Source organism: Apus apus, chromosome 8 (genome assembly GCF_020740795.1).
Source record: "Apus apus isolate bApuApu2 chromosome 8, bApuApu2.pri.cur, whole genome shotgun sequence".
NCBI classification, from domain to species: domain Eukaryota; kingdom Metazoa; phylum Chordata; class Aves; order Apodiformes; family Apodidae; genus Apus; species Apus apus.
In genome coordinates this window covers 23,443,328-23,515,416 of record NC_067289.1, presented here as the reverse complement: position 1 = coordinate 23,515,416, position 72,089 = coordinate 23,443,328, and the positions used below count along the sequence as shown (strand labels likewise).

Genomic DNA, 72,089 nt, shown 5'->3' with positions numbered 1-72,089 from the left:
TAAATACTTACAGACCTACCTAGTTGTGCCAGTTTGAAGACACATATGCACAGATCACTAGGATGCCCAAGAATCTGCCAACTCCAAAGATTCTTGAGTCATACACCAGGCACGTCCAAAATAGTGACCAATACATTTTGTAATGCTATTTATAAAAACAAAACTCAGGACTCTCTCTAAATTTCTTGGCTAGTGAAGTTGCAAATGCACATTTTTACTCTTCTTTTGCAACCAGGAAGACCAGAAACTTCAGTTATTCTTTTAAAATTAAGGTTATTATCTTCAAATCCTTAGGAGAATTTAAACAAACAAACAAACAAACAAAAAAACAACAAAAAGACCCTGAACAAAACAAACAAACAAGCAAAAAAAACCAAACCCAAGTATTTTAAGGTGAAATTACAGATCTTGTAATACTGACATTAACCTGAAAGCAATAAAAAACTCCAGTTAGGAAACAACAATCAAAACACACCTTATTAAGACCTAACTTCATTATCCACAGTTCCTAACCTATTACATTTTTCTCAGGTAATTCTTGAGCAAAAGCTGAAATGACAGATTGTTTCCCAGCTTTTGGAGTGATCATTCTGAAAGTAGCTGCTTAATGAAATCATTGGTTTGACCCTTTGCATTTTTTTTTTTCTTTTTTTTTTTTGGTCAAAGCTTCTCTGCTGACAGTTTCAATGACTTTGCTTATCCTTGCTGCAGATGGTTCTCCAGCCAGTGCCTGTGCTTCTTGTTGCTACTGAGCAGGAAACAAAGCAAAGCCACCATTATTATATGCTGATTCCTCACCAGCATTTTACTTATCCAGGCATTTTATTACAGGGTATTATTCAGCTTTGCATTTCTTTTCAGTAAAAATAACAGCTGCTTAAGGTAAGAAAACAAAAGGATTAAAGGCTTGGGAGCTTTTTAAAGAAAGGGTGAATATTTACTATTAACATATTTGTAGTAATAACTGAGAGATGTGAATACTATCAGTGCCAAGAATCTATTTTCCTTACTCCTCTGTTTCTATATGGTAATTCAGTAACCACTCAGCAGGCTGGTCTGCATGAGTGACACAAGGGCTCATGCAGGCAGTGTGGATCAGCTCATACTCACACCACTAAAGACATGGGAAACCTCAAAAGTCAGAGACATATGATCTCCATTAGCATAGTCCCCTCCATGTCATTTAACCTACACAGTGACCTCTAAACTGTAGCCTTGCATCTAGTGGTAAAGTTTGCATCACTATGATGAAGGATTAAAATACTGAAATGTTAAATAATCTCCTTAGGTGCTTCTGTTTTACACACACCTTCCTTAAAAATCCTTATTAAGATTCTGATCATACTGGCTTCAAGGTTTTCTCTCTCAACACAACAGCTGGAAGTTGTTTCAAAAAAAAAATAAAATCCACAAACTGATATGTTTACAGTCACTTGTAATCTCAAGTGGGAGTCTGAATGAAAACATCAAATAGTACCAGACTTCATACTAAGCTTTGGGGGCCACCAGAGCTGCAAGTGTTTTTGTTTAGGTGTTGGGCATCACACCTTCTACAAATGACAATGCAGAGGGAGTTGTACTTATGCCTAGTGCAGAAAACCCAGCCTTCCTCCTGTGCAAACCCATATGCATCGACTGAATTTGCCTAACTGAACTCCTTGCCACTCACAGAAAATCTGGTGTGTTTAGTAGAAGGTTACAACTCGTTTTTGCAATTTGAGATGTCCAAATTAGAAAATTAAATCATTTTCTTCTGCCCAATAGATTCTCCTCTGTGAGCTCTATAGTATACTTAGCCTTCCTTGAGGCTTGAGTTCAGAGACAGAAGCAGCAACCAATATAAAGCAACATGGTGCAGGGCATTTGCTGGGCTGCTGTTCTCTGCCAATTATATTTATTTCTGGACACTCAGGTCACACCACAGGTACAGCAAACACCACAAAACCCCAATCAAGCTACAGTAGCAAAAAACTGTTAAAAGCGGCTCCATATCTCACCAGGTAGAGATTGTCCATGCTCAAGGAAGACACAAGGGCCCCTTCCCCCTGCACCTTGAGGTGTTAATACCATCTTTCATTAAGCAGAAGACTCATGTATCTTGCAGCTCAGTTGAGGTTCTTTAATACCACAAGGCTCAGCACCACAAATTTTTTGCATTGCTCTATCCCATTAATATACTTCAAGTTGTTTTCACGTTGTTCTCAAGATGTGTTTACACTCTCCACATGACAAATCTCCCAGCACAAGTAATTTACCTTGTGGCCACTTTAATTTTCATCTAAGGCAGTCTCTCATACAATCTCCTCTCTTTTCAGCACCACCACCACCACCAAATCCTTGACTCGAGCTCTAGCCATTGCATAAGATAATCAAAGAGGGAGGAAAATATATTGGTGACTCATTCTGGGGTAGAAAGCTACTTAGAACCAGGCAATCCTCTCCTCTTGAAGGGCTGCTGGAAGAACAAAACTCCCAGTCCAGCCTGCAGCTCAGTGACCTCACCACCTGAGTGACTTCATGGAGCACTGCTCCATGAAGCCGGAATGGAAGCACAACCTGTGGAGAATCACAGAATGTTAGAGGCTGGAAAGGACCTCTGAAGATCACCGAGTCCAACCCCTCTGCCAGAGCAGGACATCAGACACTTACATGTCCCACAAGATCAGCAGTAGACAATGGCTCTTGAAAGACAAAAAGGGAGGGGAGACATGGAGAGAGAACAGAAAGACAGGAGCAGGGTACCAGCCAAACCAAGGAAAAAAACCTTGATTTCCTCATTTGTGTAGTCTACAATTGGTGTCTCTGCAGGAGACAGTAAGCCATGGAGCTTACTAGTAATGTTTTTACCTGACAGCAGGACACCTTTGATAAGTGCTCCTGTAAGGCGCTGAGGTTGCTAAACTGCTAGCAGGAGAAAGGAGTGTCTGCAGCATCCTTTGGTGAAGAGGAAAGCAGAGCTGCGAGGTGCTGGCAGTTCCTGTCACAGTGACCAACATCCAGGAAGCACCCTAAGAATTACCCTTAAATTACTAAAACACCAGCTGCAGCTCTGCAGGACTTTAGTGAATAGTTGTCCTTACAATTAATATTGTTATGTGCTCTTCAGTAAGTATTGATAAAGAAGTGATCTTTTAGGAACTCTACAGATCTAACAATGCATAGCTCACTTTAGGAAAACTTTGCTCCGAGGGAGGAATAAGTTGACTACCAGTGTGACCTTGTACTTTCTACCAAGTTTACTAGATTTGAATAAAGAATTTAATTTCAGTTGATACTACAGTTTTGTGAACATATGTGATTAACCCAAATTAATTTCAAAATGGATTAAAAAATGGGGAAATTAAAGTAATATGAAACTTTACCTAACAGTTCTAATTTATCATTAAGGAAATATGAAAGCTAATGAATTCAGTACATGACATCTTTTCAAAAAGGAGTAAGTTCACCTAATTTTAGCCTGGGAAGGCTCTTTTGTAACATTTATTGAAAATCCTATTTCCTATAAGGAAGGGCCCCACAGCTGGGAAGATTTACCAGGAAGATTTTCAAAATCAGGAATGCAATGTGACACGTTTCTCCCTGAAGCATGACCAAGAATATCTCCCAATGCTTTGTCATGGTTTCATGGTATTGCTGTGTCATAAGAAGGATGTAAAGAAAAAGCAAGGTGGTCTTTAAAAATAGGCATAGGCTTCTAAAATAGGTGGATTGTAGGTGGATAAAAAGTCCTCTGAACTGCACAGCCACAGTGGGATCTCTGTGTAGTTATAACAGGAATGCAAGTCCAGTAATGATGTAGGGATATGCCTTACAGACCGTGAGATCTAAATTAGTATTAAATAAAGGATTAAAGGGAAGATTTTTCTGGGTGAATTGGAAGAAGTGCAGCTGCCACATGTCCCAGGAGAATGGAAGGCAATTCGCTGGCAAAAATAATAAGTAAAATGCCATACCTGGTGTGATATTACTGACAGAAAAATTATTATTCACCTACAAGAAAACATTTCAGGATCATTGAAGATGAGCCGAGCATTTGTTGCCACAAGTGTTCAGGTGGGGATATAGAGGTGATAAATACCAGAAAGACAGTAAAAGAACATTGTGGCCAAAAGAAAAAAAAAAAAAAAAAAAAGGCTTACAGAGACACAAATATCACAATTGATGAAAACGGTTATATAATGCCATAAAAAATGGAAAAATAATAAAGCAAAGGACAATCAGATACTGTTGTACAGTGATGACTCCTGGATCAAATAACTTTTGGCCTCTTTATGTTAGAAAATATCTACTTCATATAGAATATCTAATTTAAAATATAATCACTGTCTGGTGTGTATATTTCTTTCTGGTTGAAGCAATAGTGTGTTAGTCACTTTTAACCAATATTGCATAACTTCAATTTTGTTGTCTGAGTCAAAAATTGATGTATTGTGCAATCAATATTACTGCCTAAGGGACTATTGCAATTAGAATGGGATAAATTCTCAAAAATGAAAATCTAGAAACTTGCAACAAATCAGAAAAAGGTAAAACTAGCTCAGGAATGATATATAAGTTTGTAGAGACACTCTTACTGTCATAAGATGAAATACTCTTGAACATTTGACCCAAGTTCTCTTGAGAAAGTGGAAGATATTTCAGTATCCTTTGCTTGAACAGTGTCACTACTCAACCCCCTTGTTTTAATGCCAGATATCACACTGCTCCCAATTAAATATTATGCTAATATCTGAAGAGACATTATTTCTGTAAACTGGTGCTAGAATGTTGCCCATATTCCTTGCAGGCTATATTTCAGCAAACATACAACTCCATACTTACTTTTCTTTGACTGCTACCTTTTTTCAGCAGAACTCCCCAAAAATACTGCCAGCCCAGCAGGTTACAAAGATTTAACAAAATAAAATACAATTAGTAAGTTGAAATGTAAATTAGCCTATTTATCAAAACAACAGAACTCCAAAATTTTTATCCATTCAATTCATGTATCTTTAATAGCAAAATCTTATTAGTCTTCAGAGGTTTGCCTACATAATATATTTCTGTGATTTGGCATTCAGAAAAAGATAAAATGATTGACTGTGCTTTTATAAGAAAAACACGTTAAAGCAAGAATTACCTTCTAACTTAGAAGCAAACCACGTAAGATCATTCAAATTCATCATCCATGCCTGATGGCAAGCAACATGAGGCTGGCCCTGAAACAAGGAAATATCAGGCACATTAATGGCCCCAATTCCATGTAGGTAACACCAACCACATCTATTTACAAAAAAAAACCAACACCACACCCTAAAAATAAACCCCAAAAGTAAAAAAAGCCAAAGAGCAGGTAAAAGAAATTGCTAATGTTTACAAGACATTTAGCATCTCTTCTCTTTCATGTTATTTTTCTCTCCAGCCTCCACAGAACCTGTTAGCATCAGCAGTTACCAACCCTGCATCAAAACCAACACAGCAAGACAAAGCCGAGGAAATTTCTCCACTGAACTTGAGCACATTTATTTATTTATTCTTCAGTCAAGGACTAAGTGACACTAAAGCAGCAGGGATCACTGTCAGCCCTAAGAGGGGAGCTAGAGAGAGGGAAGGTGAGAGAACATGGAGGGAAGACTGTAAAAAATTCTGAATGCCAAGTGTCCCAAAGGCACATCCGAGTGGATACACTTCATTATGCCTCTTTTCTGCAGGCAGCACTCAGGGCTTGCAAGACAAGACCAAAGCACTCATGACTCATGTCAGGAGCACTCCCAATTTTTATTAAATGTATTTGCACAAAACCTTGGCAAATTGGGTAAGACTGCAAGCAACATGATAGCCCTGAATCTGCATTTTTAAAGGCTCTCAAAGTCCTATCGGAAGGTGCTGCAGCAAGATAAAGCATAGGTCTGAAAAGGAGCCTTTAATCCATTAGATATATGCCATATAAACTGCTCTGCTCTGCTGGACCTGAAGCTTGAAGTGGAATAGAAGAGCTGTTTCCATTTTTTTTTAATTTTCCAGATATCTTGTTTTACAGCTTTCTGCCATGTAGTCCTTAGCCAGCACAGATCTACATTTAGGCAATTCTTTCCCTTTACTCTTAAAAGAAAGACAGTATCTGATGGTGGCAGAAACTGCTGAGTCCTGCTCCAGAATCTCACTGCACTGGTTCATTTTCTCTTTTCTTGTATAATTATGGACAATTAAGGTTGAGAGCACCAAGGTCAGTTTTGCTCCTTTAAGTGTGTTTGCCACAGAAGTGCTCTCTTTTAGTCTGACTGGTGTCGTGTACAGAAAATGGCAGGCAGGGAAAAAGAGATAGCAGTTGGATTCAGGCAAAGCAAACTTTGCATGTGCTTCCTTCACGTGGCCCAAATCCCAGAGCAGCCCCTCTGTGGGCATAAACCCTCCTGGGTGAGGGGGAGGCTTCCAGCAGAGCTAGCCTATAAAGACATTTGTTTGATAAAGAGCACCTTTCCCTGCAGCACATACTGGTCTGGGCTCTGTGACTGCTCTGGATTTCTCACTGCTCCATGTTCTCAGCAGAATTCCCTTGCAGCCCTGCACATGTACTGTGAATCATTCCAGCAAAACACTAAACCACAACACTAGTGAGAAAGCTACACTGAGACAATCACACTGCTCCACAAGCATTGCCTAAGCAGCTGCTTCAGTAAGGCACTATTTATTTATTTCTCCACAGGATTTGCAGCTTTAGTGACACTATAATTACAGCAAAAACACACCAGTCACTTAAATTACCATAGTAATTAACTAAACTAATGTGCTGTAATTATTTCTTCCAAGACAAACAGTAAGTTTTCTAATATGTTTTAGTTCTTTGTAAAGAAAGTGTATGTTGTGTGTAGAATTGTTGTGTGTAAAACCAAGTGTTTTGCTGACTCAAGGTGGCAGAGCTCTGCCACAGCTGTGTGTCCACGAAAAGCACTTGCTCATGTCACAAAGCCCAAATTTACCTCCAAACAATTTCTGTATTCAATATTTTTAAAGTCTGTGCAAAAGCCTCATTATGAAACAATAACATTAAGCCAATATCCAGAAGCTCCCTCTGTGTAATGGATGAAGAACCAAAATTACATTAAGTTACCTAAAAAAACTGATGTTCACTTTTAAGTTAAACACCTTTGTGAGCTTTGCATGCAAAAGGTCTTCTTTGGATAGTTCAGTATGTAGTATTTAGTATCATTACAACACGTCTTCACTTGCAGAATGCTCATTTAGTTATGACTACAGGATAAACTGGAAGTTGATATATACCTATAAGAATATATTTTTTATTTTTTTAAAAAACTCACATTTTTTTCTTAGCGCCAAGTGTGAGAATATATGAGCTCTCAAAACAGAAGGAAATATTTCACTACATTTCAGTTCAGACTTAATACACAGACACTGTGGCAACATTCCTCGTAGTGTCAAGTTCCTGTCTCTCATCACTGCCCAACTCACACATGATTTGCCTGACAGGAGGTACCAGCCAGTCCTCCCTCTCCTGTCAGCAGCTTTGCTCATGCCCTGACTGGCAGTGCTGTGCTGTAACATCCACTCTGTCCAAAATTCACACTGCTTTGGTATTTTCTTTCTTGATGATAGTATCAAAGTTAACAAGGGCCTTAAGGTCATTAGGACCTGTAATGAAACACTGTTCCTTGCTTACTCATTGAACTGGGAATGAAACAGCACAGCTCTATCACCATTAGACCAGACGATAAACTAACAACCAGGAAGGAACAGATAACATTTGCCTTCAAATAGAGAAAAGGATTTCTTAAAAGTAAAGCCTCCTGCACACAGTTTGCATTTTAAAAGTCACTGTTACCCCTTTTCACTACTACTGCATTTGTTCTAAAGAGAGGACATACCTGAGCCCTTCCTAAATTACCATGGATCAAAAGCTATATTCATTTCTCCTCACTAGATGTACAGTGCTGCATGAGAAACAGCTCCGTGGCCACGGTATTGCAGAAGACAGGACAGCAATTGAGCTTGCACAGCAGAACATCCCTATGGACAGAGCCCTTAGGGCTGGTCCCCAAATAAATGCTCCCCAGCTCGGGAAGCAAAATGGTTCTTCAGTATCAGACTGGGGTAAAATGTCTTTAAAACATACTTGAAAAGTGTGTCTGCTCAGGGTCAGTGATTTTAAAGCTGCTAAACTCAAAATAAAGGCTTGTCCTGGGACAGTCAGTGATGCAGCTGCAGGTGTAGACATACTTGAGTGGGTGGGTATTTTTTTTCCTAACTGGCTATTGCAGAAGATATTTCCTGCTGTGAAACCACAGAAGCACAGCTTCAGCTCAGACCTGTGCAGACACACTTAGGAACTTCTTGACAAATCCTGATAAACTAACCATAATAACTGGATACAATTACAAGCAACAGAAGTACTTTAATAAACCATTAATGTATTATTGCTTATTAGTACTACTTTACACCAGAACATAAAGCCAATCTAAGCTAAGTATTTCAAGTATTTTACTGTTTAGATAAATGCTAACAAGACAATAATAAAGGCAGCTATCCAATACCCATTATATATTCAGGCAACATCAAATGAGAGCCTTCCATGGGCTTTATTCCTATGAATTATCCTTAAAATATCCATTGAGAACTACATCCTATTTATCTAAGATCTCCTAAGATCAGAATTACTTACAGTTTCCTGCTACACTTGACCATAAACACTCAGCCTGGGTATCGTGAGGTTAGATGAGCTGCTGGAGGTTAATGCATTAGCCTGCCACTCCTGGACACTCTCCATCAATCCTGCCTAGTTGTTCAAATTAAACTACGTCTGCTCTGCACATCTTAATTGCTAATGAATATTTATTCACCTGTCGTCACCAAAATCAAAGTGCCTTTCAGCCTGAGCAAGGGTTCAGAACATACCCCATCCATAACTGCACCAGAGTTCCAGTTCACAGGGAAAGTCATTCCCAAATTACAAAAAAAAGTATTCCTAATAGTGCAACAAAATCAGGGCAGTTCATCACCTGCTTCAGCCATTGCTAGGTCAACAAGAGCCAACAGGGAATGTTGGCCTTCATGCCTAGGATAGGACTTTAGATTTGGAGGACCAGTTCAGTCAGAAGCCTCTGCAGAAGGCACATGGCTCCTGTGAGTTTATGGCCATGGGATAGTCATGAGTGAAACTATGTAGTAAAGAACTGCAGGCTGGGGAGGAGGAGTTGGAAATACCTCCTCAACATGGATAGAAACAATAAGGTTTGCATATGAACCAAGATTTCGGGGGGGGGGGGGCGGTGTCAAGGATTTCCTCTCAAACTGAGATCCAGAGGAATTGGTTTGACTTAAAATGTGCTTCAGTGACTGTGAAGGTGAAGCAGAGGGGATGAGTCTTGCAGGGCACGGTACCAGTGAGGCAGAAGAGGTAGAGGAAGTTGCTGATGTCTGTGCTCCCTTTTTATTTAAATGTGACAAATTTGCCAGGATACTTTTCACACTGAAACAACTGTAAAGAGAAAGCTATGATTCATGAAACTTTTGTCTCATTACTGTAAATAAATCATTCCAGACACACCCAAGTTGTTCACATTTTCTTGTGTTGGATCAGGACTGGGATAATCAAACCTTTCATTGATATTTGCACCAAAAATACACTATCACAGTACCTGGAAACCTTGTCATATGATAGGCCTGATCAATATTGAATAGAAACACTATCTGGACTCCACTCTGCCATAAATTAACACTCCCAAGGCAGTTTCAATTTTTAGAAAAATTAACTTCAGCTTAGTCATGAAACAGATTCCATGAGTTCAGACAAAACATAGCTCTTCCTCACATTCTTTGGAAACATTCAGTTTTATTATTACAGTATAAAAATATAATTTTCAAATTTCCAGTCTTTCAAGAATCCCACAACATTCACCTCCTTGCTGACTCTGTTTTAACTGCCAGTTAACTTACCTTGGAAACTGTAAACTTGTAGTGAATGTAGGCTTCACTCTCAACTGTACCTAAAAGGTAAAGAAAGAAGTTACACTTTGCAGAAAAGAACAGCATTAAAAGCAGCTAAAGACCTATAAATTGCTAATTAGCAAATATTTACTAATGTTTCCTTGAGGAAATGAAATTTATCTTTTTCTTTTTCCTTAGGCCAGTCTCCCAGAACATCTAATTTTCCAGGTTTTTCCAAAAAAATTCATTGAAGTAAGCTTTTCTAAAGTGTATTAATTTTTTTATTTTCCTGTTATTGCCTCTTAGCTACTCTTAAAAGTGGATGTATGGCCTCAAAATTAATCCTTTAAAATATCATAAATAAGCTATTTTCCTGCAAAATAAATAAATAAATATGAGAATACTACTGTAAGGGAGGACATAACAGGCCACTGGGAAAAAGAAACAAAAATGTTGAGTCGAGCAGTCTGGCATTTTGTATGTGTACAAAAAGAAAAATACTGTCACTGAAGCAAACTGTAAACAGTTTCCCTGAAAAGGCTGCAACCTGTAAATTTGGGGCAGGAAAAAACATCCTAAGATGTTTTATTGTTTTGTTTCTCAACTGAAGTGAGTACAATATCAGCTCAGTTATTTTCGGCCATGACAAAGGAGTCCATACAGCTGTCACCCACACACAGAGCAACCACCCAAGGCTTCAAATATTGATGGCAGCAGTAATCCCCCAAATCACAGCTCAATTTCTTAAAAGTATCCTAAACAATCACAAAATTTTAAGGAAGCAGAGGGTTGAAAGTTTTTGTGGGACATATGATTGGGATGCTTAAAACAACAATGGGGAGTTACAGAGATCATATATATAAAGCTTTCTAAGTTGTTTGTTTTCCAATTAAGATTCTAGCCACCATTTTACCTCTGGACAACATGTTGCTGCTCCAAGAGCTGCTCTAACTCTTCGATCATCCCTGTGGCTTCCTCTGGACTTTCTACAGGAGATTCATGTCCTTATGCTGGGGACCCCAGAACTGGACACACTACTCCAAGTGGGGTCTCATGAGAACAAAGTAGAGGATAAGAATCACCTCCCTTGACAAGCCTAATGTAAGAGATGTAAAAGAGAACAGGTATGTTGCATTACTTGCTCTTGTGAACGTTGTTTTAAGTCCTAAGTTTCATCTTAATGCTTTCTTTTAGAAAAGACTAAAATTATGTAAGTATCTATGTGGCATTCTTTAAAATGCTAATGTTTTACACTATCTATGCATCATTCTTTAAAATGTGACATGCTACAGTATTAAAAGAAAAAAAAAAAAGACATCTACATCAGCTCAGTTTTGATCTCAATCCAATGGAACATTTAAAAAGAGACTGAACTGCAGTGCTCAGAGCTACAGAGAAAGCTTTCTTACCCATGGCATTGCTGTTCATTAGGAAAACACCAAAGGAGGCTCCAGTGTTGTCTTCCAAACACAGGAAGAAAGTTTGAACTCCACATAAGTTAAGCATTGCCTTAAAGGAGAAAAAGAAAAACTAAGCTGGGGAAAATCTAAACAGCAGTTATATGTTCTGGGATCTTTCAAAATACATCACAGGAAGAACCTGAATCTTCTCAAAACAGAGCAACAACAACAATGAAAATCCTGACACTTTCCTACAGCTCCGTTTGCTCTTTCCCAGCATCCTCCTTTATGGGAACATTTTGCATTAAAACATATGTTGCTCCAAATATATAGATAACAGAAGCAAGCAGCTATGATGGATCTCCAGGCAAGTCTGCGTATAGTGCAGTGCTATTTCTGTCTAATACATGTGCACATCAAGGGAACAACAGAACTTGAAGGGTGTTTTCATCACCTTTCACCACAGATTAGATTTTACATCTAATTTTACAAATTTAGATTTTTACATCTAACCTGTAGTTCTATGAATCCTGCAAGGTAATCATTTTTATGTCTAATCTATGGAAATAAGAGAGTGCCTTGCTTCTTTTTTATCTCCTTTCTAATGTTGGGTTTTTTTTTTTCCATTATTATTAGCAACAAAACCCTTAGAAATTAAAAAAAAATGATGTTGTAATAGTTGTGTTTCTTCCCTTGCAAAAGATAACTGAGAACAAATTAAGGAGAAACAGAACTGGAGCAATTTGAAATTAGCCTAACTTGGTTCTGTTCACTGTTAGTTTAATGAGTCTATGCTCAATAGAGCCATGCAGGTAAGAACTATCTTGAAATCTCAACATACTAATTAGTAAGAAGAGACAGTTTATAGGAGAAAAAAAATTAGCAGAGATAGAAAGTAAATGGGATTATTTCTATAATCAGGCTTGTTTATTGTGAGACAATTCATATTTTGGTCCTGAAAACAAAAGAAGCTTCGTGACATTTTACTGGGCCAAATCATCCTCTGCATCACCTTGTCTAGTAGTTATATCTTGACAGTGCAGAATTAGTTTCTGCTGTCAAATTCCCCCACAGCTACCAAATTTGCAAAGAAAACAAAAAATACACTCGAAACACAGAAAAGGTAGAACACATGAGAAATAGAATTGAGGATGAAGGGATATGTGTGGCTATTTCAGTGAGATATAGAGCTGCTAAGAGAATTACAATTGCCATAACTCCGGCTGAGTGTAGGCAAAAAGTAGGAGGCTCAGGTCCTGTTGAGCCATGACTCACTCACTGAAGAATCTACCTGCATCTTTAGAAGTCTAATTAATTTTAACTACTTGGCTCATAATGATGCCCAACACTAGCACTGCTGTCCCCAGGAAGCTCAACCAAACAACGCTCACCATGCCACACACCCATCCAATGTTGCAATCCCTTCTCAGAAAAAACACCTAGAGAAGGTGTCTCAAGGTAAGGGGAACAAATTCCAGATTATTAATGAATTACATGCAGTGGTCTCTGCCCCTAGTTTCTCTTCGTATAGTTCTTAATTCAGCAAAACACTGAAATGCTCTCCCTCAAAGTAAAGCAAATAGACTTGCTTTCTGAAGCAGAGGTAATGGTGACAAATGGTGTTTATCTGAGGCTCATTAGCTAGCTATAAATAAATTATTTTAGGAATTCCAATAAATAAATTTTTAAAAATTCATGTTAACCAACATCATTCATGCTGCACATGGATTTCTTTCTCCAAAACATCCATAATGTGTTGATTATGTACTAGACATGTAGGGCTCTCCATGTTTTTTTCATGGCATTAGTTCAAGTGAGGGCTTACAAGCTTTAGCAATTATTTCCCTAGTTGAAGCAAAAAATATTCATGAACACAGCAATAAGATCTGATAGTTTGCATCCCCATAGTACAGAAAAGGCTGTCGCTGGGAATACAAAGTCGTAAAACAGCAACAAGCAGAAAATGAGGATCATTGTTTGAATCAGCACTTCATGTGATTTTAACCCACGCATACTCACTGCATTCCAGTTAGCAAATCACTGTGGTGAGGACCTGACAGAGAAACACTGGGTACCTGTGTGTGCCACTGTGAGAGAACCTGGATCAAATCCCCACTTCCACCTCAGCTTCCCACCCTGCTTCTGTTGCTCTGACTCCTGAATCCACCTCTGTGGTCACTCACAGCAACGGGGCAGAAGGAAGATTTCTGTGGGTGGGCAGAAACACAATAATAATCCACTCCATCACATTCTGCAAACCAACTGCAGCTTTGGCTTGCTGACAAAAATGAGCAAGACCCACTCTTGCGTGCTGCTGGGCCAGTCACTACCAGGAAAGACAGACTATGGCCACGTGCTCTCAAATAAACCAGGGGCAGATGAGCATGAAGTGATAGTGTGACCCTCAGCATGGTTCAGATCCTGTTGGGGGGCTTGCATATCTCCTGTGGCAAACTCTGTGTGAAGCAACTTTTTAAATGAAACAATCACAAAGAGAAAATAATTGTGAGATACATCAGATTTAAAGCAGAGAGCAATTGGAATGAAGCTGATCCTCAGATCTGAAGGTTATCTTTAGCTTCATTAAACCAAGAGCTTAGAGGGATCTGCAGAAACTCAGTCTTTCCCTGAAAGAGGAGAAAATGATGGACTTGGGATGGCAAACTACCTCAGTGTATATTACAATAAACACAATTTCAAAGGAATAAACCTTTATCTACTCACTTCATGCAATTTTAATTAAAAACTCTTTTTACAATTGCATTTTTGTGTGTGACATATAAAAGTCATGATTTTTAGGTAGGGGAGAGTAATATAACTTCCTTTTGGCTTTACACAAACACAGTAACATTAATTTTATCTGAGTTTGTCACTTCAGAGGTATTAGTGCTCTATAACTGTATTTATCACTGTAAGTATATTATCAGGAAATTCTTCTGTGCATAAAGAGGTCCTCAACCTACTAAGTAAATACACAGTGCATTAGCAACTACAGACACTGCACAAGCAAGCAACAAAAACGGAAGTTTGGGCTTGCTACAGTTTTAATCTGCTCAATTATCTTTTCTTTTTTAAAAAATACTAACCTGTGAGAGAGGCTTCATACTTAACTCCTCATCTGATGTATTTCTGTCCAGTTTTAATGATTCAAGGACTATCTTGCCCATCTGCTCACAAACTGTACTGAAACCTGCTTTCTTAGGAGGGAAGGTCTGTATTTCCAGTGAAATTATGGCAGCCTTTCAGGGGGCCTTGCAAAGGAGGGTGATAAAAGGTCAGTCACAACTCTGACTCTCTTGGAGGCTCAAGTGTAACAAAGGACGAAGGAAGGTCACAGGCTTGAGAACCCTGTGGATAATTAGGATTTTTGTCATGAACTCTAATAACACACTGGTCCTCACTCTTCCAGAGAGGTCTCCCTTTGGTTCGGCTGCTCAAGAGTTGGGGGAAAGCACTCACCTTCTGTGAACCAACTTGGCAAGGATTTATCTCTGAGGGGCTGCCCTTATCCCATGCTAACAGCAGCTTTCTCTGAGATACTCAAACTCAGAGTCCAGCATCACTGAAATATTTCTTCTTTAGAGACAGGAAATGCAACCACTTTCATCAAATTAAACACAAGCCCAAGGAAAATACAGACAACCTTCCAGAGCACTCCTTCAACATGGTTCTGTTGCACTAGATTTCTTATTTCCCCTCCATACACCTATTTAATCAGTCACACACAACTGAATACCAAGTCCATCTTTTGTGTTCTCTCTAATTGCAAATCAATCATTATGGAGGATTCCAAGCAAGAAAACAACACTAATAAGAGCACAAAAGTATTAGCTAATTAATTAAACCTGAAGCACTGAGAATCCAGCTGGCCTAGCACTCTGACAGGTAATCATTCCTGGACTGATTTAATAAGCATGTTGATACTGACACTTCCCCCTACTGAAGGGTCTTAGTACCATGCTGTTAGGTGTAGCCTATGAAGATACTTATTTGTAAAGTGGAAAAATATATAGAATCATAGAACTATTCAGGTTGGAAAAGCCCCTTGGGATCACCGAGTCCAACAATCAACCGTACTCTACAAAGGTCTCCCCTAAACCATGTCCACCAACACCACATACAAACGACCCTTAAACACATCCAGGGATGGTGACAACCACCTCCCTGGGCAGCCTATTCCACTGTCTGACCACTCTTCCTGTGAAAAAAATTTTTCCTAATGTCCACTCTAAACCTCCCCTGTTGCAGCTTGAAGCCATTCCCTCTTGTTCTGTCGCTAATTACCTGTGAGAAGAGACCAGCACCAACCTCTCTACAATGACCTTTCAGGTAGTTGCAGAGACTAATGAGGTCTCCCCTCAGCCTCCTCTTCTTCAAACCAAACATTCCCAGCTCCTTCAAGCGTCCTTCATAAGATTTATTCTCTAGGCCCTTCACCAGCTTTGTTGCCCTCCTCTGTACTCGCTCCAGCACCTCAAGATCTCTCTTGAATTGAGGTGCCCAAAACTGGACGCAATACTCCAGGTGTGGCCTCACCAGTGCCGTGCACAGGGGGACAATCACCTCTCTACTTCTGCTGGTCACACTATTTCTAATACAGGCCAGGATGCCACTGGCTTTCTTGGCCACCTGGGCACACTGCTGGCTCAGATTCAGTTGCTTGTCAATTAGAACTTCACTGGGCTGCTGTTCATGAAAGCAGGAGTAACTGCCATGAGCTGTACGCTGGCTGCTGCTGAAATCATAACTGAACTGAGGGAGAGGATGTAGGTGGAGTCAGTGCCTTAAAATGCTGTGCAAAAGTCCTGGTTTATCCAGTACTGCTTTTCTGTGAGGCGCAGCAGAGCCAGGTGTGCTCAGCCCCGTGCGAACAACAACATGGCGCCATTAACGGTGAACTGTGCCCCAGCAATAAAGCTAATTAAAACTAACCTCCAGCATCCAGGTCAATGTGCATGGGCAGCAGCTACTGCACTTTCTGTTTGGTTAAGAGGTTTTATCCTTATGAAACAGCCTTAAATACAGAGAGATTTGTTCTTTTTAGTTAAATCAAGAAACTATGGGAATCCATGTTTGTATTTGGTTTATGTAGGAAGGTGTTGGCAGTAGGAGGCTGCAAGGACATCTTCTGTGAGAAAAAAACCAGGGGCTGCCTCATGTCGGGCAGAATCAGTTTCAGCTGGCTCCAAAATGGGCTGACCATTGGCCAAAAACGAGCTCACATATGACAACGGGCAGCTCTCTGATGACACTTCAGAACCTGCTACACAGCAGCGGTGAGAGAGAGGTGTGAGGAAACAAATGTGAAAGAAACAACCCTGTCCACAGCAAGGTCAGTGAAGTGTAACCCATCACCCCACCTTGCACCTCTACTCATGGAAATCCCACAGTCACAGGAGTGAATGAAGAGTAAAACTGATTCAGGCCCATCAACAGTTCCCAGAAGGGTAATGCTCATACTTTGATAATCAAGGGCTTTTCAGTAAGGTGATTAAGAAGCAAGCTTTTATAAATAAGGTAGTACTATTCATATTTTCTCCATTAATATAAAGGTTTGTAGCCATTTTCTGAATTGTGTTTATTGTTACTCCCTCAGGGAATACTGTACTTCGTGCCTGCAGCCACACTGTAAGACTAAAAGCACACAGCTTAAGGCCTGTTCTTTACGATGAGGGAATGATCCTCCAGCAATTCCTCCCCCGAGTTCCCCGTAACGCTGCCGCAATACGTGGCGACTAGGTGATTTAAAATGTGACTTGAACAGAAGAAATGACATACCGGAAAGCCCCTCTGGTTCCTTCACCTACTGCTCTTGCTGGTAAAGCTCGGCTTCAAACCCGATGCTCTGTCCTGTGCTGTTAGCAGGTGGCTGCCCTGTTTGCTGTCCCCTCCCTGCCAGGCGCAGACACGGCTGAGGTCAGACTGACCAGCCTGTAGTTCCCTGCTTCTTCCCTCTTGCCCTTTACACAGGAAGGAGTGACATTTGCTTTTCTCCAGCTTTTTGGTCACTTCTGCACAGCAACAGCCCCGTTTTGTTGATTTCGTGACTCCTTTCCTGTCACGTCACCACAGGCCTGTGCTTGCTGACCCTCCTTGCCCGTCACTCCCTCCCAGGGCTGCTGCTTCCTCCCTCCCTCCCTGCCCCTCTCAGTTTAAAGCCATCCTCACAGCAAAACAAAATGTGCCCTCTGTGGCACATCTCCACCAAATCCAAGGCAGGGAATGGTGGCAGAGGTTCCTCTGACGAGCTGCTGCCCCCGGGAACGGCTACACAGGTGCCGGGCCCTCCCGGGGAGCAGCCCCCGCACGGCACTGAGCGCTTCCACGGGAGGGCAAGCCCTATTACAACAGTGGTGAGGCAACCCATTTCATGGCAAAGGAATGAATGATGAGTTATTAATTTTAAAAACATGGACATGGAATAACTACGTAAGCTATCTCCATTAGTATAGTCTCCTTCCTGTCATTTAACCTTCACCATGACGCCCTAAACTATGGCCTTGCACGTGTGGATCTAGATGATCTTTAAGGTCCCTTCCAACCCAAACCATTCCATTATTCTATGATTCTAATATTTGTACTGTTATGATGAAGGATTAAAATCCTGAAATGTTAAGAAATCCCCTTTGATGCTTCTGTTTTACACACACATTCCTCACAAATCCTTAAAGATTCTGCTCATACTGATTTCAAGGGTAACAGGGTGGAATCTTTTTCTTTTTTTAAAAAAAAAACCCACAACAACAAACAACAAACCCAACCACCTGATAATTTACTGTCACTTACGGGGGAGTTGTATTGACACTCAGTGCCAAGGAAACTCAGCCTTCTTCCTGTGCAAATCCATATGGATTGGTTGAGTTTGTTTAACTGAACTGCTTTCATCATTTGTGTAGTCCACAACTGGTGTCTCTGCAGGATGCAAAAGTGGCCATGGAGCTTACTGGTAATGCTTTTACCTGACAGCAGGACACCTTTGATGATAGGTGCTTATGTGGCTCCTGTAAGGAGCTGAGGTTGTCAAACTGCCAGCAGGGAAAGGAGTGTCTGCAGCATCCTTGGGTGAAGAGGAAAGCAGAGCTGAGCGGCGCTGGCAGTTCCTGTCACAGCGACCAACACACAGGAAGCACCCTAAGAATTATCTTTAAATTACTAAAACACCAGCTGCAGCTCTGTGGGAACTTAGTTATCCCTACAGTTAATACTGCTTCTTTATAAATACTTCCTTAAAAAGGTAATAATCTTTTATTAACTCTACAGATTTAACAAGCATCACTCGTATTCACAGAAAACTCTGCTCCAAGGGAGGAACACCTTTACTAGTGGTGTAACCTCATTGTGGAGACATTCCTGCAACCATCACATAAAACACCCTTGAACATATGAACCAAGATTACTTCAGAAAGTGGAGGATATTACAGTAGCCTTTGTTTCAACTGTGGCATTACTCAAAATGCTTGGTTTTATGCTAGATACCACACTGCTCCAAATGAAGTATTATGCTAATATGTAAAGACACATTTCTGTCATATGGTCCTAGAACGTTGCTTGAATTCCTTCAGGGCTGCACTTCAGGAAACGTATAACTATATATCATTTTTTTCCTTTTATCTGTTTTCAGCAGAACTTCTAAACCATCCTAGAAGTCCTTCAGGTTAAAGTTATTTTAAAAAAAGTAATTAGAAGTCAGTAATTAACCTTTAATTTAGCCTATTTGTAGCTTCATCAAAAGCAAACAATGAATAAATTTGCATTCATTCAATTCACATTGAAACTGAGGGTAATCCAGTGAGACCTAACCCCTGAGCAGAAATCCTCAGATATCCTTCTGACCAACTTTATCTTAAAAAATCAAGGAGATTTAAAGCATGCATTGATGGGAATGAAGACTTTTACACAGCATCAGCACCGTGCTGTCTCTGAAAGGATGGTGGCTGGGGAAAAAATAGACTCCTCTATCTTGTTTGAACCTTTGATTAAGCTAAAGGTTTTACACAAGCAGTGTAAAGTCAACTGACTTTTGAAACAAAAGTGGTCATCAGGGTATTTGCCCAAAGGCACTGGCTTTTTTCTTATGCTTCACTGTACATTTTCTGTATTTTCAGATCTGCAGTTTTTGTTTTCATGGATTGGATCCATAATATCTGTTACTTTACTCCTCATTAGTAACAGGAGGATGAAGGGAATGTCAATACTTCCAGCTGCCCGATGTTTTTGTGGAGGACATGTCCTGCTTTGGGCCTCAGTGGAAACAGTCACAAAAAAACCAAGATCCTGTCTTGGTTCAGTACAAATATATTCCAGTCCTCATTTGAAAAATAATATTCTTTCTTTGGGTTCTATGGCTCACTCAGAACAAAATAGCAGCTGCACTCTTCTTGCATGAAAAAGGAAAGCCAGACACATTCTCCACTCCAACTCACACTTTCAAGTCCATGGATAGATAGGAGAAAAGAAGCTGCAGTATTTTAAAATTAAACTCCTGACAGCAAATCACAGGCTGTTTTATTTGGTCCTTGTGATGTTTTAGCTACCACTTGGTACAGAAACATCAGCCACTGGTTCTGCCGCTACAAGTTAGTAACACAGAAATACACAAACAAGTTTATGGCTTTACCTATCAGCAGTGCCCCAGGAAGCCAAACACTTAATCTCAGCTTTTTTTATTGGTGGTGTTATTTATTCTCATCCCTCTGCAATTAAAAAGATCAATTTGAAAGCAATTTCTCAGAGCGTTAAGGCAAAAAACCCTTCAATGTTTCCTGTCTGTCTTCTTGAAGAAGACCTAACTGGTGATGAGTGTGGATCAGACCAACAGTGCCACCTGCTCATTCCTCTGCTGTAAACTTAAAATCTCCAGACCCAAACTGTCAGATTCAGGAACATATGAAAGGCAGGTTGCATGAAGAAAGTACAAGGAAAGATATTACAGTGAAACAAATAGGATGGAAGGGAAATGCTAATTACATAGAAGAGAAGAGGAAAGGGTAAGCCATCACTCTAGATAGAGGCTGTGCATCACCACCCTGTCCTACAGCAGCAAGGACCACGTTGGGCTGAACAGCTTGTGTGAACCTGCTGGGCACCTTCCCCATTAGTACCTTCTTATTTCAGCAGAAACCTGGAACTCAAGAACCTCCTGCCTGGTCACTTGGTGGTCAGGAGACAACGTGGAGCATGTCCCTTTGGTGGGTGTTTATGTGCCTGCTGATTGGCTGGCCAGGAGCACTGTGCAGTCTGATTGGCTGGCAAGAAGGTGTGTTTCCATTTGCTGAGGACCTGCAGCTTCTACAGACCAGAAGCCCAGACACAAGGTCTGGGGGTTTTGGTTGTTATCAAGTCAACCTCATGGGAACACCAGCTTTGCTCACCCAAGCAGAGGCAGATTAATATCTGGCACCCACAGAGACTGAGGCACATCCGCGTGATTTGCTATCAGGGGTGATGGGGGGAAAGATTCAGAGATACTTTCCAACCCCCTCAGGGACATGGGTAGCCATGAAATAAGCTGAAGTAAGCAATGAGGATAAAAACAGTTGTGTTGTACAGTGTGTGAAGGAAAGCTCAAAAAAAAAAAAAAAGTTTTGTACATGTACTATGCTATACATGCTTTGTATCTTTCACCTGTAAAGTGTATTGCTAAATAAGAAACAGGAGAAAGGACAAGGAAAATACTGAGTATTTCATCCAACCTAGTTATTTACTGGGTTGATGTTTGAAAAAAAAAAACACCAACTATTGGGAGAAAAATTTGTTTCTGTTCACTTGTAATTCCCAACTTGTTTCATCACTTGTTTTGCTCAGGATTGCAAGTTAGGAACCAGCAGAAGCTGCAGTCCCCAGCACCTGGCATTAAAACCACAAAAGAGATTATTTCTTAAGAACTCTGGTGGCCTGTGTTTATCCATCCCCCTTTTTCTGGCAAGATGACAAGGTAAGTGGTTCCTGTCACCTGTGCTGCCATTAGTCCGTGGTGTCCTTGCTCACATGTGGTGCTCCTGATACTGCACGAGGCTGCTTGATGTTCAGAGCTGCTGTGACTCCTCTGCAGCTGAGTCTCTACAGAAACAACCTGGTGTCAGAAATGTCCTGGTGTGATGCCAGACTAAATGAGACGTGTCACTCACCTCCTCTCTGTCACCATCCCTACCTCTTGCACAAAGAGGGCTCAGCCTTGGCTTCAGATTTGCTATTTGCTCCAGGTCAAGATTCAGACATTTCTCAAACCTTCAGCTCCTGCTGCTCAGATTGGAGCTCTCAGGTGTCTAACAGCTTTCAGAAATCTGTTTTCACACACCTGGGGAGCAGCTACTCTTTGTACTATCACACCTGCAGGCATGGCTCTTGCTCTGGAGTTGAGCGACCTGCCCCTGAACTGGTGACATTGATGGATCTTTTCTTTTTCCTTAGTTGCTGCTTTCTTGTCTCTTTCTTTTTTCCACAGTAAAAGGGGAAAGTGAAAAATTGGCTTCCTCAGGGTGAAGTGAAAGCAGCACATGGCATTTACTGGTGGCTTGCTCTGTTGGAATTCCCCCCAGTGGAGGTTGGAGAAGACCATGCTTGTAGCCTGTCCTGGTGGGACTCATCCCAAAATGCTGTGGTTGCTGGGGGGAACTGCCCAACCAAATCAATTCAAAATAACCAAATACTCAACTCTTTGTCTTAAAAATACTTTAATGAAACAAACAAAGAAAAGGCAAATTCATTATTGCTATTTTGCAGTAGCCCAGCAGGCTGAGATCTGGCAATTACCTCTTGTTTTTTCTCATGCTAAATGATGGTAAAAACCTTTCCCTCAGCAACCCCCCATCTTAGTTGCTCTTCTTTTACATGGATGTTCCCTTTGCCTGGCTGATAGTTTCAGCTTGCATAGTACAAATCTCTTGCCATGTTTGGTGTTCTATCCAGAACTGTGTGGCCACAGTTGCTTTGTTTAGGTTCTCAACAATGAGTTCAAGCTCTGGAGAAATTAACTTCATGTGTTTCCCCCCTCCAATCATTCTTCTGCATCAGCAGCAAGGAGACAACTTGGACTTGACAAGCCCAAAGCTCAGTTGCAGGTTGATCTGAAAGACATGCAGCAGCACAAAAGCTCAGGTTTGTTTAAAGGACAAATAACACTGCAAACAAAGTCTTGGAGATACCTGAAAGTATTTCTTCACTTTGCTCTTGAGGTTGCTGCAGTCTGACCTAAGCAGTCATGTTTCTTGGTGAGGAATGGTTGATGGGGAAAGGCTGGTGGTGCTTTGTCCTGTCTGACAGCTGGCAGCACCTCCTCAGTAGTGGTTCTTGTCATGACCTGCAGGAGCTGCATATTCTGGCTCCACTAGAAGGTCTCGTGGCATTGCAGCAATCACTGGTGAAGGAGGAGTTTCCTCACCCTGCTTGTGCATGTGATTTGCAACATGATCCCAGCTTTTCCCCTGCAGGCTGTTGCTGTTGGTAGCAAGATGAGCAACTAAGCTTTGCTTAGGGATTTGGAGGAACATCAACTCTGCTTCTCAGTTAGCATTTTAAGCATCTGAAAATAAGTAAAAACAGCAGATGCAAAGAGATGAGCACACTCCATTGCCTCAGGTTTTAGTGTTATTTCTGTTGATTTAATAAGTTGCTGCTTTCTCAGCTATTGCTAAAACTGATGAGCTAGTTCATCTTTCAGGTGTACTTCTATTCAGAAGAGAATATCCAGTTTAGTTAACAACAGTGCTGGAGATCTATTTTGTTAATTACCATAGCTCTTCAATATCTATTAGGGATGTTTGCCCCTGCCAGAATAAATAACTTAATGGGCACAAAATGCATATTACCAGTTGAAAAAAAGATTAGGTTCTTTCTTCCTCTTCAAACAAACCTGTATCACATCTTGTGATTAAAAGAGGAAAAAAGAAATGTACTATAATGTTTGCAAGATGAGTCTTGGAAGAATCAGTCAGGTATTGTCCAAAGTCAGAAGGATCTGCACTGTGTGTCCGTCCTGCACAGCAAGCCCATGTTCAGCAGAAGCTGTGGAGAGCCAGGAAGCCCTTCTGATGACAGCAGCCCTGACTGAGGCACTGGAGACTCCTTTTTTTGAGACTTGCACTGTCTGCCTTTATGCTTTACAGTTCCCTGCCCAGATTCAGATCATCAGTCTGAAGCTGTGGCCTGGAAACTACGAAATCTTTTAGGCTCAGTGCTTCCTTGTGCATCTTTGTGGTACCCAAAATGTTAGCACTCCAACTGAAAAAGCCCCATAGGGACCCCAGTCTCAATCCATCTGTACCTGCACAAATTCTCCACAACTGGAGTGTTGTACTGGGGGAAATATTTGATGTTTCTTCTTTAGAATCTCATTTCTATTCAGTTCTGTGGTTGTGTGGTACTTACACATCATTCAGAGTTCTTCAGAAAATGCCTGTTTGCATTTAAATACAGAATATGCTTTTTAAACGTGTAATTAAAACCAAGATATTTTCTACAAATGCATTGAAATGTGCCCAAACTCAAGGCTAGGTCCCTGTCACATTCCAAGTTTGTGTTAAAACCCCTTTTTAGTTAAAATTCTGTTTTCTGTTATGTTCTGTATATGTTTTCCTCACCTGAAAGCTGGAGGTTTTGGGTGTCATTTGCTTAAGAGTCAAAGATGGAAAAAAAAAATATATAAAATTGAGAATAAATAATTCCCAAATAATTTAAATCTGAAGATTGAAGAATAAGGGCTTATGGTATCATCACTGCTCTGCACTTTTGATTCACCAGCTGCAACAAACAATTCATTCATGTCCTTTGGGAAAAATGTAGTTTGAAAATTTCATGTGTTCCTGACCTCTGGTTTTTAAAAACTAAGCCTCTACTTCACGTACTCTGGAAAATATAGGGAGTCTCCTTCAAAAGAAAAGGAATGATCAGGAGACATGGAGGTGAGCTTTGCTGAAAGCCTGAGATCTGGAATTAGTTCCACCAGTAACAGCACTGGTAAAACACAGGTTTTTCTGTAGAGTAAAACCATCTTAAGAGCAACATCACCACTAGAAGACCAAGCAGACAGCTTCCTCAGAAGCATTTTCAAGTGGGGGATTAGATTTCCTTCTATTCATATCTGTTTATAGCTAAACACAGTTGAACATGTGTTTATTTCCAGGGAAAAATGTTAGATGACAATCCAAGGGTGTAAATGCAGTGAGCATTCGGTGTCTCAAATGCTTGTTTATAAATTTTCTCCTGGCAGTTCAGTGCTTTGCATAAAAGTCACATCTGAAAATTAACATCAAAGTAATTCAGCTCGTTATGGTGGTGTTTCAGTGAAGACAGTCTGCCAGATCTCTGTAAGTTAAACCTGAATAACTGATCTCAGTGTTATGTTGACTGTATTGCAACTGTAAAATGTGTAACACAACGTAGAGAAGTGTTTGAGGAGATGCAGAAGTTCTCTGCCTTCAAACCCCCACAAAGTTGTTTTTGCTTTCTCATTCTGATATTTAACAAATAATGGGACTACTGTAAGTTCAGGCCTTTCAGGGAAGTAGAGAGTCCACAGGCTGGTTCTGAAAACAATAACAGGAATTAATCAGTATTATTCAGTATTTTCTTTAGCTAGATGAAATACCCAGCCAGGGAATCCATGAAACAGGAACAAATCTTGTAGGAAGAAAATGATTAGAATTTGGCTCTTTGTGGTTACTTCTGGAGAAGACTTCAAGACCCACAGATGTTCAGAAGGCCTGAGGATACCTGCAACGTGATTGGAATGTGTGTTTTCGATATATATTTACAAACAATATTGTTAGAGGTTTATAACTCCCATATAAAAATGACTCCGTTTTGAGAGGTGCCTAACATTTTATTTGACTGAAACTGCTCCAGTGCTGCTGAAATGATTTGAGGTTTGTGTGGTTTCTTTTCCTGAATCATCACATGATATTTACACAGGGGTTTTTTTTTCAGTTTAGATTCAAATGTCCATCAATTAACAAGTGCAGGAGTTTCTTGATACTTGGGGAGATTCTCATGTAGCAAGATACTACTGACTCATAGTGACCTCACAGTAATGGCCTTGGTTTGGCCATTTTGTAATCTTGTACTTCCTTTATGATTTGAAAATCAATATAAAACAGTAAACACAAGCATGACTCATTTTATAGGCTTATGCTCCAAAAGATGTTTACCCAGTATTTTTAAATGCTTGTTATTTTCTGCTACTATATCCTAGGGATATTTAGAGAAATAATTAGCACTAGGAAGATGCAAAGCTACTGCTTTTATTAATAATGCAAGAAATGGTGACATCCAACAACTTGCACACAGTTACTTAGAGCATCCAAACGCTCCACAAGTATTCTATAGGTTTTACATTAGTATTATTTTCTTGAAAGCTTTAATAGTCTGGATTTCAGCCAATCACCTTCTCTCAAATTATTCAGGTTTGCTGTTGATAGCAAACTGGGAGGATTGGCTGATTCACTGGAAGCCTGTGCAGCCATTCAGCAAGATTTGGACAGACTGGAGAGCTCGGAAAAGAGGAACCTAATGAGGTTCAACAAGAGTAATTGTAGAGCCCTGCACTTGGGGAGGAATAACAACATGCACTGTAGAGGTTAGCAGCTGACCTGCTAGAAAGCAGCTTTGTGGAGAAGGACCTTGGAGTCCTGGTGGACAACAAGTTATCCATGGGACAGCGATGTGCCCTTGTGGCCAAGAAGGCCAATGGTATCCTGAGGTACATTAAGAAGAGCATGTCCAGCAGGTCAAGGGAGGTCATCCTCCCCCTCTGCTCTAGTGAGACCCCATCTGGAGTATGGTGTCCAGCTCTGGGCTCCCCAGTTCCAGAGGGACAGAGATTTACTTGAGAGAGTCCAACGGGGGCCTACGAGGATGCTGAAGGGACTGGAACACCTGCCTTTTGAGGAAAGGCTGAGAGACCTGGGGCTGTTTAGTCTGGAGATGAGAAGACTGAGAGGGGATATTATTAATGTATATAAATATCTGAGGGCTGAGTGTCAAGAAGGAGGGGACAATCTCTTTTCAGTCATGCCCTGTAATAGGATGAGTGGCAATGGATGATCTCCAGAGGTCCCTTCCAACCTCTAACATTCTGTGATTACTATAAACTCAGATTAAAAAGTAACAAATGTGCAAACTTTGCATGAACTAAAGGGGTTTTTTTCTTCTCTATTTTGTACATATCTGTGCATTTTGCTGTTGAATATACAATTTGCATTACAGTATTTTCTTCATTCCAGTCACTACAACATAACCTTCATGATCAATCCAGCATTGGTCTTTTAGTCACTCCAACTGCTTAGTTACCCTCATTGGAAATTCTGATCACATACAAATCCACATAATCTACTGAGGTTTTCCAACCCCCAGATGGGAAATTCTATTGAATAATACTAAATACTGTTAGAAAAGAGACAAAACTAACTGAAACCTGACCTTTTGGATTGCAAGCTTTTAAAACAAAGCTACTAAGCTGGAGCATTTTTTGCCTACATAACTTTTGTGAATTTTTACTTTTCCATCAGTAACATGCACAGTCTGGCCCACCATGATACAATGGTGAGCGAGTCCACCAGGAAATCATTCCAGTGATTTTTTTCGGATTGTTGCAAACTACTGGCTGTAAAGAAACTTATTTCATTGAAAGGATTCATCTGTTTCTATGAATTGCTATGCAGCAGGCAGACCTCACTTTGCTGGGCCTTTGTGTGTCCATAGGGACGTGCCCACACAAAACTGTGCAAGGATCCATGCCCTAGAAAAGCAATAATCTGAAGAACATCTTGCTGCTTGTAACCCTGCTGTTAAGTGGTTATTGTTTCTCAAATAAACACCAAAAGAGGAAATGCAGCACAGCTTTGCTCGCCTCTTTTTAAGGACTATTCTGCAATCTCCAGCTCAAATTTGCTTGTACAAAATATTTAAAATAAAACATGATTATCCATGGTGCCTTCTAGCCTAATTCTGCTCAGTGTTTACTGATGATGCAAGCTGACATTCCCAGTAAATGAGGACTAAGTTTAGCCTCCAAACATGCATGTTGCAGGCAGTTTCATCAGTATTCTCTGCAGACAGGTATTTGCCTTGACTTAGAGGGATGTGATCTGCTCAGCCCTGCTCAGATGTGCAGGCAGTCTCCAGGCTGCTGGGACAAAGATCATCATCTGTGGCAGCACCTTGGGGCTCTAGGGCAGATGTGTGTGCAGAGCTGCCTGGCCCTGCAGGTGCCTGTGCCAGCTCTGCCCCTCCTCTTTGGCACCTACAGAACATCCTGCTCCTTCACAGGTACATCCCACAGGGTGTCTCACAGGTGGGAAAGCTAATGCAGAAATGCTGGCCCAAATACAAGTTTCACCCAAGGTGGGAGGGAATCATTTTTACATGGATTTATTTTAGGCTGAAGAACAGGGATTTTTAATCTCCAACTATTGCACTTGAACTCCATGCAGACACCATTTCAAACCCCTAAAGACAAGCTAAGTTATTAATCCGATCCAAAACCTTCCCTCCTTTTTCATTCCTTTTCACTCGCACTGTTTTGAGCAGAAACCCCCATCCTCTTTCTCCCCATCTTTACTGGTGGACCTTTCCCAGCCTTTCTGCAGAGCCAGGGTCACTGTTCCCCACTTCCCCATTTCTGTACCTCTGCTCCTTGCTGGTACTCAGGCCCACAGTAGTTCTGTTCCTGGCTCCTGGGGACCAGCCTGTCCCCTTTAGAGCAGATGTGACTGATGCCCAGCTTTTATCTCATGCTTTCTTACACTGATTTGTGCTTTTTTAAAAGTGTTAACAGTCTCCTATAGATGAGGAGAGGAAGACATGCAGAAGCTACAAGACTTTTCCAAGTGGCTGATGGAGGCTGAGACACAGATCTCCAAAATTCAAGTACCAGCTGCTGTCTTACTGTTTGCCTTCTTGCAAACCATCTTTATTCCTATTTGCAGACTTAGAGCAAAATTATGAGCTACTGACTACAAGAAAGCCAGTGGCTGGGGTAGTAAATAAATCTTCCATGCTGTACTGCTGCCTCTGAAATGAGAAACTAAAGAAGACACATCTCTCATTGCCTTGTGTTGTTTCTTATTTAATTTATGAGTCTACATTTGGGTCGTGAATGTGATCTGCATCTGCACTTGACAGAAGGCCTGCAAAGGGCAGTTCCCAGTGATGCTGTGAGTCCTTTATGTGCAGACTTACAGCACAAAACAGTTACTGGGAAACAGGTAGTATTGGAATAAACACGACGGTGGGATGAGGTTCCTTACACTGAGGGTGCTGGGACAACTGGCAATGAGGTGCCCTGGTGAGGAGCTACATCAGGGGCTGGGGACCAGGGATCATGGGTCCTTTGCACTCCCAACTTCTTCCTATTGCTAAAAAAGACACTCCAGGTAAAACACTACAATAAAACTGTTTTGATACTTCTGTTACAATAAATACTAAGAGCTCTGTGTAGATAATACCTGATCTTCACTCAGAAGCATCTCCAGGTAATCCAAACCAATTAATCCAATGAAAGTGTGGATGTAACTGCTAAACATGAGCACAATGTGTCCATCCAGGGCAATTTTTCACCAGACTCAGAGATTGGTCTTGGCATTCTCCCTAACTGCCTCTTAAAACCCAAACAGGAGCAGGAAGCAAGAGCCTGATATATTTTTTTAGGGTCTACTTGTGCATGGAGGTATGTGGGATACCAACCACAGCAGGGTGGAATTCCCTCTGTCCCTAAGGCATCTGGCATAGCAAGGAGCCTCACCAGGTTTCTGAACTGTAGAAACCACAGGAATCAATTTTCACTCTTAAGCCAGAACTAAAATGCTACTTTTTAATTTCAGTAAGCAAACTCTGCTTTAAATAACACTCACACGAATCTGTAGAAGCTCAAGGGCTGATCCTGCAGTTTCTGTTATTTCCAGAGGTCCTCTGGGAATCTCCTCTTTACAGAGCTGTGCCAGTGCCCAGCAATAGTACTATTTATTTCTCGTGCCACACAAGATGTGTTTAAAAGGTCAGCTGAAAGCAGAAATACCTGTATGGGACTTCTCCAGTGCTGCTTACAATATTTATCAGTACTTGATAAAGGTATTGCCCAGGTTTTCTCTGGTGCTAAACTTTGGGCAAGTGGACACAAAGTCTAGGGTTTGTGTATTTTGGGATTTCATTGCAAACATTTAGCTCAGCCTATAATACAGTATAAACATTTCTGGAGGCAGACAGCAGCACTGTATATTTCCACCGTGCCTCGGTGGTACAGAGATCAACATTCTGCAGAGAGGTAAACCAGAAACGCAATATTAAAGGATTTCTCTAAATCCACACAGAAAATCAGTATCGAGGGCTGGGAGGAAGCCAGGAGGTCCCTGTTGCCAGCTCCTTGCTTACTTGACCAGCTCAGTAGCAAGCACTCATCTGTCCTTTTTTATATAATTGCAGAAAAACCATTGCAGCAATGTTTGATGCTGTCTGCACTTGCTATTCTGGTACCAGCATCCACCGAGAAAGAATGTGACCTTCCACAAGTCCCATCTCTGAATCACAGAATCACCAAGGCTGGAAAAGACCTTTAAGATCATCAAGCCCAGCCTATGACCAACACCACCACATCTCCAGACTGTGGCACTTAGTGCCCCATCCAGCCTTTCCTTGAACACCTCCAGGGACGGTGCCTCCACTGCTTCCCTGGGCAGTCCGTTCCAATGTCTGATCACCCTCTCCATGAGGAACTGCTTCCAGCCCCAGTTGTCCCTATTTTAGCCACAATATGTAACCAAATTAGACAGAACTTCTGATGAGGGTTTTCAAAACTGACTGCAATGGCTTGGGACGGTATGTCACACATCACAAAATCTTTAGAAGATGGAGAAAGAGAAACATGTACTAAGTCACATGGCAAAAAACTTCAATCACCCCCTGCCCCCAAACCAGTTATATTTAAAACCTTGGCTTCTGTTCTTAGTTTCATATTGTCACTCTGCTTCTTTAGCCTTCCTTGCAAAGCATGTGGTAATAACCTAGAGGCATCAAATCCAGGCACATCACTTGGATTTTCTCTGCCATTCTGCAGATGAGGCCATCAGGCAGGTTCATTACCAAAGATACACAACATCTAAGTTTTAAAAATAAAAAAAACCCCACAAAATTAATAGAAATGGATCAATGCATTTTTTTCATTTGGTCCTCTGTCTAGTAGTAGCTTCTCTTCTCCTGCCCTTTCTGAGCCTGTATTTAATCCACTTCAGTAATTTTTTCAAATTAAGCACGTTTTTCTCTTCAAAAAGCAACTTGTTATTGATGCAAAAGCAATTGACAGCCTCCACTGAACAGCTTGCATGAGGACTTGGGATGTATCCTTCTCCCAAACACAATAAACTGCAGTCTTCTCTTCTTGTTCTGCTATGTGCATATGCAGGCTACTGTGAGGGGCTTGTGTTCTGGTTTGTTTGGGCTTGTTTTGTTTTGTTTTGTTTTTAACTTACATGCAACAGGGGATACTCTTTAAAGAGCCTGCACTCAGCTCCCACTTTTCTACTCAAGTGTAGACATACCTGTTCTTTTCAGTTCCATTTTAAAAAAATATTTTCTAGGGTGTTTACTCAGAAAGAAAAGACTAGAACCTTTGGTTCATACCTTTGGGCCACTCAGCTTAAGAAGCAATGAAGACACCTAGTGATTTCAGAGGTAGATGTTTAATGAGCTGGGAACGAAATGGAACTCGCCACCAGCACTGCATGGCCACAAGTTAGTTGGCCTTCAGCTTTCAGTTACTCACCAGCCACTCCAGCAGAACAGAACTTAAAAGGCTTAAAATATTACTGATTTCTCCTTGAAGAAGCTAGATGCTGCCTCCCGACAACTATACAGCACTTCCTTGTTTATCCTCAAGGTCTGAATTACAGCATTTAATTTTTTTGTAATCAAGTCACTGTGCTCAGTGAGGTGACCCTGACTGACCCGGAGAGCTCTTCTGTTCCTTGGACCAGCTCCAGCTACTGTCTGCAATGACTCTACATTTTGCTACTATCTCCCTCTTTCAGAATTCAACAAATCATCCAAAACAAGCAGGGCTGTGTCTCCACCACTCACCTCATGCCCGTCTGCTCAGGCTCTGCAGTATGTTGTTTACTCAGGAACTGTCATCCTCTGTCCAGCTTTTTTTCCCAGTGTCAGACTCTTGTCTCTTGATTCATGCTTTGGGCATTTCTGTTCTCTAGATTTTAGGATTTTTGTGGTGCTTATATTGTAATAAACTAAGGCTGTAAGGATACAAATTTCTAAATTAATGCTGTGGTTGATTTAGCAGGGTCCTGATCCTCTGAAGTCACTAAGAACATGGTAAAATTTCTAGCAACTTCCTCCTGTGTCAGATTAAAGACACAGGTGTATTTTCACTCCCTCCTTATCTGATGGAAATGTCAATTTACAGGCCTAGATTGCAGTTTCATTTCAAGATAACTAGTGAATTTACACCCCTATCAAATGCATTCTGTGACCAGGAGTGACATTTCACAGCAACCATTGAGCACCTGAATCAAAGCCCACCAGACTCACCCACCAGTAACTAGCCACAAGAGGTTTGGGACATTGTTTAGATGAACAACATCACAATATCCAGACAAAACTAAACACCTATACTCCATCAGAAGCAAAGCAATATTCTTCAAGCACAAGGTTACAACCAATTTGAGGTGCCCAACTCGCTGGGTATCAGCTGCATAGCTCTAGAGTGTGGGACTTTCCAAAAGTTTGAGTTCTCTTTACTTCTTACAAGGAGTTGCAAAGTTAAGAATTGGCAACTAGGCCAAAACACAAGCAACTTTTCCTCTGGAAGGCTTCAGGATGGCAGCTTTTTTTCAGACATCTCTTTATCTCCAGTAGTGCTTTCCCCTGTTTGGGCCCTCTCTGCCCAGCCCACCACGGCACCAGGGAACTTGGAAAACATTTTGCAGAGAATCGTACTTCAGAGTTTTTCTGGTTCCCTGATTTAGCTGTGAGAAGAAGGAGCAAATGTAAAGACATCCACCCACTCCAAGCACGTTAATTACAGGTGCTGAAAATCAGCCAGTAATGAAGGTAAGAAAGAAATCCAAAGCAGTAACAGCTGAACAATGTTCATTCTTTTAGGGTTTACCCACAGCAGAAAGAAATTAGTGCCTGAAGAGCTGAACAATGTTCATTCTCTGAAGGTTTACCCACACCTGCAAGTGTTTGCAGCACATTAGCCTTGGCTGTGGCTAATTTGAGCATATTAAAACCACGACTTTGGCAGCAGGTGTTCCTGTATCTATCATCCTGCCCTACCTGTCCTACAAACATACAGATTTTCAGCCTGTGCACATTTTATGTTTCATGCACAAGAAAAGAAAATGTTTGTTTGCACCCCTACAAGGACCAGTATATTACTCAAGACTACAGATGCTGGACAAAACCTTAAATAAAAAAAATAAAATAGGTCATTGAATACAGTCTCCCGATATTGCAGTGACATTCTTCCAAAGGATCTGTAAAAGACCCAGATTTCAGAAAAATCATCTTATTTCTGGTGTTAACCAGTCCAGCAGCCAAAGACCTGCCCGTGCAGAGCTGAATGCTAGCAGGCCAACTGAGGAGACACACTGGGACTTTATCCTCTTGCCCCCACAATGTGGTCATTCAGTTTTACTGTTACTTCATTAGTATGGAGACACATCAGACAACTTTTGGTTTTAGAGCTGCACAGTAACTGCAATTTTCCCAAGGTTCTACTCTACCCACTCATTCACTTTCACAAGACTATTACTTTCAGTAATGACAATAGGGACAACAATTATGAACTCATTTGTAGTTTGCATTTGGAATAATGTCATTACAAAAATGGGTAAATTGTCTGATATTCATTCAAAATGATGATGCATTCACAAGCCACTGTTGATTATGCCCAAAGCTCCATTTTGGAACTTTAAGCCCTTTGCCAGCAATTCTTCTTGTGACTCTTTCTTCAATACTTCATTCCTTTAATTATTATCCAACCTTTATTTTTTCCTTCAAGTAGTCAACTACTGAAGTGAGAGAACATGTAATACCTTTTATTAGAAAAACTGATACAGACAGAGCAACTTTTGGAGCACAGATAACAAACTCCTTCATGTGTTTGAGTGTTTTTTCCTCCATAAATCCAGCAAGATTAAAGATCCTATTTTTTCCCCTACACACACAAAATTTACATGAAGCAAAGTACCCAAAAGCCAGTGCTTTTTTTTTTTTTTTCTTCAATAAAAGGGGGAAAAAAACCTGCTCTACTTCTACTATTAGAAAGTCTTGTTTAAAAAAGTTTTCTTCTAAATTAATCTTATTTTCAGAAAACTTATTTATGCTTCAAAAAGGAGTTTTCTTAAGTTGAAAAGTGTTTAGTTTAGATGAAAACAGTATCGGAAAGATTTTCATTTGCAGCAACATTCAAGGAGTCACAATTTTCCAGCTACCAAATAATGATTAAAAAAAAACCAACAGTCTGAGGATTTTGTTTTCCTATTTAATAAGTAGACATTTTTCAGTGGAAAATTTCTGAAGATGAAACATCTTCGGCAACTAAATCACTGTCTTTATGGTCCAGCACTTCACCCTTTTCCATGAGGGCATAACACTGCCCCCTGAATACCCAGGGTTGTCAATGATTTATTAGGATTATTACCATTTTTATAAGTTCATAATTGCTTTGAGAACAACTTATTGTTGAATTTTTAGATAATTCTTAAAATCCTTTCACTACAGAAAGAAATAGTAGAAACAAACCTTTTAATTTTTTATATATATGCAATATTCCATTCAGTAGAGTATCTGGCCATCTAATGGCACACATTATAATAATATTTTTTTTGAGGTAGGAAATTTTCATTGTCTTCCCTGTGGAGACTGAGAATTGGGAACAAAAGCTTAGCTCCAGTTACATTCTAATTCATTTTAAATACCAAATGTTAGCTACAACACAGTCACCCAAAGCTCCAGGTAAGATTAATGGGTGGGAACGTTTTCCCCTCCCCTGGGGCCAAATTCCCTTCTCCCTGGTAATGTCTTGCTCTGTTTAAGAGACAAACCTCTTAAGATCACTGTCCTTTCCCAAATGCTGTTCAGGGAGTAAATGGCATATGATTTAAGTAGGATGAGTCTTAACTAAATGATATAGGGGGGGAAGAAGAGGAAAAATAAAGACTTTTTCAGTGAGATGACTGGTAGTGTCTCTTACATGCCTGATAAGACCTTGGTGGTCAGTACTTGCTAATTTGTTAAATGAAAAGTACTACACAGGGCCTTTATCATTATTATTACTAAAAAGAAAATCTCGGGATATATTACTATTTTTTAATAGGAGTTTATCACATAAAGCAGTGAGTTTTCAGACCCCTGCTTGGGAAAGCTTATTACCTTATCACTTATCCTGCTTGTCCTTAAGCAATAGGTTGCTGCTGCCTTTGAGTTAAGGTTTGCTGGTGTGGGATGGTGTTTTGAACCAAGGACTTCCACAGCTTCTGTAAACATCACCTGCAGGGACTGGGAGCACAAAGTGTTTTTTCAACGCACAAGGACAGGATCGGGTTTCAGGCGGGCACAGAAGCTCAGCTAGGAGCCTAGGGAACCTTTGTCCTTGTGACTTAACAGCTCATCCACAAGCCAAGTGATCCAGGCAACACAAGGGATCAGCACACAGCCACACCTTCAGCTCTCTGCATTCCCATGGGAAAAAAAACACTAGCTGGATACACAGGGAGAGGATTGCCACAGACAGGGTCAAGCTCCCCACCAGCACCAAGGAACCCAAGCACTTTGACGGGCTGAGGGCAGCTCACAGGAGCTGAGAAGTTGGGCTTCATCTTAACTTGTAAACTTATTTAAGAGAATACTAAAGGCTGCAAGGAAAGCCTTCCAAAGGAACTGCTACCCCAGACATCTTTAAATCATCTCCCAGAGCAGGGATACAAGCACTGCTGTGCTGGGAGCAGTTTACACCACTGGAGCCTTGGGCACCTAGGTGCTTTAGGCCATGGAATTTATTTCCACATCTATCTATAGAAACAGCATTTTGTATGTCTGCTCCTCACACCCTCTGCTAAATATAAAGTGGCATGGCAAAACTCAGCTCTGTAAAAGGCAGGATTGGTTTATTGTTTCTTTGGAGCAATAGCCTAGGTTCATTATAGATTAAATTCACCCTGCAAGGAAGAGATTGCTACAGAGCATAAGAAGATTTGCAAACTTCATCATTCCTTTCCTGGCTTCAGTCTGTGGGCTTCTTGTGCGAACGGCTGCTTCCCTAAGGATATGGGCATCTAGGCATCTTCTTTACCAACTGACATCAGAAAACCTTATTTCCCAAAGTCCCCAGATGCTCAGCAAAGCTGCAGCCCTCTGAGCCTTGTGATACTTAAAATTTGATGCTTCCTGCTGAAAAAGAAAAAAATGTATCCATTTGAGGAGGATGTTGCTGCCTGCGCCCCAGAGACGCTGGATTCAAGAGGTTAGAGCCTGACATTAGGCCTGCACGAGTTAATTTAAAAATAATAATTTTTTTTCTGCTCTCCTTCCAGTTGTCTTCATTCAGACAAATATGCTGAAATCACAAAACCAGCTTTAACCAGAAGACAGTATATGAGTTCAGCATATTTTCTGCATAAAAGATGCAATTTGTATGGAAATGACCTATTTTCTTGAACAGGCAGCTATATATCACACAAAGTTTCACTGTAGCATTTATGCAAAAGAGATTGGGAAGCACTTTCCCATAAGGTGCTTATTTCCTCCAGATGAAATTATAAGGCAAAGCATAATCAAGAAGCCTAAATGAAATATTTCACTAATATCACATATTTTAAGCCATCGGGTGTTTGTTTTGATTCCCGTGATTATTTCTTGTTTGCCTTCTGCCTCAGAGGAAGCAAAGGACTTGGAAAGAAAGGTTCCATTCTCCCCCTTCGCTTTGCTAATCCCATCATGGATTGCAAAGGCTGGTCAGTGGCAGGATGACAGAGCCACACTGCTCCAACAGCCATCACTGGGTGGCACTGGGGACAGAAGGACATTCCTCCACAGAGGCACCAACCCCAAGCACCCTGTGCCCATCCTGGCAGGCGGCAGCCAAAACCATCAGGACAAACCCCACATTCCCATCACCTACAGTAATTCCAGCACACCACCTGTGGCAATGGAGTGTCCAGCCATCCCTTCAGGGCTGAGGACTCAGGGAATGCTGCCAGAGATCATTCCTGTGCAGCTTTTCCTTCCTTCCCAGGGCGGCGCGTGCCTGGTGCGTTATTCCAGGGGCTGAGCCGCTTCCAGCTCAAATCAGGGGCAAAACTCACCACAGCACAAAACCAAAGCCCTCACCTCAGGAAGGTCTGATTGATAGAAAGCTGCCATAACCACAGAATACATAACTAGTAAGCAGTTTTTAGGCTCACTTTTATTACAAAATTACAATTTTAGTTCATAGTTGCACAGCTACAAGACTGTTTTGATGTCAGCACTTACTGAAACACTCTGGTCTGACTCAACCCCACTGAAGGCAAGTGCAAGATTCATACTGATAGGAATGGGTTTCCAGCTGAGAAATTCTTGGAGCTTATCATGAATTAAGGTATAGCTTGTTCTGATGATGAAGCAAAACTATTTGAAATCAATTATAACACAGAAGACACATCCTGAACTGGACATTCACCGAGTTCAGATTACAGCCAAGTATCCTAACCCAAAATGGAAATCCATACATCAGCAAGTCAGAGTAATAAGACTTCAGATAACTTACTCTGGAGCAGGAAATTAATCTTTTTTTTCCTCTGTTCAGAAGCCATTAGCATTAGCTGGAACACTAACAGCAAACTGGAACAATTCCTAGCATGGTTATTTCAGCAGGGAAACCCTGGGAGCTTGACAGAGCTTCCCAAAGCAGTCAGCAATCACCTTCCCTTGCCTTTAAAACCAGCCCTAAGTCATTTTGGTCACCACTTAATTTCACAAATGTAGAGCAGCTGTGGAGCAGCTAATAACTTACTCAGGTCCTCTGGAATAGTAAAAACCTTCCAGGTTTGTGCTCAACCTCTAAGCAACACTCCTTTCTACATAGAAAAGATAACTTAAGACATCTGGGCCCATGTGATATTAACGGAAGCAGCTTTTTGTTGAGTTGCCATGGAAAGGACACACTGTTGAAATGTTATTTCCCATAGTTGCATGACTATTTATATAGAGAAATATAAATTTCTATACATGTATACATATCTGTAGTTACACATATTATACATTGTAGGCATATACATACTTACATATCTACACACAGTGTTATATACACAGATTTGTATATACATATATATATATATAAATACAGACATACACACAAATGCACTCACAGCTTGCTTCTTTTTAGCCAGCCAGTTATACATTCTCCCTCCCCCATGGAGCCAAGATGATCTGAGTTGCTCTGCTGAACTTCCCACAGTTGCCTTTCCATCCCAAATGAAATATAATCCTCATTATTCTGCCATTCTGGTTCCTGACAAACTTGGCAACCTTTCTGAATGACTTGGGATGCAGCAGTTTCTGCACTGCCTCTACTAACTATCTACTATCCTAGGAGATGCAACACGCTGCTGAGGTGTCCAAAATGCTCGTCTGTCTGAGAAGTGCCTCCACTGACCTACATTAAGAATGTAGGTCTCAATGCATCTACTTTTAGCTCCATAACCAAAATGTCCCCAGTTTTATTTTAATAACAGTCCAAAGCAAGCCACAGACCTGAATCTCCTGGAACTTTCCAAAAACCAACTTCTACACTTCAACATGAAAGCATATATATACACATGTATACACACATAGACACACAGTGTGTATGTAAATCCTGTACATTCTTGGTTCCAGCGTTTCCATTTCAAACATGAGCCACCCTCTTCCAGCAGCCGTAATGACATGGGAGGCAGTTACTCCTGCCTTGAGTTAACAGCACCTCATTCTAGGCTGCTGCAAACGGACCATCTCCTCCTTCTCCCTGATGCACACCTGTCAAGAGATCCACCTTACCAGTCTCTTGTGCTCTGAAGGCTGAAACAGACTTTGGCTGGCTTGTAGGGGCTGGCAAAGCACAAGGCATGTCATCCCACCACGGCTAACCTCGGGAGGCTGCTTAGGCAGTGGAGGGACAGGAAGGCAATCCAGCTGGTACAGCTTACAGACTGAAGTCTTGAGGTGCAAAACACCACTCTCTAGAAAAACCCAACAGAGATAACTGTGTTTGCAATTGGTCTCCACTTCAGGCCCACGGTCGATGTGCAAACCCAGGTGCTCGAACTTGCTGCCAGCCAAATGACTACCCGTGCATGCAGACAGGTAAAAGCCATGTTGAGAATGCCAGCAACCTGCAAGCTGGCTGAGAATTTGGGCCAAAAGCAGGGAAAACAGGATTCTGTGAGTTGTTTGTTTACCTGCTCTAAAAAGAGAGGTTTCAACAAGAATTGCATGTTGTTATTGACTGGCTCTGACCCAGCCAGATGCTGAACGTCCAGGTGCTGTTTGCACTGTTAGCCTTGGCACAGCTCCCACTTGCCACAGCTTAACCCTTCTCCCAGCCATGCCAATGCCATTCCTCCCAGCATCACTGCCTGTAGTATCATGGCCCCTCATTGCTCACAGGAGCAATATATATATATATATACACATACATTAGATCCATCCACATTTCTGACTGTGTCAGTTTAAAACGAAAGGGGAGAATTAAACTCAAAGGGAACAATGACTGACTCTGCCTTAATTAGTGCCTTTAGTTATTCTCAGTGAGGGCTGCAGAACAAGGAGGCAATAGCTGTGACTTGCCCTTTCTTTAAAGAAAACACTAACACAAACTGGATCTAAAAAATACCTTTACTTGCCATATTTCTTTTCTTGCCAATACTATCCACTTTCCAAAGCGGCCAGGTTTTTGGTCACTGCAAGAAAACATAACAGAAGTGATGCCACAAGAAATGATGCTCTCTGATTAAGAAGAATTCATTAGCTACACATCTTTCTCAGCAGGGTTTTCACGCAGACTGATCAGATGTGCCCTCATATGGCAGTTTAACAACACCAGAGAAACTCTGAGTGAGTTTTCCAAAGAGCAGAGGTAAACTTTTAAAAATGGCCAACATCCATTACTGACATCCAGTTTTTTAAAGTTCATTTCTCACAGAAAGACTCCAACATGATTTGTCTAAGTGCTCAGCACTCCCCTGCTCCCTGGGCACACAGGACCAGTGCCTCCAGTGGTGCAACACCCCAGATCCCTGATTGCTCAGGGCAGGAGCAAATGGTGGAGCAGATTAGGTACCTGGCCACATCTGACCCCATAATCTCACTACTGGGAATTCCTTACATCTTCCTTTGAGTCCTGGGCACTCTCAGGAATGAGAGGACACATCACAGTGAACACATTTCAGCTCTAAGCCTGAGTGACAATTCCTGTGCTCCTTTGAGCATAGCTCTTTCATTCTCCAAAGAAAAGAAAAGAAAGAAGTAAATTTGAAAATCTTGTTAAAAAGTATTCTTTGATGAGAATTTTCACGCTGCAATGTTTTCCTCTCTCAAGTCATACTCTGAACACCATCAAACCAAACAATAATGGGGGAAAAAACCCACAACAACCAACCTACTAATTAGCCTTGATTGCCAAAGCCTTGGAATTCAATGGCAGACTTTCAGTTCAATGATTATTCAGATAATGGACATATATATATATATATACACAAAGATATAAATATATATATACACACACATATACTTTGAGACCAAATACAAAACCAAAGGTTTGTGAAGCTTTCTGGAAAACCCATCTCAGTTCAGGACAGTGTTGTGATAGATTGAATTAATTTTATAGAAGCACAGTCAGAAAAATCTTAATAAATACATTCTCACAATTCTTTAACATCTAAACCAGCTACTCTCTCCAGAAAAGCAAAGGAAAGCTGAGGGAAGTAAAAAAAAACCCCCACATTTTCCCATAATCTGTATGCTAATGGCACTATAACATTTGGGGAAAGTTGCTAACTTGAGACAGGAGAAAGACTCCTAAACTTTCTGGGTTTTGTTTGGTTGGTTGTGGGTTTTTTTGGTATTACTGCTACAGGAGCTGCCATCAGCAATGGTAACAAGTCCCACCACCAGCAGATGGGATGGCAGTGCCACCACAGCACGTTTCAGGTCTCTGCCAACCCAACAGTGATTTATCACAATTCAGGAACTCCTGACTGAAATTAGTCAATCCCTACTGCAAAATCATGTTCCTACAGAGAACCTCCCTTAGTGGCCCCGTGCCACAACAGTCCAAACTGCCCTGCCAGGGACAGGAATATTCTGCCGCAGTTAGTGACACCTCTTTGAATTCCTAAAGTCAGGGAGATCTGACCCTTGGCTAAGCTAAAACAATTCTCCAGAAGTCATCAAATATATAGGATATTCTTGAGAGATTTATAAAATTCTACTAGAAAAATACAGTTGTTAAAAAAAAGTAAATGGACAGTGAAGATTCAGGATGTGACATACGACTGAGTTATCAGTATTTCATATTGTGCTAAACCCTCTACTATCCTCCATTCTTTTTAAGGCACCCAACATCTTAGTATTGCATATACATACATGTTCATAATGTCTGAAAATAGCCCCACACTTCAGATTAACAACATTAATTTTCAAAAATACAAAGACTGATGCAACATCCAATATGCAGAGACTACCCAGGCCGGCTGTGGGATGGGGAATTCCCACAGCAATGCCTGTGGCTCTGGTCCTCCAAGCCTTCTCCTGTCATTTTTCCACAGAAATGAGCCACCTGACAGTGTGCTGAAAAACACCACAATATCAACCAAATTAACAGAGAAAACGCCACCACCAGGGAGGCTTTCCAAACAATTTCCCAGGGATCAAAGGTAACCTACAGCATTCCATCCCAGTAGCCTTCTGGGGAACACCATGTGCAGCAAAGCAAATGCTTTCATCAGCAAGCCCCCAGGCTCCTCCAAACAACCTAAACATAAGTAAAGTAGAAGTACATAATTCCAAAAGTGGGAAACTATGAAACAAAACTCAAAAAAATGATATAAAACAGAGTTGTCAGTGCCTGTTAATGTTCTTTTAAAGAAAAAGATAATACTACTAAAGCATTTCCAAGAATTTGTGATGGTTACATTACTAATCTTGTTGGCTACCTATGACAATAGGTCTAAACTCTGGTACTAATTTTCACATTTCTAGAATCCACTGAGACACATTCATATTTGTCTTTATGTAGGTGATCCTATTTTAAAATAAAAAGCACTTAAGTCTGCTTGGGTAATTGGTGAATGAGGTCAATCAGAGAAATTACTAAAGTGACAGCAAAATTGTTTTCTCGCTACTGTTCCCTGTTTTATTCTGAAATAATCACTTGGAGCACTTGTCTCAAAAGACTTGAATCCACTTAATATGTTGTAATTTTCTGAGATCAGACTTTGCTCTTCATTTGAGTTTGTTGATTAAAACTGAGCAGCAACGTGGTATTTAATCATGGGCTTCGAGGGAGCAGAATTAGGCTTCCAAACCATCCCCACACGAGGGTTTGTTCCAAGCACATTCCACTTTTTCCACTAAATCAAAGAGGCTTCAAATTGGAGCCTAGCTACCTTTGCCAGAACAAACCAGAATTTTTTTTCAAGAAGTGCCAAAAAATATGTATTTCCACTCACATCAGCATTACAAAGTCTTAAAAATAGCATATTTTTGTACAAAGAGCTGTTAGTATGAAGAAGTTGTGAAACTACTTATCAGGTGAATTTAGTCTACATTTCTCCCATGGAAACAACTGGGTTGCACTGTATAAGCCACACATAAATTCGCTGTGAAACTCAGTTACAAGGAAGTCAGATTTAGAAGCAAGCCTTGGAAAACTGAGACACTAGGAATATGCAATGCACAGCAGCCTGATTTCCAAGCATACATAAATCCACCTTGTAAAAGCAAATGCCTTTGGAAGAAGAACAACTCTGGAACGAGTTCACACCTAAGTGACTGGAGCATGGCCAGAAGTCGTATTCTTTGGTTGAGTAATGTAGATAAGCAAAGAACTTCCAAACTTCCTGCCAAATTCTGCACACTGTTTTCACCTGAACATGTCTGCTATACCTAATGCCAATTTATCGTGTCTTATTTGTGTCAAGTTCATGTGAAGTGGGTACTTGACCAAGGCAGAAGGGGCACAGCACTCATGAGCTACTGCTTGCACCTTAGTGCTCCAGAAATGCAGAGTGTTGCACGTTGACCTTTTCTAGAGATCTTTCTGTCCTGTTGCTGAACAAGTTTAGGCCAGGAAAACATGTTGACCATATCTGCCCACTTCTAGCTTAAAACCAGATCAGCTGCAACCACATGATCAAACGTGGTTTTGTCTGGAAAGGTCTCTGACAAAACCCTGAGTTACCACAGCTTAGGTCACGGCCACTGAACCTCAACACGAATGACCTGTCTGAAATATTCTTCTAACCAGAGGCAACACGTTCAGAGAGGGATTCCTTTCCAGAATTCAGATTATCATTCATACCACCAAAATTAACATCTTTCTCTCACTATTGGCAGGGTCAAGAGATCCATGAAGCAATTTCCAAGTCTCAAACAAATCCTTTAACCCAGGCAGAATATGGTGGTAACACCAATGACAGTATCCAGGAAATAGGAAAGAGCACCAATAATTAAGCACCATTATTATTAATCTTGCTGATTTCCTGTCTGCAGTCATTACCAGCTACAACTGGGACTTACCTGGACTTCTTTTTCTTTTCCAACCTGTTGGAAGAATTTTGAATATAGTCCATGAGTTAATAAAAAAACCCCACATGATGAAAGATTTACTGCCAGGTTCTGGGCACGGCCACAGGCTGAACTGCTGGAGCTGATACCAGATACTTGTACAATAAGGAAATAAGCTAAAAATATATCTATTTATTTAAATTAGTATCCCATCAAACAGCTCTAATATAAATGCAGATCATTTGACTTTATTGGATTCCTTCCCAAGATCATTAATGCTACCAATAATACTGCTGATAATGATATAATTATCATTAATACTCCCTATTAATTAGGAGTAACCCAGATTGAAGCATGAGAAGAGTTGCCCGTCACAGATGAGAGATGATGGATCCACTTTTGTTTCCTGCAGTGGAAAGTAATGCTGCCACCCACTCAGCCTCAGCTCAGCACAATGAAATAGCAAAACAGAAATCATCATAACACACATCAGATATCACAGCTAAATACTGTCACCACTTCCAGAGTGAATCATCCCCAAATGATTCCAGTACACAAGGAAGTTTCCTACACAAGTAAAGAAAAATAACTCAACGTAAGCCAAAAATTATCTCTTTTAATACAAAAAAAAAGTTTTCCATTCTCATTGAACAAATTTATTTCCACTGAATAAATAGATTTCCCCACCATTCGCGGGTGAGGTTACTACCTATAGTTATGTTGGAATTCTCTTGCCTTTCTGCAGTTTAATTAAAATATAAACAGCATTTGCAACTGGCTTTACTATATTTGGATACAAGTATGAACACTTGGGGGTTTGATGACATTGCCAAATGTATACAGCACCACTCTCACTAGGGGTTGTACTTTAACCTGATGTACACAGCTCCACGCAGTTACTTGCACGTCGCCTTATCAATGTAATTATTATGATGATCACAAGAAGGATCTGGCCTTTGCACTTTGATGTTTATTACTTTCAACACGTGCATGCTCTTCTGCTATCCATTTGGAGAAATAAAAATCAAATGAACAAATCGCGACAGATTAGAGCTGAAGGCAGTAGTAACAAACATTACCAACTCAACAGAGGACTCTGGGAATTCCAAATGCATAATATTTTTTTACCAATGTTACGGAGCTGATTTGGAGCTGTCCCTCCATCTCAAAACACACACACAGCTACTACCAAGGCTCAGGAGATTACTGCTGTCACACCCAGATGCCTCTCCACAACAGAGTGACCAAAAAAACCCCAAAACCTGCATAAACATACTCGTTGAAGCTATGAAGAGCAACGCTTGGGGTGAAAACAAGCATTTATGGGTTTGTCTCCACACCTTGTGCTGGCTGGAATCAAGTCGTTGCCCAAGAGGAAGGAAGGGTTTGCTGGGTCTGAGGTGACACCGCGCCGGGCGTGTGCTCCGGCCACCCCTGCCCTGCTCCACACAGGAGACAGGGACCCTTAGACCCCGAAAAACAACCAGAAGAGTTGCCCTGGGGACACCTTTGTGACACAGCGGGGAAGAACAACCACGATTCACAGAATGGTTCGGGTTGGAGGGGACCTGAAAGATCGCCTAACCCAGCTCCCAGTTCAGCTGGATCAATTCCCGTTACTGCTGTTCTGTTAAGACAAATCGCATGTATAGACATATTCAATATTTCTGTATAAAACTCTGAATTTCAAAGTCTTTAGGGAAGCGCCTGGGAGACACAGCGCCTGGCTACGGGCTCTCCCCTTCGCCGACCCGCCTGCCCCGGTATAAGGCGCCCGGGGGATACATTCAGCAGGGCGGGCGGGGGCTGGGAGCGGGTCCGGGAGCGGGTCCAGGCCGGGATGAGGCCGGGATGGGGCCGGGATGGGGCCGGGATGGGATCAGCCCGGGCCCGGCCTCCCCGCGCTCCCACCGCCAGCGCTGGGGCTGCAGCGCCACCTGGCGGGCAAGCGGAGCCTCGCGCTGCCGGCGCGGCCCGGGGACAAGAGGCGGCGGGGACACGGTACCGGCGGGGACACGGTACCGGCGGGGACACGGTACCGGCGGGGACAAGATACCAACCGGGACAAGATACCAGCCGGGACCTCCCCGGGAAGGGCAATCCGATCGTCTTTGGTCACGCCCCAGTGCCAGCGGGGAGCAGACGGGCACGCGGGGCAGCAGGGGGAAGGCCGGGTGAGCGGAACCCTCGGGATCCCTTTTCCAGCTCGCTTCACCCTTTCCCAAAATGGAACTGCTCTTTAATTTCCTCCTTCCACTGCTCACTTCGCAGTTGCTGCGAGCACCAGAGCCGTCCCCAGCAAAGGCTCCTGCAGGAACCGCCACCCCGGGACGTGGTCTTAATTTTGCAGCCCGTTTCTGAAATACACCGGGAACTGCCCCAAAGGTCAGTGCGACGTGGGAACGCAGATTGTAAACCGGATTTGTGAAAGTCCTGGGTGGTATCTTGGCAAGAGAAGCTGTACAGGGTTTTTCTCTGTTAAACATCACAGTGCATTGAACTGTTATTAGTAAAATAGCTCTCAAGGTTAAGGGGGGGGAAGCAAATCTCAGTAGGAGGAAGCTTCAGTTTCAGGTTCAAGCTTCGTATTCCTATATATATATATATGGTCTTTATATATATATATATATATATATGCATTTTTTTTCAAAACGTTTTATTAGGAAAGCTATACCAGACGCATCACTGTACAATGATTAAACATTACCTTTACAATTTATATTCACTTGAAATTACAGAATAAATATATGCACATTGTTGAACCTTGGTGTGTGTGTGTGCGTGTGCGTGTAGGTATGTATGAGAGAAAACGTTAAAAGTGCTTCCTACAAAGCTGTTAGTGATAGGTGCCCAGTAGTTTTTGTTGTTGTTTTCCTCCTCCCTTTTCTGTGTATTTGCATGTGGCTTTTATTGGGAAAGTGCGGATGTCCTCCAAAGAACCATGGCATCATGATGAAGTGTCACTGAGCATCCCCTAGGTGTGTGCGCCACGTGGTGACATCTTTTGGGCTGCTGGGCTCTGGGTGGCTTCCCTCAGCCCACGGGATTCCGCGCAGCTCCCGCCCCCGCGCAAGGCGGGAGCAGGGTCCCACTGGCCGCGGAGGGGCCGGGCTGGCAGCAGGGGTGGCGGTGAGGGCGAGTGTGCGTGCGAGGGAGGGAGAGAGACAAGAGTGAGACATTCGAGCAAGACCCTCCTCTCCCTTCCCTCTTGCAGTTTCCAGGCATGCAGCAAACTGCGCTCGTTTGCTTCTTTGCATTATTATTATTATTATTATTTTTTTAAATAAATGTACAGAATCTGTGCCGTGATGGGCAAGAAGAAAGCAAGCCACGAAATGCCACCTTCCCTCCCCTCCCCTCCAAGGGAAAATATAAAGGAAGTTTACTGCAACAGAAATGGAAAATAAATACGAAAAGGAAACAAACAAACAAAAAAAAAGACACACATAGAACTTACTTAATCAGGATCAATGCAAAGACCCCCGATAATAATAATAATAATAAGAATAATAATATACCTTAGACATGGCACAGTCAAAGTCTCAGTTTCGGTATAAAAAATAATGATTGATTAACATCTGCTGGCAAAAGTCTGCGAAGGCACTTCATCGATCACTGGTCTGAGAGCGGCCCTTCCCCGCAGCGCACATCTGGCGGGGAGAGCACACAGCTGCATCCTCTGCTCGCGGGCGGCGGGGCCGGGGCGGGCGGCGGGGCGGCGGTCAGAACCGGTACGTGGTCTTCTCCAGGACTTCGAGGTAATCCGGCTTGGTTTGGAGTTTGGCCCTTAACTCGAGGTATTCGCTTGTGGGGGTTTGGTGGTCTGAGAAGCCCTTGCCGGCCGCGAAGAGAAGGGTTTCTTTCAGCCTGGCGTCCTGCTGGAGGTCCGGGTATTGCATGCCAGGGGGGTGGACGTGCAGTTCCTTCAACTTGGGCACGGTGCCGTACAGGCAGTCCACGAAGCCCACGGCGCAGGGCGGGGGGCGGTCGCGGTCCCGGGGGGCACCTCCCGCCGCCGCCGCCGCCCCCCCGACCCCGAGCACGCCGGCCCCCGCCGCCAGCCCTCCGCCCGCGGGGTGCTGGGGGTGGACGGCCACGATGGTGTTGAGCTGCGAGCTGGAGACGGCCAGGCTCCACTCCTGCTCCTTCTCCAGCAAGGTGCGGTAGTTGCTGCCCGGCTCCTGCGCGGCGGCGGCCGCTGCGAAGCGATCGCCGGGGCCCCGCAGCAGCTCGGCCGCCTCCCCCCCGCCGCTGCCCGCCGCCTCCTCCTCCTCCTCCCGCGGCTTGTAGATGGGGTTGTTGCACATCTGGGTCACCGGGTGCGGGATGTAGTCGTAGACGTGGCCCGCCGGAGGTGCCTTCTCCGGGGAGCGCTCGCCCCCGGCTCCCCCGCCGCCCCCCTCGCCGCCCCCTTCCTCGCAGAGCCGCGGGCAGCGCAGCGGGACCCCCCCCAGCTCGACCGCCTCTCCCCGCGGCCCGCGGAACGGCAGCTTCCTCCGCCGCCGGCGCAGCACGAAAGCGAACAGCCCGGCGGCCACCAGGACGGCGGAGAAGAAAAGAACCAGGAGGCTGAGGATGAGGACGGAGAGCGGGACGGCGGGCGACGGCGGGAGCTCGTAGGCGGCGGGGCCGGTGGCGGCGGGGGGCGGCGGGGCGGCGGGCGGCGAGGCGGCGGCGGGAGGGCGGAGGGCGGCGGGGCAGAGGGCCGCCAGCTCCAGGGAGCGGAGGTCTCTGCGGGCCAAGCGCTCGGGGCTGGCACACAGCACCTCGCCCACCACGCTGACCGAGCTGAGGGCCTCCAGCCACTGCTTGAGCGGCACCAGCTCGCAGGTGCAGTCCCAAGGGTTGAGCTTCAGGTCGATCTGGACGATGGCGTGAAGGTGCTCCAGCACCCCGGCCACCGGCAGCGCCAAGAAGTGGTTGTTGCGCAGGTTGAGGCGGGCCAGGGAGGTGCCGGCGAAGGCGTCGGTGGGCAGGGTGCGGAGCAGGTTGTCGTTGAGGAAGAGCAGCTTCAGGTTGGGCATGAGGCTGAAGGCTGCCGGCTGGATTTCCCTGATCAGGTTGTACTCGAAGTACAGGTAATGCAAACTCTGCAGGCCCCGGAACATGCCCGGCGTGAGCCGCTCGATGTCGTTGCCGTTCAGGTAGAGGCTCTTGAGATTGGGCAGGTTGATGAAAGCTCCGTCCTGCACGTAGGAGATCCGGTTGTTCCCCAGGTGTAAGAGATCCAAAGAGGAAAAATTCCAGAAATCGGAGCGGTAGATTTTCTGGATCAAATTCCCGCTCAGATACAGCTTCTTGGCATTCAAGGGCCTGGGCAGGAGCTCAGAGATGTTGTGAAACCCTCGCTCCTTGCAGTTGACCGTCAGGCCCAGGTCGTTGATGTGCAAACTGCAAGAGCACCCGGTAGGGCAGATGATGGGGATGGGGGGCCGGGTCTGGTAGGCAGCCACGGGCGGTTGGTTCGGCCCCGGGTACAGGCCCCGGGATGTGGGGGGAGGCCGGGGCGCCCTGGGCTGCTTGGTGGGTTTGGGCTGCTTGTTGGATGTTTTGTACTCAACAGAGGAGGCGGTGAAATGGAAGGAGGACAGCATGGAGGAAGGCTTTGTAGGCCATGCGTTCTCCTTGCTGGACGACAGCTGAGGGATGCCCAAACTGGCTTCCACCTCGGAGTCAGACAGCATGGGGCAGAGCTTACTTCTTTTGATTTCCCGCAGGTCCTTCCCGTGGAAGTGGAAGGGGGTCTCGCAGGTGATGTCCCCCACCAAGGCGGTGTAGGGGATGCGCTCCAGCCAGCTCTTCAGCTGCACGATCTCACACGTACAGTTCCACGGGTTCTCCTCCAGCTGGATCTCCATCAGGCTCCTGCCAATATGGTCCAACATCCCGCGGTACGAAAGGACTTTGAGCCGGTTCCCGCGCAAGTCCAAGTGGGTTAAGGACACAGACTTAAATAAGTTGGTGGGAAGCATGGGGATAAGATTGTCATTTAGGATAAGGACCCTCAATTTACTTAGGTTTCGAAATGCCCCACTTTCAATCCGTTTAATGACATTGTAATCTGCCTGCAGATATTCCAGACTTTCCAAGCCCAGGAAAGTGTCGTTTCTGAAAATGTCCAATTTGTTTTCGTGCAAATACAACCTCTTCAGAACTCGGAGCCCGTTAAAAGCCCCTGTCTGAATGTCCTGCAGTGCATTGTTCCCAAGGTTAATAGACACAGCATTGTTCAAGTGAAGAAAACTGTTGGTGTACAATTTCCTCATGGAATTCCTCTGCAGATAAAGTTTAAAAGGTCTCGACCACGACTCTGTTATCTGACTAATATTTATAAATCCCTTGTTGTCACAATGTATATGGAAAAGGCTCTCCTTCACTTCACAGTAACATGGATCAAAGCAGGGCTCATCAAGTTCCTCCGAGTCCTCTATTAAGGGAATGGGTGTAGTCCATGCTAGAGCAATTGTGCTTAGAAGAATTATCCACAACATCCTTCCTTTATGAAGTGTCTCTGCCGTGGAAGGTTTCATCATTTGTTGATGTTTACAAAACTGCAACAGGAAGAAAAATGCAGATTTCAGTACTTCTGTCCTGCCCCACTCCTTTTGCTAAGCCCCTACCTGCTAGACTTGTTAGGCTCCTGGAAAGTTCAGCAGCTGTTGGACTGATGTTCACAACCAACTCTAGGGGTGTCGGATGGGCGAGCCCTGCCCTGGTTTATACTTGGGAGATGTTAGAAGGTTTAATCACGCGATACCAGCCTCCTCTTCCCCCCATTTGGTAAATGCCACCTATAAAGAGGACAGCACATGCAGACCACACAGTGACATGAGCACACAGGCTGAACGTGTTGCATCTTTACGTGGTTTCCACTGTAGGACCCATGTTTAGAACTACAAGTATTTTGTACTTGTTTGCAATTTCAGCTTTGTAGCCATCTGAGCCTGCTTGGACTATGGGGGGAAATACCAGTGGTAGATTTCTCCAGTGTCGCACTACATCCTTCATACATGCAAACTCCCAAAGTTATTGAATCTCAGTCCTTGGATCTCTCTCCCTCCCAGCTCAATATATTCCATACCCAAGTTCAAAGGAATGTGCAAGGTTTGCTGATGTCCCTGCAAAACGGTTCCCTTCAGAAACCCCCACAGCAGCTTGAACATAGTAAATGGTTAACAACCCTGATTTAAAATAAAATCTCCCCCTTTCAAACACACCGATGAATTAATGCAACTGGTATATTATCAGATAAATACATACCACATATTAGTAATTTTAGCTGATTAAAGCATTTAGAGATAATTAATCTTTCTAAAGCACATGCCCATGCGATCAGATCTAAAAGGAAGTGACAGCTGAAGAGGCACCTAGGATTGAAACGCTCAGCCTGCCTTGGATTAGGGTATTTTGCACCCCCAGGACCAAGCAGGAGACCTGGTTAGAAAGCTGAAAGTGCAAGAAAAAAAAAAATACCTTGACACTTACCAGCCGATAAATTATCTATCCTACTATATACGCTTCCGAATGAAGACACCATTCTTCTCCAATCAGATGAAAATAATACTGTACTAATGAGATGCAGCTCCTTCAACATATGGTTTCACCCTTCCTTTCACCAGATATTTTAAATCTATGGGCACAGAGAAGAGCTAGGGATGGTAATAATAACGGTGGTGATGCAGCCTTCCTTGAATCTCTGAAATGCCCATTAGAATTAGTCGGAGCGATCGTTGCTTTTTAGTCTTAATCTTTCCATAGAAAAGGTCCTTTCTGCCTTCCTCGTGCAAGAACTAGAAAATTTTGCCCCCCATCCACAAACTTAAGAGCAGAAAGACGCATTTAGGGGAGAGAAATGCCAGAGGAACAGAAATCCTTAGGATCAACTTGCAAATGAAACCCTCCCCTGTGGGAAAGAGGAGATGGTTGAAAGCATGAGAAGAGAAATACCCTCTGCAATTAAAACCAGCATCTAATTGGGAAGAAGGGAGAGAAATCAGAGCTATATCGCAGTATCAGTCTCTCTGTCTCCTTTGCAAAATATTAGCCACTTAAGTTCTTTCTCTTCTGCAAGGGCTGTAATTAAAAAAAAAGAAAAGAAAAATAACGAGGATTATTATAGCTCTTTTTGGGAGGGGGGGGTGTCTTTGACCCTAGGCGGAAACAAAAGGATCCAGAAAGGTTGTACTTACCGGTTTGCAGGAGAGGTTTTAGCACATCGTTACCAAAAAAAAAAAAAACAGGGGAAGGGGAAAAAAAAAAAAGGCTCGAGTTTAAAGATTGCTGGTTTCTCTCTGTCTCTCCCACTCTGTGTCTCTCTCCCTCTCTCTCTACTCCTGCTGAAGCTGAGGCAAAAGGCAAAAAAAAAAAAAAAAAAAAAAAAAAAGGCAAAAAAAAAAAAAAGAAGCAAGCCTGAGACGTGCTGGGAATGCAATGAGCCCCTCAATGATCTTCTTTAGGATGCAGAGCTGCTGTTTGGCACACTCAATGGAGGAGGGAGGGAGCAGAGGGGCTGCTGCAGGCTCCAGCGCCGCCGCCTTCCGCGGGCCCCGGCAGCGCGGAGCGGCAGGGCTGGGGCGCGGCGGCGGAGCTCGGGCTCCGCTCCTTCGCCCTGGGTGTGCGTGTGTGTGTGTGTGCGTGCGTGTGTGTGTGTGTGTGCGGTGTTGTTGTTGCCCTGGATCAGGCTTTTCCACGTCATGAAAATGAGCTTCAAGAAGGGGAACAAACGAAGGGGGCGCGCTTGGCACCAGGTCGGGGCCGCGCATTTGGGAAGCCCTGACTATACATTTTTATTTTTTTCCCCTGCCTATTTTTTTTTTTCTTCTTTTTTTTTTTTTCAAGAGGGAGGGAGGGAGGGGGGGTGGTTGGCAGAGAGGAGAGGAAGTGGGAAACGAGCAGATGGGGGAGGAAAATAAAAAAGAAAAAAAAAAAAGAAGAAAAAAAAAAAGGCAGGAAGAATCAGAGAGGAAAAAGCCGCCCGAATGGGTCACAATTTGCACACCCCCCTCCCCACCTTTCTAAACAAAAAAAGAAAGAAAAAAAAAAGAAAAAAAGCTCAACTCTGGAGGAAATCAAAGCTGCTCTGCAGGCTCCAGCCGAGCGGCGGGGGCTGCGGAGGAGGGCACCCCGGCGGGCCCCGAAGAGGGGCAGCGATGTCCCGGCTGCCCCCCCGCCCTCGTCCCTCCGTCCTCCCTGTCTCCTTCCTCCCTCCTGTCCCGGTGCCGCGGCTCCAGCCTCGCAGCCTCTCCAGGATCCAGCAGCCTCCCGCCCGCCGCGGAGCCAAAGCCAAAATCCTCGGGGGAGAGACCCGGCACCTTTCGCATCCTTCCACCCGGCGCGTTCGTCAGCGCGGAATGTGCGCGGAGGGGCCGCGCCCGCGGAGGGCAGCGCCGCCGGCTGGTATCTGCCCTCCCGGGAGCCGCAAGGCAAGGTAACCGGGCTGCGCGGGGGGCGGCGGATCCGCGGAGAGAGGGGCTCAGCGGGAGCTTCCGCGGGTTCGCCCGTGGCTGAAAGTTGGCGGGCGAGATGCGCCGTGGGGGAACTCGGGGGGGAGACGCGGGCAGGGCAGGGAGGTGCCCCCCGAGATGCGGCTGGCATCCCAGCCGTCCGCACATGTCCGCACCCGCGCAAGCCTGCGGACACACGCACATCACCAAGTGCGCGTAACGCATCCCCGGGCACGCAGATGCGCGCATCTCCACGCATAGCGGGGCCCAGGGGCTGCGTGCCCCGCGGGAGGTGGGTGACCCCGCGGAACATCCTCCGCAGCACCGCCGGGACACCCCGCGGAACCCTCCGCGCGTCCCCGCGCCTTCTACCCAACTCCCCGCACGCCCGGGGTGACTCGGCCGGGAGGAGACTTAACTGGAACCGCGGCTCGGGAGCAAAAAGTTGGCGGGCAAAGCTGTAGGTGCGGGAGGGAGAGCCCGAGGGTGCCCGCGGCATCCTGCCCCCTCCGCCGCGCTCTCCGCGGGCAGGGGCGCTGCCTCCGCGCCCGCGGACATGCATCATCTTTCCCAGCCTCTGAAGCTCTCCTTCACCCGTGCAATATGGACGCACCGCTCCCTCCTAATTAAACTGCCGCATCATTCATTTCCTGACGCGGGAGCAACATGGGGGGCCGGCAGGCAGCGTGCACCTGGCACCCCCCTTCCATGAAATAGTAAAAAAAGGGGGGGAGGCGGAGAAAAAGGGCGAAAGGGGAAATCGTAACAGTTTGTTCTTGTAACGAGCTCGCACAGAGGCTCTGGCAGCGACTCAGAGGAACGATCTACGCACACGCACCCCCCCCTTGCACCCCACTGTGTTCCGGGGTGCGGGGCGCAGCTGCCCCCCGATGCGGGGCCGCGGGGCGGGGCGGGGAGGATGCAGCCATCCTGCCCTGACCTTGCCCTGCCGCTCCTCCCGGCAGGCAACTTTCCGAAATGCCACCCCTCGTCATGCTTTTCAGGGCTCCTGCCTCCGAGTTTTGCAGATGGGCTGGGGAAAGGAGGAGGGAGGGCTGCGGGTGGGAGGGGGAGTTGGAAGGGAGAGGGGGCGGGGGGAGGCTGGGAGGGGATGGCCCTGGAATGCAAATCAGCCATGGCTGCGGGGCTCCTGGGGGATGGCGGCGGGACCCCCGCCCGCAGGCAGGGCCGGCTGCAGGTCCCAAGGGACCCCTGTGCCCACTGCCCGGCTGTGCCTCGGGGCTACCCCGCGGGGTGTCCTAGGGGGGCAGAAAGGGGAACTCCCCTCACCTCCCTGTGTGCCTCCTACACGAGGAGATCTCAACTCGCCCTGCGTTTGGCCAGGTGGAAGGCCTGTGTCCCCTCGTCCCCCAGCCGGGAGATGGGGGTCACCCCGGGCGGTGCCCCCACCTCTCCCTCCAGCCCAAGCAGCTCCGGGCTGTTTCTGCCTCTGCTCCTTTCGCCGACACAACCTGCTGAGAACAGGAGCTGTGTGAGAGTGATTGGCAGGAGCCCTGGCTAAGGGTATGGCAGACTGATGTAACCAAGATTAGGACGTCACTCGGTTATTAATAATAATCATTATTATTGGCAAGTGAGCTATTTCCTTGCAAAGCCCTGTCCTGGAGCCCTGGAGCCAGGGAAGCTGCATGTCACCAGAGCGGGAGGCGGCAGGTGCCCTCCCGGCTGCCTCTTTCCAGCCTCAGCTGTGATTACCGAAATGCACCTTTCCCCCCGTGGCAGCCTCGTGAAAATAAGGGGGAGAGAGATGCCACGGATAACTTTTGTGACAAATTAGAAAAGGATCCTCGAAGAAGCACTGCACCTTTCCCAAAGTGTGGGCACAGCATTATGTTTGCACGGGAGGTGACTGTTCCCCCACTGCAGCCACCGAGCGCGGTCGTTTAATGCCTCGTTCAGTCTGCAGTGTCAACCAGCCCCTTCCCTTTCCTACACAAGTGGCAATGGTTGAGAGAAAGAGGGAGTTTTCTGCTCAAGGCTGTCCAGAAAGAAATATTTTGATCTTTAATAGTCTCTTCTGTCTCAAGCAATCTATGGTAAGGGCAAAAGCAATAAATAGCACAAGGGCAAGGGAAACTCTCTTGTAATTATTATAGATGGGAGCTGCTTCCTGGCTTGCTCTGTTTTGTGGAGGCAAGGGAGTAGTTTAGAGGTTCTGGATCTGAGGACTGAGGGGTTTCAGATGCAGCCAGTGCCTGGGCTCCAGCTGTGTTTGTGCCAAAAGCCCTGGCCAGGCCAGCTCCTGCTGTGCCCTCACACCCAGCTCACTGGCAGCAAGGTGGGGGGATCACCTCCCACTTGCACTAAAAGCTGCCATGGATGGGGGCAGGTCAACATGAGGGAACCCCCGTGTGGGAACGGGAGCAGAGAGGCACAAGCAGGCTGTGGTGCTGATTAATCTGTGACACAAAAGCCACATGTCCTCCTGTGGGAGAGCAGCCATCAGGGTGCTCCCTGGAGAGATGCTCCTGTGCCCCTGCTGGGGTGCAGAGCAAGGCCCGTGGCTGGGGAGGGCTTCCTGGGGGGAACCCTGCCCTTGAGGGCCTTGTCAATGTAACGTGGACATCCCTCAGTTAGAAGGAAAGGCCAGAGTGCTGGGATATGGAAAACACAGTGCTGTAACTCCTCAGCAGGCAGAGTGGTCGTGGGCAGGAGCGTTCCTGACTGCACAGGCTGTGAGAGGCAGATGTCTGGGAACACCATTTGTCTGCCTGGGCTGGGTTCAAAGCTGAGCTTGGCTTAAAATTCCTTCACTGCTCATGGTGATGCCTCATGGGATTTCCATTTGGCTGGTGTGTTCTGATAAATATATTTAAAATTGAGATTATTGTTCCCACCCCTGATTTTTTTTTTTAAAAAAAAACACCTTTCAAATATTCCTGGTTTTGTACAATATAAATAGTTCAAACTGAGACATTTTAGTGGTTTTGAGAATGTCGATAGAGGAAAATCAGAATAGATTCTTCTCTGAGTAGCAGTTACTGAAGCAGTTCATGAAGATTAACTTCTTTTTCCCCTCTCTGTTATTTAGTTCACATCAAGTAGACAAAGAAACAAAATTATGAGGTGGAATTTGCCTACAATCACTCTTTGGAAGATAATATTTCTGTTAAAATCCCAGCTGTATTTTCCTTACAGTGTTTTAGGGACCACGACCTCTCTTGCTATGGTATCAACAGTTCAGACTCCTATCCAGGGGATCCGAGTTTGATGCAGAGGGCTGTCCTGGCCCCCTCAAGTCAATGCAAAGGTTTCATTGACTGCTGGAGGATGAGATTTGGACTATGAGAGCTCAGACCAGGGCTCAGTCCTTCTTTTGACTTCCAGGGGAGCTGCAGGAGGCCCTAAGGTACCTTCAGCCTGTTGCTGGTTGCTCAGCTGAAGGCTGGTAGCCTTTTCTCCATACAGTCCTGGGATTTGACATGCCACATCTAAGTATGGGCACAAATTATTTGAAATGCATAAGCATCACTGAATACACATGAAATGGAGGAAATGTTAGCATTTTAAACTGGGCTGTTCCAGCTGGAATACTTTGGGCTGGAGAGCTTCTTATGTCAAACTGATGCTCCTGACTTCAATTGTTCCTGTAAGTCACCTCATTATCAGTTATATATTATCCTACAGAATAGCTGTTGATCTTTCCCGAGGAAGTTATATCCACTCTTAACCAATGCATTATTTTTAGATGAAGTTAAGAAATAACAAAGCATCACTTTATATTATCATGGACTACTTGTAGTGTAAAAGTCCTTAGCTACTTTAAACCCAGTAGGACACTGAGGCTGTACAGAAGCTCCAGCCATGCTCTCAGTAACAACTCATATGTAATTGGTTTTTACTCATGGGATTTTTTTCAGCACAGAAAATTTTGCCCAGTGTTAGATGAAATGTGTAAATATTAAAAAGAAAGGAGGAAAGAACTAATGGGTAGTATTAAAATAGAACAGGAAATACGAGCAGAGCATTGAGCTCAGTATTTCTAAAGGACTGCTAATAAAAAATAGAGAAAAATAGGCAAAATATGAGGGAGTTTTTAATGGACAAAATTGACAGTTCTGTTATCCTCACCGATTCCTGACATTTCAAGATTTTTATCTAATGATTCAACAGCCTTAAATATTTTCTTCTAGTAAACCAGGCACAGCTATAGCTTTTTTCACACCTCAGGCACGTAAAGCTGCTTTTTCTTTTTTTTCTTTTCTTTTCTTTTTTTTTTTTTCCCCTGAATGTGCTGCTATTTATTACAGCCAGTGTCAAAAAATTTCGCACTCCACTTATATATGAGCTTCTCTTTGGCCTTTATTAGAATGATCTACAGCCATGGTTAGGCATGCACAACTTCCTTTGGCAGCAGCCAGAATTTCAGGCGTGGATCAAAGGTAGAATAATTCCCTTAGGGTGAGCTCTTCTCGTCTGAACTAGAGAGTTATGAGCTCGGCTTCAGTCAGAGAGGGGCTTCTTCAGCTCTCCCCATACTTCACATGGGCACTTTTGCAGCCATTCAGCCTCATCCTCCTTCACAACAATGTACTGCATCTTTTTTAGGCTTTTGTTGTGGTTTTTTTTTCAGTGGAGAGACATACTTTAAGCTGGTAGCACAAGTGCAGGTTCTGATGTCCTAAATGAGGCTGAATACAGACCATGCAAAGGAAGGACATGGCCTTGGAAAAGTGTTTCTAAATCTCTCCAACCATTGCCTGAACACCCCGGTGGCAGGACACAAGCCTTCAGTTGATAGCTACTTCCTTGCTCTTGTAAGAAAATACTTAGATAATGCGAAAATAGTGTTTGAATTCTCTCAGCTGAAGCACTTGTTGCAGAATAATAATTGTGGTTTATTTTTACACGTGGTTTATTTTTACACGTGTGCACTCTGAATGCAAACATTCCCTTTTGCAATTTCTAATTTGCTTGGCTTGGCTTTCTTTTCACTGTGTAGGCGAATTTTATGTACATCCCTGGTCCTTTATTTTGCCTGGGCACAGGAAAATGGAGATTACCCTCCAGCACACACTGTAAGCAACAGCATGGATTTCCAGGGCATCTGGATTTAGAGTTGCCAGAATTAGAAAGATGAGCCCAACGAGATCATGCCAGGGCAATTCCCCAGCACTGGGCCATAAAGCCAATCAATTTAAAATGTAATAGAAGGCACTATTTCGGCACTGAATTCTGGGTGAAGGAAGGTGCTTACTGCTCATTTGGAAAGAAAAGCTCATATACTAAATTGCTTTTTAGATTCAGTCTCGTTCCTACTTTTAGTGATGTCAGTGGTGACACTTCCGTCCCCTCCAGTGGTGCCAGAATTTTCCATTTACCGTTAACTACTTCTCCTCTTCCCCCTCTCCTCCCTTCCCTAAGCTCCCTGTCAGCACCGCTCCTCGCAGCTCCTCTGTGAGGACAGTTAAGACACAGAGATAGACCTTATCGTTCAGCTCAGCGGCAGCAAGATGGACAGTCATTTTAATCTCTTAGCAAAAGGAGCTCAGCAGTCGTGGAAGAGAGGGTGAGAATGATCTCTGCTCTTGCACATCTTGCCCTCCTTTCTTTTTTTGCTACTGACAACCCAAGTCTCATAGTAGCCCCCAGTTATGCAGAAAGAGATGATCTTTCATCCTAAATGGGCTCAGCTGTGAAGTTCAAGATGAGCTGACTCACTCGGGTTTCCCTTACTCGTAATGGAAGTTGAGGACTAATGTGTGTCTGTAAAAGTGGCAAAAGCGAATTGGGCCTTCAGCTCATGGATCTTTTCTAACATGTACTAATACTGTAATGCTTGGGGTTCCAGTGCATGGTGCATTAGCACGTTAGCATGCACTTAAGGTGCTGTTTATACTGTGCTAACATTATTAAATGGCGAGAGACAGAATCAGCTAATGTGCCTGAGTGTGTCTTCCTCTGCCTTCAGCTCCAAACTGGCCCCCGGAGCAGCGTTGCTCTCCAGCTTCCCCCAGCCAGGGAAGGAGGTGGCTGTTCTCCTGCCTTAGGCCATGGAAATGGGCATCAAAAGTGACATAGTGTGACTGTCCCTCACATCCAGGAGTTCCCCATTTCCTTGTCTAGTATCATTTTGTACAAGAGGGGAAATAGCTGCTTTTCATTTTTCAACTACCCAGATAGGTCTTTTCTGTTGAGTTTATTTGCCATTTTATATAATACCAAATTTCTTTTATGAGGAACAGTGGGAACCACCATTTTTGATCACTACATCCTAATAGTCCTTACATGGAGATGTATGAGGAGGATCAGAGGTCTGTAAAAAAAGACCTGTGAGGGAAGAGTAAATTAGGACTCTTCTAAACGGATGAGTAGGAGGAACAGGGTTACTACATTAGAATTACACAAAAATACACTGAAAAATAAAGGGAATACTTTGTTCTCTATGAATTACATCAGAGGCACAACAAGAAATTTGTCTTAATTTGTAGCTAGAAGGATTTATGTAAAATGTTAGGAAGATGTTGCTGCTGGTGAGGATGGCAAAGACTGGCTAAGGAGGTTGCAGAGCCTCTGGCATAAGAGGTCTGTAGAAAAGCAGGTGAGGTTCTGTGTCAGGAATCTCAGAGGATAATTCCTGTGGCCCAGAGGTGGATCATGTGATCCCCTGGGCATCCTCTAAACCTGACATGTCTGTGATTGTTTGTGTTAAGGGACAAATTGTTTGTGATTGCATGCTAAATCCCTTTATATCTATCTATCTATCTATCTATCTATCTATCTATCCTCATTAAATGCCGTAGGAAAATTTAATAAAAACCAGATTTGGAACCAGGTTCCAAGAGAAACAATTACCAAAAAAATGAACATGAAAGAACTGATGTTTTCTAGGTCAACAGAACACTCCCAGTTAAGCCATATACTGAGCCTTGTGTACCCAGGCTCTGGACTGATGCAGTCGGTTAAAATCTTCATCTGGAAAGTGCATGTATGTATGTATGTATGTATGTGTACACAAACAGACGCATGCATACCTACATCCTTGGATGATTTTACATATCTGTAGGTTTTTATTTTCTGTCCATTTCCCGTCTTTTTCTACTAACCATCCTATCCTCAGTAACCTGGCTAACGAGTTACCAGTTTCTCGCACAGTCACCTCCCAGAAACTGGTATTTTAGGAAAAACCTCGATGTAAGAAATTTACAGAAAGCTCTAAGAACTGGAATACCTGAATATAAGACAAAAGTCTTAGGTATTAGTGTGAGAAGAACAGTAGCATGTTGTAATGTAAAATCCCTACCAACACTCTGCATTTCCTAAGCACTTCTATGGTATTAAACAGTACCAGTTTCAGAGGGTGCAAGGAAGGCTTCATTTTAGCTGTTCACTTAACTAGGCTCTAAATCCAATGAATAAATTGTACATAGCTCTTCAACTTGTGGGGTGCACAGTGCCTACACACCAAATAACAAGCTACACATCTCACTGTGAGCAGTTTATGGCCAGAAGACTGCAGGAACACTGTGGAACTGTCAAAATAAAACATGTAATGGACTCATAAATGAAAAGAACGGATATTGGTTTAAAATCAAGCCCATAAATATGTGTCCCACCTGTCCTCTGGGTGGTCAGCAGCTAGCAAGCTCTTTTATTCTGAGTATATTTTCAAGCTGATGCTGTCTGATTTGTCCTTCCTTGCTGAGTGATATCAAGGAATCAAGGTATCAAGACCTAAATGATCTGATGCCATTGCAGCCAAGACATTAATATATCAAGTTAATATACAAGGAACCCATGAAAATTCGAGGCTAATTATGTTTTACTGTCTTTTGGAAGACTCTTTTTACTGTCTTTCCCTTTTGGAAAAACATAAACAAATAATAAAACCCAGTGGAAGCAGGTTTACAGCAACTGTTGTCACCACCCAGCAAGCTTCTGTACTTTCCCACAGAGGTGACTGTGAATGTGGAAACAGTCTAACACAAGGAATAATAATAATAACGATAATAATAATAATAATAATAATAACAACAATGATAATAATAATAATAATAATAATAATAATAATAATAATAATAATAATAATTTACATTGTGGGAGTGCCAAGGATTCCCTCCATGGAAGTTACTGTGTGAGAAACAAACTATACATGGAAAAGCTTCAATAAATGCAGCTAAATTCTTAGTATAGTACTCCCAAAGGTTACTACATTTAATGGGCAGTTTTCATTATTTTTCTAAATAAGCCAGAAAGGAAGAGCCAGGATTTGATGTCTCTCTACAAGGGGCCCTGAATAATCACCTAGCTGGTTTCAGGGGTGTATCCTATCCTGCTAAACCAGGCACTTCTTTCAGCAACTGCTTAGGGGAGCCTACCAGCTGTGGGACTTTATTTGCTTTTTAGCACAAATTTGTTTGTTTGTTTGTTTTCTTGCTTGTTTAATTTTTAAAGATAGTATTATTGGGCTGTTGAATGACACTGTTTAAAATGTAATGTTGTATTTTGCCATTTAAGTAGCTGTCATCTGGGGACAATCCGTTCCTGCTGAAGCCATTAGGGGCCGGCCTTACATAAATGCTACTGAAGAGGCCCTCAAACTTCCACAGTTTTCCAGCTTAAACACACAAATTAGACCAGGTGCTTTGTGACTCCCTGCCAGAGAGGTTTTGCTGCCAAACTGCATCACTGCCACGACTGTGTTGCTCCTGCCCTGAGGTGCACATGGGTCCTACCAGGGCCAGCATCACCTCTGCTCTGGAGACAAGCTGAGACAGTTGGCATTGTTCAACCTGGGGAAGGCTCCAAGGAGACCTTAGAGCACCTTCCAGTACCTGAAGGGGCTAAAGGAAAGCTGGAGAGGGACTTTTTAAAAGGGCGTGGAGTGACAGTATGAGGGGGAATGGCTTTAAGCTGAAAGGGGGGAGATTGAGGTTAGACATTAGGAAGGAATGTCTTACAATGAGGATGGTGAGACTCTGGCCCAGGTTGCCCAGAGAAGCTGTGGATGCCCTATCCCTGGAAGTGTTCAATGCCAGGTTGGATGGGGCTTGGAGCAACTTGGTTTGTGTCCCTGTCCATCACAGGGGGGTTGGTACTAGATGAGCTTTAAGGTCCCTTCCAACCTATTCTGTGATCTTGAACATTCTGATTTCAGCTGCTGATGTAAGATATCTAAACAAGCAGAGAGCACAGGGACAGGGGAGAGATGCTGTGGGTGCACCTCATCTGCCCACAGCACTGGGAGCCATGGCAAGGAGCAGAGCCACATGTCTCCTTTTGGGATTCAGACCTCTGGTCCCTGTCCATCCCTTCTCCCCACAATCACGGGCCTCTCATTTTTGTTCCCTGTGGTGACAGATTTTTGCTAAAAATTACCCTGTAGATGTTCACTTTTTCAGATTGTCCAAAGGCCATCACTGATATTGTCCAGGTAGAGACTGATTAATTAATTTATTTTTTAAATATATGACTGAAGCGTCTTGTTCTGTTCAACTGGATTAAAGCCTGAAAGCAGGAGAATGGCACAACTGATGAAAAAACCTATGGGAACACACCTATTGTCTGATTTTCTGGTGTGCAGTGCAGATGAGAATAGCAACATTTTTTTTCAAACCGTTTGCATATCTGTAAATGACTGCAAGGCAGGGTAGAAGGAGGCCAGCTGGATTCAATTAACAAGAAAGGTAAAAGGCTTTTGCTTCTGATTTTCACTTTAGAATTCAGAGCAGGGTCACATTTTTTATTTCTTTGCAGACTTTTAAAAACTGAGTAAAGTTCTCAGCCCAAGTGTAGAAGTGGATGTTAAACAGAATTATATATTAAAAATATATCTATTTTTGTAGTAATAATTAATGTTTTATCCTGTGCAGTTCTACCAGTGATCCACAGAAAGCACATTTTAGGGCAAGCTGCTTAGTGTGATGTCAGGGGACACTAATCCTCAGGACTTTGGCTGACAACCTCAATACAACGTCACATGAAAGCCTTGTCATGGCAAACCCACCCCAAGCCCATCTGCAACAGCAGCATGGTCCTGAGCCCCAGGCTTGAGTTCTTGGGGTCAGATGTGAGGGTTTTGGTATGTCAGAATGATTTGTATTAGTCGTTATTTCCAGAAGAGATTGGGGCACTGGGTTAGTGGCAGAGCTGCTGCCTGGCCTGGGAGGAGACAGGGGCAAGCAGGTGTCTTCAAAGCAAACCTCTTCCTCTCTGTGATTTCACCTTAATAACAACAACAACAATCATCAACCTCCAACAACAGTAAGATAACAACAGAATTAAGAATAATAAAAACAACAACAGAAGGATAGCAACAGCAAAGTTAAGAACAGTGACAACAACAACAGAACAACCTTTCACAAGTTTTTCATAACTCTTAATCGTTACTCTTTGCAACTTCCTGGCCCTTCTGTTTTCTCATTTTGCTTCATACCTCAGGTTGCAGCAGCTCCAGGTTGTGCCAAGCTGAGGCAGTGCCTCAGCTTTCATTTCTGCCATCCATGCACAAATTCATCAAGACAAGGGGGAAGCAAACAGCACACAAACCTACAGGAGTAGGTGGATGATAAATAATTATTACTTCTTCATAGCCACTTGTACCTTATCAAAGTCTCCAGTTTGTCCTCACTGTGGATTATTGCTCTTTGCTGATGAACACAATCCTAAGGTTAGTTGAACCCTCTACCTCCCTTTGGTGCATGCCCTTATTTCTCCATGCAGAGCCAGGGCTTAGCCAAGTCCTTAGCTGGTTTCTCAAGTACACAGATGACTCCTGAGCTGCCACAAAGTTAGAGTGAGAGAAGGGGAGAGCCAAGAAAGTAGAGCAGTGAATTCTCCAGGTTAAGATGACAGACAACTTAAGATGACAGACATTGTTCCCCCTCCTACTGACTCAGCTATATTTATTTTTTCAGTGGATTTTCTCCTTTTCTGAGTCTCAATGGATCCTGCAACACATTACAGAAGCTCTGCTTCTATGCCCTACCCAGGGAAGGGCATAGTCTTAAAACTTGTGCACAGGGAGGAGAACAGGTGAGAATGTTTGGAGCTTATAGATAGCTGAATACTAACCTACAGGAATTTGAAGGACAGTTGGAGAGAGTCTCGACTGTCTGGCAGTTGTATCTCATGCCAGGGATGGAGACTGCTTCCACTTCAAGCCTGCAGCACTGGTTTTCCCAGCAACAAAAGCAACATATCCTGACACTTTGGGGTAGTTATGGTTTTGAGTTCCTCATCTGCTCCCAGTGAAGTCTACTCGTGGTTATTTCAGTCCAACACAACTTCAAAACCTCATCTTGTACTGTCACATTTTGTAGGAACACCAAGACATCACATTGCAACAACTTTGCCTTGCAACTGATGGTGTCAAAATGATCAGTCCCTAGGAAAGGAGGCGTTAGATCTGTGTATTTCCAGCCTGTCTTCAGCAAATTATAGCAGGTTTGAGAGTTACTGCAATACTTACAGGATTATAAAAGAGAAGAGAGAGTTTCCAGCTCCCCCCCATCCCTCCTTTTGTAACCCTGGGGACCCAACCAGAGCACTCACTACTTGGGCTTTAAGGGTTGTTTCCGTCTAAGGCTCCTGGAAGTCCAGATGCTAAAATACACCTTTGTTCTTACTTTCTTCCATGAAGGTAAGCTTGCTGTGACGGAAAGCAATCCCTCAAAGAAGCTTTGCTTAATTTTAGAAATTCAGGGCTAACTTGCCCCATTTATTGTGGGTGTAAGGGACAGAAAGAGTCTTTCTGCACCAAGCCCTTTTTTTCTCTCTTTGTACCAGTACAAGCAAGGAAAAAGTCTTATTTTATCAGAACAGATAAAAATAAAACCAGCGATGGACAAAGCCAATTATGTTCCCCATTGCCTAGGGATGGGCAACCTAATTTGCAGCTGACAGTGATTTGACAGACTGAACCATCCTTTCTCTGATCCAGCCTTTGCAGTAATTTTTATTGTAAACCAATCATTACAATGTAGGACTCTCAGTACCATCAGTGTCACCATGACAAATTCCAAGATCGGTGTTAGTGTTGCTGCTGGGTTTTTTCCTCCTGTCCTTCACTGCCTGACGTGTTCTGGGAGGTGCTGGACGTGGCACACCGTGGCCCTGGCCCCACCAGCAGCCCTAGGAAGAATAGCTAATGGCTTGTGTTGGAGGGATGGGTGCCAAACACAACGGTACCAACTCTGGGGGACGTGTTTCCAATCTCTTTGCTGTGATTTTGGCAGGGATGCTAAATTTAGTCCTCTGGTTCAGAAAAGACACACTGTACATTGAGCTGGGAGCTTAGCAGTGCACATTTTCTCCTCCATTTTCATCTGAAAGCGTCTCTGATTTTGCTCCTTTATGTGGTTTATAGGTCATAAAATTATTCCACCCCCAAGGATATTGCACCAGTTTGTGTCCAACTTCTGAACAATCTACTAAGTCCTTAGTGTTGTGTACTTATGTCCCCTGAATCCAGGCACAGTTTCTGCCCAGCCATTGTTGGACAGAACATCACTTCATTAGAACCAGCTGGAATTTCTTTTCACCAGAACTTCAGCAGCTTCTGTTTTAAGAAGCCAAATGCCTGATTTTTCAGAGTTGTTGGAATTGACTTGTCTGCACTGGAAGAACCTCCCGCTGCGTCATGGAATCCGTGTGTTGCAGAGACAAGGGGATATTTGGAGAAAGTGACCTGAGAGGATAATGGAGGGTGAAGATCTGTTGCTCCTGTGCCCTCCACTCCCCTCCTCAGCTCCGTGAGAGTACAGCAGAGACCCAGGAGGCTTCATCTACACTTGTTTTCCCCTATTTCTGCTTAGCTGTGAAATCTGCTATTTATTTTTTCCCACTATAGTATCAAGTAAAGACTCATTAACAGATGTCAGACAGACACCGACTGTTGCTATCAAGAGGAATAAAAGCCTATAATTGCCACAAGACAGATCACCAAGACTTTGCTCTAATATTGGATAATTTCACCAATACCTCTACTCCTGCCAAAGTCCTGCATTAAAATACCATCATTAAGGCTGTAAAGTCAAGCAGAGATGTGAGACAGGCCAGGGCTGTGGTAACTGGTGCATTTTTATTTCTCCTTCCAGGCATCCTTTTCAGCTGCACAGTCACACATACATGAGAGTCATGAAGAGCTCTGAGGAGCAAACTAGATGTTTTCTACTTGTACGCGCTCTGCTTATGATTTAGTGTTACTAAATATTTGTATTGACCAAACATATAGATATATATTGATTTTATTGGGGCAAAAAATCAAAGTGAAGGTGGAGAAAGATGGAGAAATCTGGTCCCATCCTGATGACATTTTTACAGGAGGCAGAGTACTTTTCTTCAGGCTAACCCTAAAGGCTGCAACTGGTCTAACAACACCATCATCAGTGTACTGCCTTCATAATCCACATGATGAAAACTTGGAAATGTTCAGAAAATGTGTTGGATTTGGTTTAAATAAAGATATATTCTTTTCTAGTATTAAAAAGAAAGATTGAAAATTTTGTAAACCAGAACAATAAAATGGTTTCAGACTGGATGGGTAGATTTAGATTGGATATTAGGAAGAAATTATTTCTTGCAAGGGTGATGAGACACTGGAACAGGTTGCCCAGAGAAGCTGTGGGTGCCCCATCCCTGGAAGTGTTCAAGGCCAGGTTGGATGGGGTGTTGGAACTAGATGATCTTTAAGGTCTCTTCCAAACCAAATCAGTCTGGGATTCTGTGATTCTGTGAAATAGTTTTAATAATTTCAGTAGAATTTGAAGGTGCCTAGCAGGGTATTTCAGTAGCAAATCTAAACATCAGAAGTTACCTTAAATAGGTTTATATATTAAGAAAACGAATACATTTTTTTGCGCTTACTTATATAAGCCCTTCTTCTTCCTTGTGTATGGCTTGATTTCAGCATCCTGTTTTAGAATGTACAGATTTGGTTCAGCAGCTTTCCCCAAAATGGTGAATGACGTGTCCCTACAGGCAGCTTTCTGGAGGCAGCAATGAGGAGGGACACCCAGCCACAATGTGGACCCCATGCCTGGTGATGTAGGAGGAAGGGGCTCTCAGACCTTCTGTCCTACCCCTGCACCAGCAGGGACACATCTGTGGCTCCCAGCCTTCGTTTTGGGGTGGGATTTGGTAGCACAGCCACTGGAGAGGCGTAGGATCTGCACTGTGTGGTGAGAAGAGCTTGTGGTTCAGTTGGTAGGAGTCTCCTGCGCAGGGTCGGGGTGGGTAGGTGCATGGTTCCATGTGCTGGGGAGGGGGGCTGGCACATGAGGGATCTTGTGGCAGCCACTGGTGTTTCTGGGACCTCTGTGTGGGTCTGGGGTGAGAACTGTGCCCTCATTGCTGCAGCTTCAATGGGAAGTGCTAAGAACAGTCCCTGCAGACCTGTTTCAAGAGCAATCCTGTGAAGGGAAACAGATTGCCTCAGGTGAGACATCTAGAGGGTCTTACTCTTCGTGTTTTTAAAGCACTTGTTCTTGCTCTCAATGAAGTACTGCTTTCCAGAAGGGACCTAGACAGGCAGAGGGTGTGCTGTACCTTGTAAGCACTTGTTTAGGTCATCCTCATCCAGAAATCCCTGTAAACAGGAAGGTCACTGTGCATCTGGAAACTGCTGCATATCTGTGTTTTCCACAAGTCCTTTCTGGGTCAGGTAAACATCCCCTGTGCTCATATTTGCATTTCCCAAGGTTGGATGACATCTCTTTCCCATCGGTATTGCCCACACAGATATGCCTGAAGGGCTCATGGAGAACCTTGGAAATCCAGCATCCCACCTGCACGTGTGCACTGCCGGAATCGCTTGTGCGTGTGGGGAAATCCAGCTGCAACGTGGCTGGGTTTGGGTTTTCAGTGGTAGCACAGAGGGAATCCCAGTGAATGGGGAACACGAGGTGAGATTTGTGCTCATGAAGTTGCTGGCACACAATTCAATTCCAGAGGTGGTTAAAGACAACCATAAGTCCATGCTACATCCACTGGATCAGCACTGGATGACTGAGGGTCTCTATTTCAGGGGCACTGTACTGTAAGCATGAGGTTAGTGGTGTCCAAGTTTGTCAGCTTGAGGCCAAATATCTTCTTTTAAAATGTTAGGGGACATGGTCCGTGCCTGGGGCCAATTCTGCTCTGTTCTCTTCTCTTCCCACATCGTTCATTGTGTTTTGGGTGGCTTTGCTCTGAATCTCAACTGAAATTCATACGGCAGCTCTTGGTGCCATGTCAAGTTCATGCCAAGTTCATTGAAATTTAATTTAGGAAAAAAGAGTCACTTAGGATAATTGTTGTTTTCTTTTTTAAAATATTTCAATTTTGAAACAACTTTCAGTTTGAGTATCTAAAATTTTCAGTTGTCTTACATATGATACAGAGACATTTAAAATGGAAGAAAACCTAATGAAAACATTTGAAGCCATGGAAAATGACTTTCCCACCTTTTCCCATATTTGCTGTGGAGAAATAATGAAAATCTATTGCAGTTTGGAATGGAACTGAATCTAAGATCTTTTATGAAATAGTATTTTCATTGTCCTATAGCTGTTTACATAAGTAGAGTACATTTTTATTGGGTGTAGATGCTGGTAAGATTTACTAAAATTGAGGGTAAAATTCAGGTTTCTAAATTCCTGATCAAACCCCCAGGGTTTAGAGCTACTGAGCAGTCACGTTTCTCAGTGATTTCAATAGGTCTGTTCCTCCCACCCATTCAAAATAAGCCTGAAGATTATTCATATTGCAACACTCTATGTTTAGACAGTTATTTTTAAAATTTTGATTTTATTTTTAAAATTTTGATTTTATTTTTAATGTAATCCCTCTCTTGGAAAATCAGATGGACGAATAAATAATAAAATAAATAAAAATAATTTCGGCTTTCCCCCCCCCTTTCACAGGTTAATTACTCAAACACATCTCTTACTCTTCTGCAAGTTCTCCAAGTCATATATCACAGCCCAACAACCACTGCCATGCTCAGCCTTCACATCCAGCAGGGGCCACAGAGCAGGACAAACAAATTTTTCAATTAAATTGTGTTTTCAATTACATTTTCAGTTCAAACCCTAATTTCTGTTTTAGTAAGATAATTGAGACAACTGGCAGAAGTCTAGTGGCAGCAAAGAAGTTCCTCTAAATAGTCTCCCTCTCTAGTTCAGTCCTTTCCTGTATGATAAACTGATTTGCATGATTTTTAAGTGCAAGAACTAGTAACTAATTTCACAGGGCTGTTTCTTTAGAATAATCCTCAAGGAGTTTGATCTCATTTTAATTGGTCCAAAAATTGGTCAGTAGTTTTTATTACATTAATGTTTTTCCTCAAAGCTTGTTTTCTGTATAGATTGCAATAAATCTATATACCTTAAAACAGTTTTCTAAAAGGGGAAAAACATTGTAACTCATTTTGGGGATTATAAAAGGAGTAATTTTCTTGAAACTGGTCCTTAATATAGCTAATATCTCTTGGTTTCACCTCAAGATGGTTAACAAGTCCATTATTAACTGTGGCTAATGAAAAATTAATTAAACTTTTTTTAATCTAATACTGGATGACAAATCATTATAAATCATGTCCTTGGTTATTCTGAACCAATAAGTCTGAAAGTTCACATATATATATGTACAAAATAATACTGTAAGCAAATATAGAATGACTTGTGCTGGTCATCAATAATTTACAGTATGTTTTTAAAATTCTTCTTCACATTCCCAGAATTCTCACTAATGGATGACCCTGCATATAATTTTTTGCAGACTTAATGGGAAACCTTAACATTGCATAGGATCAGAGAATCGTGGCATCTGCACTAGGATTATGCCCACCAACCTGGAAGGTAATTAGCAAAACTGCAAAGATTTAAAAGAAGGAGGGCAGAATTATCACAAAATCTAGCAGGACATAACTCAATTAAACTGTTCCACTAGATTTTGAATTCCTATAATATGTCAATAAAACCAGGAAACTATTCTTTTTTTCTCTTTTGCATTTGCCTAAGATAACTCGATAAAGAAATAGAAGCAAGATCAATAAATTTTGTCTGAAAGCCAGTTTGAAAGGAGCCACATGTCTTAGATGTGCAGGACTAATGGGAGCAAATGCTACGTACTCTGAGATCCTTTCACAAGACAGGTCAGAAACCATTTGGTAAGTCATATGGATATTTCAAGGATACAAGGATTAGCTCACAAACCCCAAATACTTCCCATATATGACTAAACTACTTGTAGCTTCTAGAGCGAGGAAGTGTTGGGGTTGATACAACTGTAACATTTCTTATGACTAGCAAAATGTTTCTTGGGTTAAATTAGAGCACTCCAAGTGTCCTTTGGGAGGTGCACACACCAAGGATTCTCCAAGCCTTTGAGCATGGGTCAGGGAACAGGACAGGAGGGAAAAGAGGGGGTGGAGAAGAGCAGTGGACAGCATCCAGAAGCTGCTGCTAGAAGTGACCTCCTGCCCAGGACCCTGGCCCCATCCCTTGGCTCACACAGCTTCTCTTTGGAGGTCTGGTATAGCTGCACACATGAAACCTCTTCTAAGGATGAGAAGAGAGGGTTTCCTTTAACTCCTGTTCTGTGTGTGATGTGCTCCCCATCCTTTATTCTGGTGCTCTCTCAACACTGCCCAAGCTACACCTGCTCCTCCTTTGGGGCCAGGGGACTTGACCTCCGTTTTGGCTTTCTCCTTTGTTGTCTTTCTCTTCCCCTCCCATAAGGCTGCAGTGTGCTCACTACATCTTCCCTTCAAGGCTGAGCATCAGCTCTGCTTCCACTCCCTGACTCACCCTGGGATAGCACAGACTGCATTCCTATCTCTATTCATCTGATAAAGCTGTAGCTCAGGACCAGATCCACATCCTGTGGGATTGTTTTCTGTGTGTCGTACATTTGTCCCCTTGGCTGGGGTGCAGTTGTGCTTTCAGATAAAAGCCATTCTCAAGGAAGTTATTAAAGACGTAAAAGTTACTCATGTACATAAGTAATTACTGTAATAGAATGCAAACACATTTTCTGCCTGTCCCTATTACTTGAAAAAAGCCCAAACTGATGTATTTTCCAATTCAGGCGTCAGTTTGCCAAGTGTAAGAATATGTAACACAGCAATTATGGGCATTCCCCAAAAGCTGCGTTTATGTATTTATGAAAAAAGCTCCCATGGGTACCACTTCATATGAAATATTTGACTTGGAAATGCTTTTATTTTTATAAGTCCTTTTCAGTTTTCTATTTTGAAAGCTGATGGCAATATTTTTCATGTGGCGTAATGTTCCTCTGAGCGGTCACAGCTCTGGAGCCCGCATCGCTGCCGTTGGCAGGGCAAGACATGGAGGCAGTGAACAAACTTTCTTGGTGACAGGCACAGCTTCTTAAGAAAAGCTATTTTGCAAATGAGATCCCAGCATCCCATCTATTTTTTTTTATATATATATATATATATATTTTTTTTTTTTTTTTTTTCCCATCTGAAAAACACATTGGAACTGAATTATTGTGTGGTGGTTTTTTTATTAGCTGTAATTCAGACATCCCCTAAAATGTAATTAATTTTGATCAAACCATGTCTGCGATTCGAATGATGGTTAACAAATAGGTTATGCATGTCCCTAATATAACAGCATTATATCAAACACTCAGTTTATTGCATTACAGATGGTATCAAGTAATGGTAGTCATTCACATGAATAGTTCTCAAGTCTGATTGAATTTGATTCCTTATTAGAGAGACTTCCACAGTGCAGAATATTGTATCAGTAATATAACACAGAAATTGCTTCTAGCATGTGGAATGTGCAATTATAATAAGCAAATATTTAACTCATACTATGGTCTTGGGATCTCAATGTCAATAAGAGGCTTAAAAAATTAATTGTTTCATCAACCAGAAGCATCTGAGAAGGGGCCACAGCCAAGGTCCTCTGCCAGGGATCCCCAGCATATGGAGCTGGGCTTATGAGGAAGGTGAAGATTAAACTTATAATTAATGAAGGCTAGGATCCATTTTATGATCAAAATATTGAATGTAAAATTAATAAGCATCCAGTTATGACACTAATAAATGACACTGACATTGAGTTATGGACATGTCAGAAGAACATCTGACTGCAATCACAGAATCATAGAATGGCTAGGGTTGGAAGGGACCTTTAAGATCATCAGGTTCCAACCCCCCTGCATGGGCAGGGACACTTCACACTAGACCAGGTTGCTCAAAGCCCCATCCAACCTGACCTTGAGCACTTCCAGGGAGGGGCCATCCACAACCTCCCTGGGAAACCGTTCCAATTTCTCACCACCCTTACACTAAAGAACTTCTTTCCAATGTCTAACCTAAATCTACCCTCTTCCAGCTTAAAACAATTACCCCTGGTCCTACTACTACACACCTGGGTGAAAAGCCCCTCCCCGTGAACTGGAAGGTGCTCTAAGGTCTCCCTGGAGCCTTCTCCAGGGTGAACAGTCTCAACTCTCTCAGCCTGTCTCGATAGCAGAGGTGCTCCAGCCCTCTGACCATCTTTGTGACCCTTCTCTGGACTTGCTCCAAGGGAGCTCTTGCTCTGTGTCCTTCTTGTGTAATGTGTGTGCAGAGAGCTGCCTGCTGGCACACACACGT

General features: G+C 43.3%; 1 protein-coding gene across 4 annotated transcripts; it reads right to left on the bottom strand.

The window, feature by feature from the left end:
* Positions 1-36,729: 36,729 nt before the first annotated feature.
* On the bottom strand, positions 36,730-52,958 carry SLITRK3 (SLIT and NTRK like family member 3). 4 transcript variants are annotated; one of them, XM_051626272.1, is made up of 4 exons: positions 52,933-52,958; positions 50,556-50,700; positions 46,589-49,621; positions 36,730-39,244 (listed from the first exon to the last, which is right to left on the bottom strand). In XM_051626272.1, exon 3 carries the CDS (start codon positions 49,601-49,603, stop codon positions 46,793-46,795), a length of 2,811 nt encoding a protein of 936 aa, XP_051482232.1. In that variant the 5' UTR covers positions 49,604-49,621; positions 50,556-50,700; positions 52,933-52,958; the 3' UTR covers positions 36,730-39,244; positions 46,589-46,792. The 4 variants fall into 4 exon arrangements, with proteins under 4 accessions (XP_051482232.1, XP_051482233.1, XP_051482230.1 ...); XM_051626273.1 differs by lacking the exon at positions 50,556-50,700 and having other exon boundaries at positions 52,933-52,956; XM_051626270.1 differs by lacking the exons at positions 50,556-50,700; positions 52,933-52,958 and adding an exon at positions 51,260-51,417.
* Between the last annotated feature and the right edge of the window lie 19,131 nt (positions 52,959-72,089).

Coding starts and splice junctions, on each gene's coding strand:
- SLITRK3 (XM_051626272.1), bottom strand. CDS start 49,603: ATGATGAAACCTTCCACGGCAGAGACACTTCATAAAGGAAGGATGTTG.